This window comes from Anarhichas minor, unplaced genomic scaffold (assembly GCF_050575085.1).
Source record: "Anarhichas minor isolate MPS153535 unplaced genomic scaffold, ASM5057508v1 ptg000024l, whole genome shotgun sequence".
Classification (NCBI taxonomy): domain Eukaryota; kingdom Metazoa; phylum Chordata; class Actinopteri; order Perciformes; family Anarhichadidae; genus Anarhichas; species Anarhichas minor.
The window spans coordinates 16143441-16213564 of NW_027466470.1; the positions used below are offsets into that span (position 1 = coordinate 16143441).

General features: G+C 42.3%; 6 protein-coding genes and 4 non-coding genes across 19 annotated transcripts; 6 read left to right on the forward strand and 4 right to left on the reverse strand.

Annotated features, from left to right (window-relative positions):
• Positions 1-1304: 1304 nt before the first annotated feature.
• Positions 1305-5990, forward strand: itm2cb (integral membrane protein 2Cb). The gene is made up of 6 exons (XM_076098413.1): positions 1305-1542; positions 3316-3453; positions 3601-3792; positions 3897-4007; positions 4152-4302; positions 4807-5990. Exons 1-6 carry the CDS (start codon positions 1456-1458, stop codon positions 4896-4898), a joined length of 771 nt encoding a protein of 256 aa, XP_075954528.1. The 5' UTR covers positions 1305-1455; the 3' UTR covers positions 4899-5990.
• A 590-nt stretch (positions 5991-6580) lies between these two features.
• Positions 6581-10652, reverse strand: LOC142956524 (G-protein coupled receptor 55). Its single transcript, XM_076098157.1, has 3 exons — positions 10597-10652; positions 9017-9767; positions 6581-8170 (listed from the first exon to the last, which is right to left on the reverse strand). Exons 1-3 carry the CDS (start codon positions 10599-10601, stop codon positions 7964-7966), a joined length of 963 nt encoding a protein of 320 aa, XP_075954272.1. The 5' UTR covers positions 10602-10652; the 3' UTR covers positions 6581-7963.
• A 2534-nt stretch (positions 10653-13186) lies between these two features.
• snorc (secondary ossification center associated regulator of chondrocyte maturation) lies at positions 13187-19498 on the reverse strand. The gene is made up of 3 exons (XM_076097526.1): positions 18001-19498; positions 14213-14374; positions 13187-14107 (listed from the first exon to the last, which is right to left on the reverse strand). The coding sequence occupies exons 1-3, from the start codon at positions 18074-18076 to the stop codon at positions 13998-14000; spliced, it is 348 nt and encodes a 115-aa protein (XP_075953641.1). The 5' UTR covers positions 18077-19498; the 3' UTR covers positions 13187-13997.
• Positions 19499-19728: 230 nt separating this feature from the next.
• Positions 19729-34269, reverse strand: gigyf2 (GRB10 interacting GYF protein 2). Of its 9 annotated transcripts, none has more exons than XM_076097522.1 (29): positions 34163-34269; positions 32158-32209; positions 31791-31971; positions 31522-31617; positions 31190-31298; positions 29758-29863; positions 29550-29590; positions 29433-29465; positions 29161-29253; positions 28512-28705; positions 27861-28008; positions 26658-26846; positions 26380-26549; positions 25894-26050; positions 25623-25789; positions 25293-25390; positions 24590-24718; positions 24352-24482; positions 24130-24230; positions 23758-23898; positions 23500-23658; positions 23172-23411; positions 22966-23088; positions 22472-22834; positions 22003-22208; positions 21718-21869; positions 21409-21611; positions 21023-21176; positions 19729-20918 (listed from the first exon to the last, which is right to left on the reverse strand). In XM_076097522.1, exons 2-29 carry the CDS (start codon positions 32193-32195, stop codon positions 20854-20856), a joined length of 3987 nt encoding a protein of 1328 aa, XP_075953637.1. In that variant the 5' UTR covers positions 32196-32209; positions 34163-34269; the 3' UTR covers positions 19729-20853. The 9 variants fall into 9 exon arrangements, with proteins under 9 accessions (XP_075953637.1, XP_075953636.1, XP_075953640.1 ...); XM_076097521.1 differs by having other exon boundaries at positions 28512-28708; XM_076097525.1 differs by having other exon boundaries at positions 25293-25387; positions 28512-28723.
• Positions 34270-35107: 838 nt separating this feature from the next.
• On the forward strand, positions 35108-44658 carry kncn (kinocilin). Of its 2 annotated transcripts, XM_076098071.1 has the most exons (7): positions 35108-35198; positions 35281-35370; positions 39121-39291; positions 41083-41151; positions 41235-41306; positions 42745-42838; positions 44399-44658. In XM_076098071.1, the coding sequence occupies exons 3-7, from the start codon at positions 39144-39146 to the stop codon at positions 44472-44474; spliced, it is 459 nt and encodes a 152-aa protein (XP_075954186.1). In that variant the 5' UTR covers positions 35108-35198; positions 35281-35370; positions 39121-39143; the 3' UTR covers positions 44475-44658. The 2 variants fall into 2 exon arrangements, with proteins under 2 accessions (XP_075954186.1, XP_075954185.1); XM_076098070.1 differs by lacking the exons at positions 35108-35198; positions 35281-35370 and having other exon boundaries at positions 37347-39291.
• On the forward strand, positions 35769-35840 carry trnap-agg (transfer RNA proline (anticodon AGG)). Its single transcript has one exon. It is a non-coding gene; the product is annotated as a tRNA-Pro (tRNA).
• Positions 36299-36370, reverse strand: trnaw-cca (transfer RNA tryptophan (anticodon CCA)). The gene has a single exon. It is a non-coding gene; the product is annotated as a tRNA-Trp (tRNA).
• On the forward strand, positions 36792-36865 carry trnai-aau (transfer RNA isoleucine (anticodon AAU)). Its single transcript has one exon. It is a non-coding gene; the product is annotated as a tRNA-Ile (tRNA).
• Positions 37522-37593, forward strand: trnag-ucc (transfer RNA glycine (anticodon UCC)). The gene has a single exon. It is a non-coding gene; the product is annotated as a tRNA-Gly (tRNA).
• Positions 44659-47466: 2808 nt separating the features above from the next.
• On the forward strand, positions 47467-48225 carry tmem275a (transmembrane protein 275a). The gene has a single exon (XM_076097363.1). The coding sequence runs from the start codon at positions 47563-47565 to the stop codon at positions 48223-48225; it is 663 nt and encodes a 220-aa protein (XP_075953478.1). The 5' UTR covers positions 47467-47562.
• Positions 48226-70124: the final 21899 nt, after the last annotated feature.

Sequence of the window (70124 nt, forward strand, 5' to 3'; positions counted from 1 at the left end):
ACAAACACCATTTCACTTCTTAATGTTAATATTCTTAAGCACTCTCTTTTAATGTGTGACACCACTATCTATCTGCTAATTGTCACTTTGCATCATTAGTCAGCTGGATGTCTTGCTTGATTGTGAGCCATCAGTGCACCTATGAGGACTAGTGCTCTGTAGAAATAAATTAAATAATGTGAATTGGACGGGATGAGCCATTTGTGAAGTACACTTAAGAGCCTTTAGCGTCTCAAAATGATTAAGCAGCCTGAAACAGTGCTGTCACAAAAAAGAGATCATCCCTGTATTTGAACGTTTTCATTGTCAGTTCTAGTATAATTATAGTTAGTAATGCTTTTCAACTCAAACACATTATTTAGGTTGTGAATCATATGAACACACTCTCGTGGCTATTCTTAAATGGTGACAATAGCTGTGTGCAGGCCTGCGAATTTGCATGTGTAGATATGCACTATTACATGAAGTTTGGTTTGCGGTTATCCACTGTTACAGATTTATTAATTATTGCTGCAGTACACTGCTGATAGTCTGGCTGCTGGGTGTTAAGATTGTGGCCGCCATACGTTTATATATGCATAGAAAAATAATAATTACATCTGATGATTTGACCATAACATTTTTATTCCTGAAATTCATCTTTAGCTAAGAATTTGTAAAATTTTTATTTTTATTATCTACAACACTAATACATTTTGTAGCCACATGCAGTGCAATGTAAAATGTGCGTTAGGTCCTCTTACAGGTTTATACTATATTAAATGCTCATATTACATTGCATTATATTATACTATAATTTGTAAACTATACATTAAATACTCAAACCTACTGTATACATTGTACTATAGCACACATTGTACTGTATTGTACAACATTGTATGCAGTACATGCCTTGCTAATGCCCATGTGCAAACTGTTATTATTACCATTATTATAATTATCAGTATTAGTTTCATGGAGCTAACTTTATTGCAGTCTGGTAGCTGGCTGAGAGTTTGAAACAACCCTACATTTCCGGATGATAGTGTTGAGAACAAGACATGCAGCTTTAAATAAAATACGGAAAGCACTACCATATCGGGCACTCGCCTTCAGAATAAGGGCACAACGTAGTGCAATACCAACAAACAGGAGATACAAATAGTTTATTTTCATCCAAAACAGCTTCAAACATTAAATTATATTAAGGTGTTTACCAAAGAGCCCACAAACAGCGTATTTCGTGTTAAATGTAATTTTGTAGCCAGATCTGAACTCTTATTTTGACAGCCGCGAGGCGTCTCTTCCTCCAGACCCACACAGTGCTTGTTCGTCAGAGAATACGCTCTTCTGAGGTCACCGATCCCCGGGGGCGAGACTGGTCCACTGCTATATAATCTTCCCGGCTCGGTGGATGAAACCAGCGCACTGAGATCAGCTAACGAGATAAAGCAAACATACACTGACCAAACAAACATGGTGAAGATCACTTTCCAGGCAGTTACGGCGCAGAAGCCTGAAAAAGAGATCGATGAAGACAAGATCATTATACCTCAGGCTCACGTGAGTTTGCACTCTTTTTTTGTTTTTGTGTTGTTGCATTTGTCTTGTGTCTCAGTATAGCATTAGTATACATTTTGCATATGTAATAGCTAAATAGATTAACTAAATTCGTTTAAGCTGTATTGTTTGATTTGCCTGGTCATGCATCGTCATGCCACTCGTTGGGATTTCATTTTGAACTGGTACTTCGTGACCTATTTGATTATGCATTCAAAATGTATTCAAAAGCCAGGATGTCCTTAAAATATTATGTTGCAGTTAGGTTTTTTTAATGCTACTGAATGGTTGAAAATCACTAGTGCAGTTTTTTTACGTTACTTTTTCTGGTGCAGTTACTACTAGGACACTATTCCTGACAAAAAAAGCTTATTGCACTGTAACGTCATAATAACAATGAAAAAGACCCATCATACAAGACCATCCCAGCCAGGAGATGTTGACATTACGTCACCTTGTTTGGCCACCGTAGTAGAATCACTGCACCAGTTAGTGGCGTCACGAGACTATACCACGTGGATCCCGCAGGTAGCGCCTGAGAGACTACGAGCCTGTGATTAAGAGAGGGAATCCAGGATTAATGTGTGTTGTATATCTACAGTGCACGTGATCAGAAGGCGTAGCTTTTTTGTATCAAAATTGGCATTGTGAAAAATCAGGATTAAATATTAGCAAAAAATATGGAAAAATACCAGTTTGTCCAAAGGGATTCCTGTATCCTATGAGTAAGATCCGGATCTCAGTGAATTTGAAGTGGGGTTCAGAGAGGAACTGAAAATCTCATTGTGTTACAATAGCAACTGATTACCTGCAACTTATCTGCAACATGGCATATCCCAAATCCTTGGCTCAACAGGGCTCAACCGGTATTACAACATTTTGAACCAAATGAAACAAACTGCTTTAAAGTAGATAGATAGATAGTACTGAATTAGCCTGATCATGTTATCTCCCAGTTGGCATTAAATGTCTGTGCTTGTCACAATAAGTCCTGTTCTTCTTAGCCTCCTTTCTGGACGACCTCTCAGGAGTTAAACATAATTAGATATCTGGCACACAATGGATGCCTGTCTAAGCCCCCTTATTTTTTCCCATCACACTGTTCACAATGATGACAACTTGATGACGCATCCATCGCTTCTGCACATACAAGTTTTCACCTGTTTGTTACGTCAACAGAAGAATAAGCCATGATCTAACAGGCTGTATGGATTCTGATTGGCTGCGACACTAGGCCAGGCGTCAGAGCCAATGTGTGTAGATCTATTAATGTGTCCGCCTCTGCTGAGGGACTCCTCCACGCAATTCCTCTCGCTTTGACTCCCACTGAGGGCGCGAAGGAACTAACAAATATGGAGCGTGGAAGTAGGCCTCCAAGAATAGACCCAGACGGCCACGTGCCAGCATCTTCGTCAGAGCCTGGCACAATCTGTCCCCCCTGCTTCCGCTCTCCATAGCAACAGTAGTAGTGAGAGGCAGCAGACTGTGGGTGGGCATCTGGTACGTTTCATTCCAGTACGTCCTACGTCTGTCAGATCTCCTCTCCTTACTGACGACTTTGCAACCACCTCCTGTCACAATTAACGACTGTTACGTTTTCGTCATAAAAACAGAAAACCCGACATGTTCTGTTCATCATTTTGCACCTTATGTTGTGAAAGCTTCAGGGTCCTACTAAATACCATGTAATACCATGTCAAAAGATACAGGTTAAGTTTACACATCTCTTGGCAAACTAGCGGACTTTTCTTAACCAAACTGCTCTTCTCTTCACAGGGGCAGCTGGTTCTTCCTGTCAGGCACAAAAAGCCTTTTCCAGCCGGCCTCTGCTGCCTCACCTTTGGCCTGGTGGTCTTCATGTCAGGACTGGTGCTGTCCTCTATCTATGTCTATCGCTACTACTTTATACCTCAGGTCAGTTCATGCTGGATCCCTTCTCTTAGATTGTATCTTGAACCCAGTGGCACAGACTGTTTAATGAACACAAATATAAAAAAAAAAAGATACAACCTAAAGTAAAAAACTGTCACATGCTAATTCAGCTCTATCGCGCCCCATTAGCAGATTCCGGAAGACAGCTTGTTCCACTGCCGGGTTGTCTATGAGGACTCCGTGTACGCTCCTCTGAGGGGCCGACAGGAACTCGAGGAGAATGTTGGCATTTACCTTGACGACAACTACGAGCAGATCAGTGTACCTGTGCCACACTTCGGAGGCAGTGACCCCGCCGATATCATCCACGACTTTCAGAGGGTAGGTCAATGCCTCCGTATGTTGACTGCTTTGCTCTCATTGCATTTTCTTGTCAGTGTTTCATTATAGTTTAGGTTGTAACCTTTTTTTTAAATTGATTTCAGGGCCTCACAGCTTATTACGACATTGCTTTGGACAAATGCTACATCACTGAGCTGAACACAACCTTGGTGATGCCTCCACGGAACCTGTGGGAGCTGCTCGTCAATGTCAAGGTGAGGCACACTTTCCGCTCTCTGCTGATGTGAAAGCATCGTTTGGAGATGAACGACAGCATATTCCCATCTTCCGGTGTGCAGTGTTCTCCCCACAGACCGATCGACTGAGTGATTCATTTGTGTTTGTTTGTGTTGCCACAGAGAGGGACGTACCTTCCTCAGACTTACATCATCCAGGAAGAGATGATGGTGACGGGGAGGGTGAGGAACATGAGGCAGCTGGGCCCGTTCATCCACAGACTTTGCTATGGCAAAGAAACCTACCGCCTCAGACGCCGCAATCAGCACAGACGTGAGTGCTCACATCCACTTCCTTTTTTCAGTCAACTGAATCACGGCAGTACGAGATGCTAAATGACGAGGGATGGGTCACTTCTGCTAATTTATCCCCCTCTTTCACACCAACACTAGTAAGTGTTTAGTAATGTGACCAAGCAGAAAACAACCAAAACCAAATAGAGGCTTCCTAGTGTACATTTCAGAGATTGTATCTCTACCAGCCTGATTATCATGTCAGTGTGCGTATGTGGGTGCAGCCTGGGAACTTCCTGCTAAGTGAGTCACGGGTAGTGCAGCGGACACATCCACACACTGTGGAGGAGGTAGTGATGCGCCTCAGTGATATCTCCGTCGTTGCTTTCTTTCATTGGTGTGAGAGATATGATGCAACAAGCTTCCCCTCAGTACATATAAGGACGTGATTTGTGGAGGACACGCGTAGCACGAGAAATAATATTACGACTGCAAACCTCCACTACTGAGCAGTGATCTAAATGCGTCTTCTTTTCTATTCCAGGTATTGAGAGGCGCGAGACAAAGAGGTGTCACAGCATTCGCCACTTCGAGAACACTTTTGTGGTTGAGACCGTCATATGCGACAGGTTCTAAATCTGAGGAGGAAATAACAGCCATCCAACTCTGAAAGCATACCTCTTGAATTCTTTAGGCTTTTAACTGCACTTTAAGAGCAACCGTCTGTCCAACAGTTTTACTTTTTGTTTCTAGTCTCAAGTTGGAAATGCTCTTGTTTTTGTTCATGTACGATGTTAATGTCTTTTTTTATTCACAGTCTGATGTTATAAATGTGTTTGGATATATCTGTAGCTTGTCAAGCACTGCATAAGATGTTAATGTGTGTCAGTTTGTTTCATTTACATCAGATTAAGACTTGATTTAGATTTATTTTAGAAATGTCCTTGTTGTTATTTAGTAACCCAGTGCACTGTGGGTGATGGTTTGGGTATTTTTGAAGCTGCTTGCATGGTGCACTCATCTGTTTCTTGGTTGTTTTTTAAAATTTAGTTTTGAATGTCACGAAATAGCGAAACATACCTCATGTACTTTAGACGTTTCTTTGTTGGTTTGTATCATTAATGAAGGGTGTACATAACTTTGAATGTTCCTAAGCAATATATACTGTAAATTGATTTTCTTCTGGATCTCATATTGCTACATACTGCATACATTTTTATCTGAAATCGACTTGTTTTGTCTCTTTATTTCCTTTGGCATCACACTTTCCTACTCCTTGGATATAAAGGCTTTGGACTGTAATTAGTAGCAGTGCTTTAGAGGGACAGAAGGAACCAAAGTCTGCTGTCAGAGATGCTACGCTTCGTGTTAAGGATATATGAAATATTTAGAAAGAGTGCTTTTTCGTTTCGATCACTTACTGTAGATGATATCAAAGGCTAACACTTTGTCCTGCTCTTCCTCCTCTTCACTTGGATTCTGCCTGTTGTCTTTAGCTCTCGCCAGTTCCCAATCTGTCCTATTCTGGCATTATAATCTACAATGTTAATTTGTCCAAATTTAGAAAACATTGGGGTGTCTTTCTCATGTAAAACTTGGAGCAAATAAGTCTCTGTTGAGAGACATGTGACATGTGCTCATATGTCATTGTCCTGGATACTTTATTTCATTGTACAGTCGATTCTTCTTGTAATATCTTGCTGCTTTAAGAATAAATGATCAAACTTTTGTGTGTATTGGATGTTGGATGTTAATCAACAGTGTCAGTAAATCATACACATCATGAATATGAAAATGATAGGGTAGAGTAGTTGATTGTGTGATTATTTCAACGTGTGCAGCTTCTAATAAGGCATCTAGTCTTTATAAAGTATACTAATATAAAATATCACAACTGCAGACACAATGTAACAAACTCAAAGCCCCGATCAGTTCAGTTCCTGTAATAATGTAAAGTGAGCTTTACGTTTTAGAGCAGACATCGGCCATAGAGCTAAGTGCATGTGGTATAAAATACTAACACATGTTGTTAAATCTACATAATCCACCTCCTATGGACTTTGCTCTGATAAATATCCATGTCTTTATGTTCTTGTCTGGGCTTACTTTATTTTTCAGACCACTTGCACTGAAGAACAGAAAAAGAGCAGATCAAGAATCTCCATGGCTTCATAAAAACAAATTACACTTTGAGAAAAGCAACAGAAACAGAAATTAAAACGGAAACAAAACTGAATTGAGCACAAACAGAGAAAGTCAACAAAGAGGAGGCTTGTGCAAAAGTATCGAGACACAAGTGATGCAAGTAAACCAAAACATGACGGTATCATAAAATAAAGTTTTATACTTTCATTAATACACATTAAAATCCCCTAATCGAGACTTATGAAAAACCTTCCACTGTTGCCACAACTCTGTTCAACGTGAGCAAAATAAAACAGAGAGCGGCTTAATGTACTGCGAGTGCATCTTCCTGTTTGGGTTTGGCTCTGACATTCACATCAATCAAACGTCCTCGTAAACATACTAATATCACAACAGTACACAGGTGAGGCTATTAATATCTGGCTTTAAACAATTTTAATAATATTATTGCACGTCTGAAGTTGCATTGTAAAAAATGTAATTAAAAAACTAATAAAAAGTGCATATTTATATTCATACATATTCACATATGTCATCATGACGAATAGCATGTCCTTTAATGTGTATATCGTATATTTATATTATATTATATTTATATATATAGTTGATACGGTCGAGATCAATTTAAAATCTATACAAGCAGAACATGTTTGTCACTCAGCCTCAGGCTTTATTTACATAAGAAATGTACAAGATTAACACACAAACGTCACCAAACACAAAACAAATAAAAACATCAGAATTCCCAGAATGCATGGGTTGAATACACTTTTCAAGCTATGTTCCCAGTTTTCTTAGTAATCACTGATAGATGAAGTTACTTGTCAGTAATATTTCATAATGTGCTGAACAACCAACCTAACACAATGTCAACAATTGCCATATTAATACAATGTTTTAAGTATCGGTTTGAGTTGATAACAAATCTGTTGTCAATAAGCTATTATTTATAACTAATTATCAATTAATAATAACCATATATTCATGTTTTCAGATCTCAACTGGTTGGTGTCTTGATATTAGGTAAGTCAATACTTGAATTAATATTTGAATGAATTATGTAAGTTACATTAATTTACTTACTACTTGCTTCAGTTTTGATAATTGACTTGTTCAAGTTGTCTTTTTATTTAAATCTGCATTTTATATACGAGATGCTATTGAACCACATTGGTCCAAAGTTTATTGGCGCCTTTGACTACAAAGCTCTGCAATGACTTCACTGCTTTGAAGTGAATCGTACCCCGCATCAGTTAATCGGTGTGCAGGAATGGACGACATGAAGCCATCTCACAATCTCACAATCTCCTACATTTTGGGTGTCAGGGCTCTCTGAGGTTACAGAGGCATCAATGCGGGCTTCCTGTCGCTGGACGTTAAATGAGATCACACTCAGACCCGTTACTCTTAGCGCATGCCACGCTTCACCCATCAGCTACTGGAAACAATACCGTCTCTTTTTCAGTTTCAATGCCCTGCTAAAATACATGAAGCCAGACCTCCAGCCATCCTCTGAGTACAAATATCATGTTTTACTTTAATAGTCAAGTGTGCGTTCAGACCTCTGAAGTGCTGTAGGTGGCTCTTCTTTGGCCGATCGTTGATACCCTGAAGGTATGTCTGGGGCTCCCCACCTCATGAGCGATGAAGTAGTAGCACAGAGCGTCCAGACAGCAGGTGATGTTGGACAGGCACAACGCCGTCTGTAGGAACAGGCTGATCCTCGTCTTGTTGCCGCAGTCTTGAATCACTCCTTGATGTACCTGGAACCATGTGATAGAGGACAGAGAAGCATTAGTCGGCCATTCTGCCTAATCTTACAATAACACTAGAGGCTACCCAGCAGTGTGAACTCTGTTGTGGTTGTGCAGGTTCTTATCAGGCCTTTTGAAGATGCTCTCTTTGTGCCAGGTCAACGTCAGTGATGAGCTTGAATATTTTTTTATTCATCTATTTATGTCTTGGCTCCAGGATCTTTTTTAAATGATATACAGCCTTATATATTTTGAAATATAATGGTCAAAGATGACATGTTTAATACTGAAATTAAAGGAACAGTGCATTATATGCTTCACCACTTGCTAAATTGCTGCTTTCTTTGCTTCCATGCACATATCTTTGTAACATTTAAATTGAATAAATTAAGATAAGGTGTCTGTATCTGTCTTATAGAATAGTATAACCGTAAGCGTATGGGTTTGTCATCTCTCTAACCAAACCTGGCAAAAAAATAACAACACCAACAAAAAGTCCTGATTGCATCAGTCACATTAAGCTCAGTATAAAACCAAAGGAGGAAGCACAACTTCTAACTCCAATGTAACAGCTTTTATACATTGCCGGGGCGGCATGCTCTTTATTGCATGTTCATGCATGCGAGTGTGCCCCACTGGCTAACCCATGGACAAGAAGTTGTTAAAAAATAAATATCAATGTCTACATTGTAACTGTTCTAAACCCCATTATGTGATGAAAATCTCCAGAACAGCTTCTAAAATGGACCTTAAGGTGAGCCTGTCTTCTCATTTATCTGTTACCTACTTTAACCTTCTTCATCATTTTCACTTTAGAGCTCAGTTTGCTTAAAATGAACTCGCAGTCTCTCTCACCAGGAACTGCAGGAGGATGCCCAGGTGGCTGGGGCTGAAAGGAAGCAGGAAGGCACTCAGGCTGCTGTAGATGATCTTCACACAGGCGCGGCTCTGGGCGCTGTGCTGGCCAGACCGCTGAAGCGCCCAGATGGTCTGGACCGAACAGTAAACCACCACCAACGCAGGCACCAGGAAGCCAAACACCAGCACGCAGATGATGAGCGGAGGACTCCAGCCTTTCTCTGAAAACTCGTGGAAGCAGTGCAAGTTCGTCTGCTGGGCCTCCCTGAAGCGATAGGTGGCCGAAGAGACCGCTGCCAGCACCAGCACCCAGACCCCGATGCAGGTCCCCAGGGCCAGTTTGGGTGAACGCAGTTGCTTGGCTTTGAACGGGTGGCAGATGGCCACCCATCGGTCCACAGCTATGCACATGATGGTGTAGATGCTGCCATACGTCCCACCAAAATACAGGCTTTCCAACACCGAACAGAGAGGTTGGAGGTAGGCAGGCCAGAGGTGATGGGTGGCGTTCATTTTGAAGGGAAGAGGAAAGAGGAGGAGCAGGTCCATCAGAGCCAAGCTGGTCATGTAGATAGTGGACTCCGTCCATTTACGCAGAAAGACACAGAACACCAAGAGCGCTACAACATTGAGGATGGAACCAAAGAGGAAGATGGGGATGTAGATGGACAGCTCCAAATATCTCATCAGGTGGTCCACCACTTCAAGCGAACAGTTGCTTGTCATGGTGTCGTTGCTGCTGCTGCTGCTGCAAGGGGAATAGTTTGATTTGATTTCAACAAGCTCTGTGGGGATTTCAAAATGAATCTGTCCTTCCTGTCATTACTCTTTGTTCCCACACAGAACAATATATACACCACTCTACCAAGCCATGAGAAACCTCCCCGTTGTGTGGGTTCAGAAGCTGTCGACTTGTTTCTGTATCTGCTTTCAGATGTAAACGACAAAGTCACCAAGAAAAACGTTTATCATATTAGTTTCACTCACATGCTCTGAACAGTATTTTCAATGTAAGTTTAGATTAGAAGTAATAAGTCAAGTATTGTTTGAAATACATTGGTGAATTATTTACATATTGATATTTATTGAATCAAACACAAATAAAGAGTACCATAAGGATCTGAGGCTTTAGTGATTTCAACACAATTTAATACAAAGTCTTTGGTCTCTGCAGCTGTCGCTGCAGGAAATGTGATCTTGTGAAAACCCCAAAGCTCCCTCAGTGGCAGTGTGTATAGAAGAAGTAAAATCATCCACTATCAACCATATCTTACTCACATAGATAGCGTTGGCAGACGTAGGCAGTACGTCGTTGGCCCATTCAAGTGATCCAGATCAAGGTCTTTGCTAATTAGATCAATGTCGTTCCAACTAATATCAAGTCTAAAATATTTTGCAATTCCTTTATACGTATTCCTTACATATATCGTCTAAATTTATAATATTAACAATGAAAGTCTGGCTTGTAATTAAAATAATTAAAGAAAGCGCTGTTGTGCTAACATTTAAATGCAACACTAACTCATGTACACTTTCTCATGTACATTGTGCAGTGGAAAATCTTGTTGCTCTCTTACCTCATGGATGCCAGTCTTTCAGTGGAACGTTCAGAGTGTCTGACTGTCTGCGTAGTGCCAGACACACTTCTGCTTTCTCTCACTTTGTTGTTTCATCACCACTTCCTGAGTCATGCCAAACATCATGCTTTTGTCTTTAGATGTGTATTATAGCCATTTCAAATCAGGGCAGAGGGCAGCCTGTCCAGCTACCTTTCTATGCTTTTTAAAGAGATGTGCACACACGATCACTGCAAATTACTAGAAGAGAAGATTACATTTGTAGTCGCAGCACTTCTCAGCTGGTTTCAACAGACGACATCACATCACTCCGATCCTGGCCTCTCTCCATTGGCTCCCCTGTTCGTTTAAGAATTTATTTTGAGATTTTACTGATCGTTTTCAAAGCACGTCTGGGTCTGGCCCCAAGCTACATAGAAGTATAGAAGAAATGTGACCCCGTATGAGTCAAACCGCATCGTCAGATCACCAGGTGACTGTTCCAAAGTCGGGGTTCTAACTGAAGGTGACTGTGCTTTTGCCCTCAGGGCCCCTCGTCTTTTGAACGACCTGCCTGAGAAAATCTTTTTTAAACGACGTCTTAAAACTCATCTTTACAGACTGGCTTTCATGTGAGGATTTTCATGTTATCTTTTTACTCCTTTTATTCGATTTTATTTCTACTCATGTTTATTGATTTTGTTGCATTTTCTTTTGATTTGTATTTATTGCATTGATTTGATTTGCACAGTTTAGTTTTAGTTGTATCTTGTCTATAAAGTTATTATAAGAAAATACAATAACTAGAGCTGAAACGATGAATTGTTGCCTTTTCTCTGTTTTCAGTGTAAACTGAGTATCATTTTGTTTTAACTGCTTTTTACAAAGAAAGATTTATTATTTGATTACTCAAAAAATAAGCCTCAACGCGGTAATTGAAATAATCATTAGTTGCAGCCCAAATAATAATATAAGAACAAATGATAAAAACACTTACAACATTCATACAGTCAACAAGAATAATTGGAGAAACAAGAATAAAGAGACGTAAGCTGCTCTGGGAGATGGTGCCTAGCCACAGCGGTGGTTTCTAGTCTAAATGCCAACATCAGCATGCTAACATGCTCACAATGACAGTGCTAACATGCTGATGTCATCAGGTACAATGTTTACCGTGTTGACCATTGTTGTTGACTTGAAGCTGAGACATAGAAGACACGGTGACTTAGTTTCCATCTCTTCATCATAAATAAATGTAGCAGTGATCATCTTCATAACACATGATGACTCCAGTACTGGGATTTCTATACTAGTACTGTCAATAGTGCAGGTATTGGTATGAGTGGGTCTGTAGAAATCAGTCTTCCTGTGTAAAAGTGAGACCGAAAGACGAAGCAGTCAAAGTGTTTGTTCTTTCATGTCGGTGAGAAGCTGCAAAGGCAGATTTATAGACATTGATTGGTTTGAGGGTTTCCTGGTTTCAGGTGCTGAGATGACTTCGACATATTTAAAGTTTGAGAAGATTGTTTTTCCCCCTTTTGTTCACATGTGAAATGCAAAACAGTTTAAACTTGAATCCTCGTCAGTTAGCAGATTTGTATATTTATGTGGAGTAAATTAGAAAGGTTTAGGGTAATTAGTGTGAGATAGCCTTTATTTTCCTGGAAGTGCAAATGAAGCTGGCAGCCACATTGCCACTCACTGCTGTGACTGAGGTGAGGCCAGTGGCCTCTGTTAGAGAAACGCAAATCTCTTCTAACTTTTATATATATATTCAGCGCATTAATATAGCAGCGAACAACTATTATCTATGTAAAGATGTAGTGGAGTATTGTCTACCTGAGCAGAGAATGAAGTCACTCTCCCTCCGTGTGTGTGTTGTAATCTGAGATTCTCTGTGCTTTGTTGACATAGCCGGGCTGGCTGCGCATGCCTTTTAGCACCGTTAGCTTCTAGCCGCCGGCTCAGCCATGTTGAGAGCCATGTGGAGGCAATAGATATGCTCTGAATTACGTATAGAGAACCTTTATTTGGGGTCGCCACATGCATTTGAAGAATTTCCTCCAATTAAACATGTATATCTGCAGTACACCTTTGAGCCACGCGAATGAGCTTGTACTTATAACATGGAATCTAAAATGAGAGGCTCGTGTACGTTCTGCTTGTTTAACTGATGAGAGGACATGTTAACTCTGCCTACATACATTTATTTGGTCTCATTTCTAAAGTATAAAGTAGCAATTGCAGTAGAATGGTCAGGAACATTCATTTATACACAAATTCTCTGTTATCGTGATCAATAAGACCTGTTGTGAAAGAGGTCGTGATGGTTTGTCGTTTTAAAAAAGTGGGTCCTCAGAAAAATAGTGTGGGAAACACTGCATTAAATGACATGGCTGCTTATTTTATCACTGGACTGGCGCTAAAGACTGTGTTTCATATACCTAAATGCTATCTGACAAACAAAGAAAATAAATGGTTATAACATTTAATAAATAAAAAGAATCATCTATAAATATAATTTTGTTCACTGTGTTGACTCACTGGTCGTGTGTTACACACACACACACACACACACACACACACACACACGAGTCAGACATTTGGCATCGTAATTATTGGATTTATTTATTCAACCTAATTCTCACAAAAATAATCAGGCAGTGACATTACCATGGTATGCTGAGGACTCTGAGGCGCTTAGAAAAAGATACAGTAACGTTACTAAAACAATTAAGAATCCCCTGCGAATAAAACAACAACAACAAACTACTCACTCGATTGCTAAACAAATTCATCCAGGCTCTAACTCTTTTTGCTCTACAAGTAGGAACAAACAACTTAATTACCCTGTTCACGTACAATGAGGAAGCCTTTCTAAAGTGTTTTCTTCTCATTCTGACTCTATGTTTGTAAATGGCAGAATACAAACTTGGACAACAAGGAAATATTTTAGACATGATTTGGGCTCAAGTTAAAAATCATTTGTGAAAGACTAATAAAAACCTCATTTGTATCTTGACACAGACTGACAAATAAAAGCCAACATGTGCAGAATGCTCCACATCAGAAAAGACAAACAGCCCACAAACATTAAAAACCTATTGGGCAAGACCAAGAGAAATACAAAGTGAACGACACAGACATGCTAAGATTTCCACTGGAAGAGCCAGCCAGTTTCTAACATCAAGCCTTCAGTAGCAAGTGGACATGTTTAGCAACAATTACGAGTGTCGACAGGAGGAAATCTGTAAAACGTCAGTCAAGGGACCTGCCACAATTTTCAGCATCTACAGCGAAGCGAAAGACACGACTCAGATTAAAAGAAAGAGCTGAGAGATTGAGACGAGAGGCAAAAGAGAAACATAGACATCCAAACACACACACACACACACATGCATACTAGGTGGGATGTATTGACTCTAGGAGGCGGTGAATTTCCTGAGCGTGATGACGATGAGGGCGAGAAAGACAGACGCTCCCAGGAAGACCGCTATAACAATGGCTGTGATGGCTCCTGGCCCCAGGACCCCTGCACACACACACACACACACACACACACACACACAGACACAATATTAATCATTTGAACACACACGATTGACACAGATTTGTTGCATGAAGTGTCGGGTTTTACCCTTCTCCTTGTCCAGGTCCTGAGAGTGTGTGGTGTCCTCGTAGTCGAAGGTGAAGGACTGCTCCGTCATGTCCTGGAAAGGGTCTTTGGTGGTAACGTCACTGGGTGGTTCTCCAGACATGGTGTCCTGGTTGTCTCTGGCTGTTGAGTCTGCGACTGTCTCTGCAGACCGAGAGAAAACCCCAAAAAACATGTACTACTTGTGCTTCTTTTTTAACATGGCTGATCATCTCGATGCAGTCACTTAATTCCTGCGCCGTATTGACTTTCTGCATGTTTTCTTTTGGTGTTCACTTCACTGACGACGCTCACAGCTTTGCTAATGGCTGTGTTTGACTTTTTCTTCTGGACGCGGAGGCCTCGGGGAGGCAGAGCTGCACACATGGCCCCGTCTGTAATGACCCCAACAGCCTCTCTCTGTCTCGCTGGGTTAACGGCTCGGGCCTGGGCATAAGGACGTCTTTGTAGAGGATGGACGTTTGGCCCGTTTGAGCTACAGGTAGCCTCTTGCCGTGTTTCAAGGGTCCAATCAAAGCTAGTCTATAATTGTCTAAAAAAAACCTCCTTTAACCAAGGTTCGGTTCATTATTTCAGTGGAGTAGTAGGTCTTTTTTTTTGCTTTAGCACAAACTTGCTTGAGGGAGAGGCAGTGATTTGCTGACTGTGCATGAAGCTCAGGTTGTGTACAACTGTCTCTGCCAATCAATAGTCTGTCTTCCTTCCACCCCAGATTGCCCTCTGCCATTAATCCCATCTGAGCATGAAGTTACCCTGAGACTGTTCCCTCCTCTCCAGTAGCCTGAGAAACCACCAAAATGATCATTATTGACATCTTTATAATAACTCAACAGCTGCACATCTTTCTTTTGAAATTCAGAGGAACATTTGATTTTCATGTTGTCCCCCTCCCAAAAAAAAACAACTCTTCACACACAAGCCCACCCACTCACTGATTCACATATCCCATCCTCAACTCTTCGCATACCAACATATCCAAACATATTTGCACTCAAGTTTATTTAACGCTACATATTTACTTTGTAGCCTCAGTAAACTCCTTCACCCTCACTGTCAAATAAGCTTCTTATTATCTCTCTCCGCGATCACTAAGGAACTACTGCATATGGTATAATGATGTATTATAAAGTGTTTAACGTCAGCATGTTAGCTCTGGTGTCTTCTGATATGCCCTTCTGATGCGAGTATTTTGATGCTGCCGTGTTGACTCTTGAGTCGTGTGCAGCTTCCTGTCCCGTAGCTGGCTGGAGGTTTTGGAGGCCCGGGCCTCCGGCCAGCCCAGTCATCAATGAGGCCTTCAGCCGAGCGCACAAAAGGCGGCTTGTGCGGTCACGGAGGGCGTCGGGCTGCAACCAGTAACAACCGGCCAGGCCCAAACCAGGCACCGGCTGGGCAACTGGATGTCAAACAAACTTGTTTATTAAATAGTCCCTGTGTGTAGAAGGCCGGGCCTTCTGGACAGCTTGATTTAATAAGAAGGCGAAAAATAATAACACGATGTTTCCATCGGTGTTTGTTTCCATGAGGAAGAGTTCACTCCAGCTCAATGGAATTAACATCACTGACGCCTCAAGAAAGACAAAAACATAATTCTTCTCACCTGACAGCTAGCCAGTCGGTCAGTGGCTACTTTTGTTGTCTGATGTACCGCACGGTCATATCAGATGAGCTGAAGCACACCTTCATCAACACCATCCGTCACGCTGGGTGTCCCCCTCACCTGTCTACCAATCACTTCTCTCAGTTTTCACTAATTGTTCATTACCTTTAGCTAACTAGCTGTTACAACTGTGCTTCCATTACTTTTAGATAACTTTTTCAACTCCTCTCAACTGCAACACACGATGTCAACGTGGCTCAATGAACGGCAGTTCAGTTATTGTAAATTTACTAAAGACTGGTATCACACCAAATTTGCAATCCTATTTGGCTGTTTAATTGCCTCTTCAACACATGTACGTGGGTGAATCCCAATATTACCGTTGCAAGTTTATAAGTACCCTTTGGGGTAGAAGTACCCTTTGGTTGGGAATCACTGCACTATAAGTCACACTTTTTAAAGACATGACTCCTTGTGTCAATCAAAAGCCCTCCTTCCATATACACAAGTCCAGACTCATAAAAGCCTGGCAGACTGTCGGGAAGACAGATTTCAGACTCTAAGAACACAGAAGGCCATTTGTTTGGTACCTCAAGCTTCTTCGGTCAGGATTTCACACCAGCCAGAGAGATGACAAGACGCACAAGACGGGTGTGTGAAAAGCAACCTGCCCGAGCATCGAAAACCAAACATAGCATTGTTGCTGTCGTGTGTCCTTGTTTCACCCTCCTGAAATAGGTGGCGGACGCATTTTATATTGGAAAATATTTGACATTTGACCAGCGTGTTTTTAATTTTATTCTGAAATGAGGGAAGTAGGAATGGGGTTTCAAAACTAGTGATGAACCCCTTCTCTGTATTGTAGTACAAGCCTCTGTCACTTTACCAGATGTCACGCTGGTTCAGTCACTGGGTTGGTTGGTTTCCTGTACAAACCAACCACGGATAAAATAAGAGATGGCTGCAGAGTGGACACTCAGTGTGAATTAGAACATTTCTCCTGCCTGTATTTACTGAGTCTAGTGAGGCATTGCAAATATGTTTCCACCTTACAATTGGGAAGAAAGCTGCAGGATATTATTAGAATTAGGTGTAGGCAGGTCATGGCACCTCAGTGTTAGAAACCTTGACATAGTGTTTCTTTCACAGTAGGCTTTGTAAAAGGTGACAGCCATGTTTTTTTTTTTTTCTCCACAGGACAGGGAGGACATTGTCGACCTGCTACATCCCCGTCGTCCCGCTGCCCTCTTGACCTGTGCTGTGGCCTCTGGACCCGAGCGCTGCTCTGCTGTGCCCTAAGCTTTTTTTCCAAGTTGATTTGAGAGATGTCGCAAAGAGGAGCAGAAAAAATACAGTAAGTGAAAGAACAGTGAGTGTGCTTATCTGTCAAGATAAAGCACGCATGCTGAGAACCAGGTGATGTTGGGCGTAAACACTTAAAAAAAAATGTTCACAGCTGCAGACATTAAATCTGTGCCTGCCTCTTACTACCACCACTTAAATCTCTCCACCGACATGAAATAAATTGCACACTTGTGGATGTTTCACTACCTCAAACCGATGCTACACAGAATCACTTCAACTTCACAGCGGAAGTCACAGAGGACGGCAGCTATTCACTTTCATATGAACATCAGGCACCGGGAAAGCAACTAAATCATCACGTCTGTCAAAGAGAAGCTTTCACAGCTCTCAGTCTCAACAACTGCATCATTTACACCGGGCTACAGTATCACATCACAGGCCTGTGAGAGTGTGTGTGTGTGTGTGTGTGTGTGTGTAAAAGAGGGCGAAAATGACACGTATACTCACGTCTTTGATTTGATGCCTACAGATGTCCAAACATCAGCAGATACGCAAACAACTAGAAGCTCTTTGAACATAAAACCTTAAACCTATCTGTTCTGCAATGTTCCACAGGACGAAGCATTGGGGTGCAAAAAATGATCAGCATTGATTTTAAATGACCCAATTCTTCTATAACAAGAGGCTAATGACTTCACTCAGAATTTCTTGATATAATTAGTTTTCGCCTTATTTGTTAAAGAACGATTTTCCTCACATTGCACCTTTCGTTTCAAAGGTGACATTCTTTTTCATAAATCAGACTTATCGCGTAACCACAGAAATGAAATAAAGCACATCAATCACACTCAAAAGTAGGGTTTACCTGTGTGTACAAAGGCTACCAAGAGGCTTAGGAGCACCAGGAGGAGGAATCTACAGATGCTGCTGCTGTGAACCATGGTGGCTGTGAGGGACGAGCGAAAAGACGTTCCCAAAACTCCTTGGAACTTCAAACGAGTGGCTGACCATGGAAGAGGAGCAGGAGAAGAGTCCCGGGGAGCGCAGGAGGGGGAGAGGTAGGCAGCCGAGGGGTGAGAGGAGGGGTGGGACTAGGTGTGCACAGGACTGTCTGGACAGTGTGGACTTTGTGAGCACATCATCGAAGGGCCCACCCACTCCAAACTCCTCCGGCCACATAGTTGGGTGTGAGGGGTAAACATTCGGTAGCCGCTGACCTTGGCCTGGTCACATCACGAAGGTCTCCTGCTGGACGTTTTAAGGCTTTAGTTCATCTTAAAAATTAAAAAGATGGCCGTGGTGGAGGAAGTATTGCGATCTAAAATCATCTCCCATCATGCAACTCATTAACACATGTCACTAAAGCTGTCAAATACAAGTGGTGTGTATATATTTAGAGAGATAGAGAGAGACAGCCAAAGTGTACATAAGTACAGTACTTAGAGTACTTACTTTTACTTATTTTGATGATCTGAGTGTCAATAGTGTGGTCTCAGCTAAAGAGCAGTTAGCCTGAGAAAGTAAGGGGTTGGAGTATTGCTGAGGTTTGTTTTGAGACCATCTTGAGCCACCTCATCAAAATCAGGCAAAAGGGCGCAAAGTCGGGGTGCCTTTTCCTCACCCCCCCCCCCGGCACACACCAGTCTTTATACTCAACCTTCACTTTGATCACAACTACACGTGTTAAGTTTCTTGACTAGACAGACAGGCCGTCACAGACAGAACAGCCTCTGTGGTACTTCCTGCTACAGTAGGCGTCTCCAAGACCACATTATTGCCACGATGTCTTGCACACAGACTCACAAAGTGAAAATACCAGCGTGGCTTTGACAGTGAAGGCTTTTAAATAAACGTTTCAGCTTCAGTATCGTGACCAAGTGTGTGCGCATTTAGAAATATGTTGCTTCTCATTCGAAGGGATCAGTGGGTTTCAGTTCCTCTTTATAGATTTAAAAACGTGACAAATTTAAAGTCAAATATGCACGACGACTCAAAGAGGTTGCACTTTTACTTCCTGAAAAGTTGTCAGTGTCATATTGGAGCATCTGAGCTACTGTGGGGAAAATGCATCGCATCTGCTTGACATAATGCATCTGAAAAATAGGCTTAGAGGAATTCAAAATGTTTTTCATTCATTAACATTGTGAATGCTGGTAGCTGGCTTCACTCATGCATCGATTCATTTAATTTAGACATTTCCGTCTCTTAACACTGACAACTTTTCAGGAAGTAAAAGTGCAACCTCTGAGTCGTAGTGCATATTTGACATTAAATTAGTCGCGTTTTTAAATTTAGTGCATATTTGACATTAAATTTAGTGCATATTTGACATTAAATTTAGTGCATATTTGACATTAAATTAGTCACGTTTTTAAATCTACTAAGAGGAAATGAAACCCACTGATTTATTGTAGCGTGACTACTCGTGTGGGTGAATGCTTGTGAATCAAATGACGTTTGCATATTTGTAGTTTTTTTGAATAGTTCAGACACAGGTGTGCACAGCCCAAACAGACTGTTTTATTTCATACCGTCAATAAAAAAAAAAAAGTATGACTCCAGCAGATCATTTTCATATATTATAATACAGATGCAGAATTGAAAGTTTATTCTTTAAACAGCCTAGTATTTTACAAGAAATAGATAACTACTTGGAACTTTTGATATGTCCTTAAAACAGGACATAAGTGGCCACGAATCCTTGGGCTCTACTTTGCCGTCATTATCCATGAACACCCAGCAGAAGAACGGAAGAGGAACGGGGGGGGGGGGATTCAACTGTAACGCTGCATTCACACTACGAGCAACGCAGCAACATTCTACAAGTCATTTTCAATGGAAGCCGGTGACATGAAGCTACAAACCGACACTTGCTGCTGCGTGACGCACTGCTTATCAAGGTGGAGCTGCTTTCAACATTTTTTAGCGCTCCGGTGACGCGATTAAGCGTCAACCGATCATGTGGTTTATTTTCACCCTGTTCTGTTCCAACTACAAAAAAAAAAGAAATGCCGTTAGCAAGTTCCGTTTCAGGACATAACAACGTCAACGAGCACCTGAGCAACACTTAGCAGTGTTGCTAAGTGTTGTGTTGCTACCACAAGGTAGCAGTTTTTTGTTGCTCGTAGTGTGAACATGGCATGGGGGGGGGGGGGGGGAACTTTCAATAAATAAAAAAAGAAAAAAAAAAAGAAAAGGATATAATCTCTCTAACCTTTTTCCCATAATACCCAAACCACCCTACCCATATATCCACACTTTAAAAAATCCCATACAACAGAGGCCAAATTTTAAATGATTTGCTGTCACTGAATTTCAGGACACGAGTCGGGTCCAAGCAGCTGATGCTCTGCCGACACAGACACCGCCGCAGACCTCTCCAGAAACTTGAGTTCATTTGGTGACGGCTCTCTCTCTTGGCTGGTCGGATGTTTCACTGGCCAGTTTGCTCCGGTCCATTTCTCCCGAGGGTCGTTATCAGAGTATAGGTCCGTACGCAATAGGAAAACACACCCTGCCTCAGAGATCACCGTTTGTTCGCAATTTGGAATTGATGAGGGATTACCAGAGTATGTCTGATAAATGTGAAACTTGTGGAAGCTGTTGGGGGTGGGGGGTGGGGGGGGGGGGGTGGGGGGGCATAGCAGGGGGTTCGGGTAAAACAGCTGCTGTTCATATCGGATACAGTCAGTTGGAGTTGCTTGGCCACAGTCCCTAATCAGTCCTCCAAAGTCTCAATCTCTCCCATATTCAATCTCTCAGATGCCGCATTCACAGAGAAACCTGAAACAAACACAAACAAAGATCCAATTAGCAGGCAAGATATAAATAGCGGTGACACGTCGTTACAGGTTTTTTGGATTTAGCAGCTGGGTGCTCGCTCTCACCTAGAAGGCTGGGGTCCGCACGGACCATCTTCTGCTTCTTTTTCTTCTTCCCAGAGGTGACCGTCTCAAAGCGCTGCTGCTGCTGCTGCTGCTGGCCGCTCGTGTGGTTGGACTGATGGAGTGACGAGGATCCTGTTCCACCCCATACAGAATCCTGTGCAGAACGCCAGCAACGTCAGAACGTTACTACTCGACTGGATGTGGTCCCAGTAAATTATGATTTCATTACCAATTAAAATGTGGAAAAGAGGGAACCCAAAACCACTAATGTTTGACGGTTGGTTTGGCTTTTTCCTAATCACATTACAAGATGAAAAATGGGACCAAAACATCTGGCACCTCCTGCTGAGCCTTTAACTCACTGGTACCACTTCAGTCTCGCTCACCTGCTGCTGCTGCTGCTGCTGCTGCTTGAAGGTTTGCTGTTGGCTCTGCGGTGCCGGTTGGTTAGCGTTCTGTTTGGCACGACGTTCCAGGAACTGCTTGGCAAAGTCCTTGGCCTCGGGAGTGTCCCCCAGATAGGCCCTGACATAGTCGTGCACCTCGTACGGAGAGTCCACTTCTTTCAGGAAGGATGCAAACGTTGGAACTGGCAGGGAGACGGATGGAGAACATTTGGGAGTTTGGCTTACAGAGATGTTGATCAATAGCTGTGGGTGGACTGCTTGTGCAAAGCATATTTTTAAAAGTCTCACCATCCAGATTGTTGGCCGTGTTGAGGGTGTGCAGAGTTTGCTCACACCACAGCATGAAGGTGTCCTGCGGGTTCTTATTGACCCCTTGAAACAACTTTACCAGCTTTTCCTCCTCTTCTGCTTTCTTATTGACCCGCCCACTCACAGAGTTACTTCACAATACAGGAAGAAGGCAAAACAAAGTCATTAAGATCTGTGTATTACTCATATCCTTCATATGGTAAGTCATGCTTCACCAGGAGGTTGTGACTAAGACATTTCTATTTTGGCATTATTAACAAATACCTGAGGTTGGTGTTGCCTTTGTTGTTCTTCTGCGCGCTGCTTTTCTTTGTTGGAGGAGGTTGCTGAACAGCTTCTTTCACCGCCTCATCCCAGAAGCCCATGTTAGCGTTGTGGGTGTCCCCCCAGATACTGCTGGAGTCTGAGCCCCAATTAGTGCAGATGCTGGTGTTCACGGATCCCCACACCGAGCTGCTCAGAGACGACGTCTGTGGCGAGAGTGAGACACCGTTACTGACATAACACTGGTTTCTAGGGTTGCAAGCCACACTACGTTTCAGTATCGTTTAATCTGCCCATTACTTTCTTACATATTCAAATGAAATGAAAGCGACATTGAGTAATATTTTGGACATTCAATTTGAATTTCTTAATGTCAAAATGTTGCTGAATCCAATAGAAATCCCTGCAGCGCTACATAGCTTTCATCTTCTTCCAGCCAATAAGACAGAGTATCATGTAGGTCACGTACAGTTCTGTTTTGAGTGCGGATCTGTTGGGTGACAATGGAGTGTGGTTGTTGTTGCTGCTGCTGCTGTGGTGGCTGCTGCGGCGGCTGTTGCTGCTGCTGCTGCTGCTGTTGCTGCTGCTGTTGTTGCTGCTGTTGTTGCTGCTGCTGCTGCTGCTGCTGCTGTTGCTGTTGCTGTTGCTGTTGCTGCTCCTTCCGTTGTTTCATCTGCTGGGTTTCTTCCCTTTGAATCTCCAGCAAAGATTTGGTAGCCACTGGCTGTTTGGCCACACTTCCCCAACCAGACAGCTTGGTCTGGGGCTGCTGAGCCAGTTGTAAGGCCTGCTGCTGCTGTAGTTTCAGGAGCTCCTGTTGCTGACGTCGCTGCTGCGGGGTTGAGAAGGAAAAAGGAGGACATGAATAAATAACGAAAATGACGATATATTCAAAAAGCATTACTTTTAACTCATAGAGGCACTAAAACAGCCAAACAAAACCCGGCTGCTCGCTGCCTTTACCTCCTCCCGCGTCTGTCGTTCTCCCTCCTCTTCCAGTTTCTGGATCTCAGCCAGTGACTGGGCGCTCGGAGTCTGGTTTATAGGGTTGGCCGACTGCTGGCCCCACTTTGAAGAGGATGGCAGCTGCAGAGCAGGACAGGTGTTTTATAAACTTTAACCGCATTTTGTACCGTCTATTTCTGCTGGCTTATCGTCTGTGCGCTTACCTTCATTTGTGCAAGCTGTTGCTGCTGCTGAAGTCTCCTGAGGGCCTCTTGTTGCTGCTGCCTCTGTCTCTGCAGCTCCTGCTGTCTTTGGACCTCCTGCTCTCTCCTCTTCTGCTCCTCCAGTTGTTGTTGGGCCAGAGCAGCCGCCGCCGCAGCAACTGCCGCCTCTTCCTCCGCTCGCTTTTCCTCCTCGCGCCTCCTCAATGCCTCAAGTTCCTCTTGCTTCCTGCGCTCCTCTTCCTGGAGAGGTAGACAACATGGCACTCTAGAGAGACATTTCACAAATCCAGAAAGGAGGTAGGAAGTGCGTGACATTTCATTCGCTCACCTGTTTGCGGAGGAACTCTTCCCGTTTATTTCTCTCCTCCTCTTCCCTCCGCCTCTCCTCTAATCGACGGAGAGCTTCCTCTTGTGCCATTCTCTCCTCTTCCTCTTTCTGTCTGCGCTGTGCCTCTTCTTGCTCTTGCTGCTGTCTTAATGCTTCCTCCTAGCAATGTACAAAACGGGGTCAGTTCTCAGCGCCATCAGTGAAACAGTAGCTCAAGGGCTTTGTGTGCTTCAGATCAATATTGTTTGAATGCTCAACCTGTTTTTGCCGGGCCAGCTCCTCTTCTTGCAGGCGTTTCCGTTCCTCCTCCTGTCGAGCCCTCAGGGCCTCCTCCAGGCGTTTCCTCTCCTCTTCCTTCCTTTTGGCTCTCATTTCTGCCTCACGCCTCTCCAACTCCAACTGTCGGATGAGAAAATAAAAAACACCCCCCCCATGATATTATCTGCAGAGATGCGACGTCCTACATCTTAAAATCATAGATTCATCCGCCTAATAACTATTGTAATGCAATCTTATTTCATCTTTCAAATCAAGAAACATTTTCTTCTTTAAAAAACACTCATTGGATGCTGCGGTACCCAAGACTATTACAGGTTTAAAAAGAGAAAAGTGAGCAGAAACACTGTTTACCTTTGCAGACTTTGACTTCTCTAACTGTTGCATCTGCTCGATGGTTGGAGCCTGTGCCATGGAGTCTATAGGTAAATCCCACACGCTGCTGCCGTCCCACGCTGTGGAGAGTGATACAACACGATGCATTAGACCTGCCATAACACCACATAGACCTTCTCTGTCCCCCTCATGTGACTCAAGAAGAACCAAACACTGCAGAACATTTAAGGTAGACCTCACTGTTTGGAGCAGCTTGCTGTACGTTTGGTGTGCAGGAAGCCTGAGAGGACGGGTTCTGCATTTCCCACACAGAACCAGAGTCTGGTACAGACAGGGGCCGGGTAACGGGAGGTAGGAGGCTCTCAGATGCTCTGCAAAAACACAAGAAGATACACGTATTAATATACATGCAATACTCTTTACGTCTTTCTCAACACTGAAGCACGGGTACAGACGTATTCAGAGGTAGCATGTCAACCTCAGCTTGAGAGCCTGGTATTGCTGTAGAAGCAAGTTGATCTGCTGTTGGTGTTGCTGCTGCTGTTGAAGAGGAGCTGAGCTAAGAGCTGCAGCTTTCTGCTGAGCCAGGGCCTGAGCATACTGCTGCCTGAACACAGAAATGACAGACAAACAGGAGTTAGCATTCGAAAGAATAGCAGAGAGAGAGTGTGTGTGTGTGTGTGTCATCATGGCAAAATGTGGTCCTGGAGACACCTACTATAGCTGGTACTACCACTAAAGTGGTTTTGAGTATTGAGGTATTTTATATGTCTGTCTTTGAACAGGTTTCGTCACCGCGATCGCGACACAACCGAGCAAGACGCAGTCATGAAGCGTTACAGGTGTGTAGCTGGCCTCAGAAGATGGATGTGGTTCAAGCAAAAGTGTTGGAAGTAAGGGTGTAAGGAAGCCCCTGGACCAATTTGCCGTTGCGACTGGTGTGATGCCAATGCAAGATGCTTTCTAGATTGCGATCTGCAATTAAAATGTTCGGTGTTTTACAAATCCATTTGGGTCATTTTCATGTGTGAGCCGTACTTGAACTCTTTAACCTATTTCTGTATTAAGTCCAGGAAGTGAGGCAGTTTGTAAATTAGTATATTTGGACATTTGTCATTATGACACAAACAATCATGCTGCAACTGCAAACAAAAAAAGTGTCAGATGTGAGCCTGCTGTACCTGAGGAGGTATTGATACTGGAGCTGCTGTAACTGGTAAAGATTGAGAGCAGTGAGCTCTTGCTGCCTCTTCAACCTCTCTTTATCACCATCCCCCTGCAGTACATAGGAAGACAATCGGAATAAATCACAGCATTCAAACAAGCAAAAAAAAAAAGGTAGCTACAAACAAACAAACAAACAAACAACAAACTATTTTAAATCATGTGTAGAAATATATTATGAGTAGAAAGAGTGGAATACCACACCACCTGCAGGTCATGGCTAGTAATGGCAACTAGTATTAGACTTTGGACATGAGGAATGAAACAGTCATTTAGCAAACGCATACCTGTAGAGGTGGTGGTGCAGGGCCGGGGTTGAACGGTACTCTCCCCCAAATCTTAATGATCTCTCCAAGCGCCTGAAATACTTCGTCACATCCTCTTTTGACTAAGAGAGACATTGTGAAGTAACCAGCCTGGAACCACTCGGCCATCTCCTGGTTACTGAATGGACCTGAGGGAGCACAACAAGGGAGCAGAGTCAGGGGAAAAGTGTGGAAAATAAATGCGCAGCATTCACGTCACATTTTGAGCACACAGAACCTCTTCCCGTCTCACCCTGGATCTCCCCTTGGGGGTCTTTGTAGAACCACTTGAGAGCAGCCTCATGGGTGAGCGGCAGGCCTGCAGGTTTGGGCTTCTTTGAAGTCTTCGCTCTGAGTCTGTTGTTGTCCACCACACTATCCTGTAGGTATGCTACCATCTTTTCTGCCTCCTGGGGAAAAGATGGAGCGAAGACACAGCGAGAGAATTTTAGAAAAGATATTGCATTCTACAGCTTCCTGCTTCCTCTTAGCCGACTAACTGGTTGCTGGGGTTAGAGTGGACAGAAATTGTATGAATTTTTTTATGGTCTCTTAAAGTAAATGTACGGGTAGTTACATCTCTGTTATAATATTCACAAAATAAGCTTTCCTTTTTGACGAGTGCAAGATTTTAAGAGGTCCTTGAAATCAGCCAAAGATCATTTATGACCGTTTGTGGAATAGAGGATAGCCTTCCTATCTTACGACAGATTTTCATGTACAAATTCTACTAACTTACCTGCTCAAAGTGTTTCAGTCTTTCATCTTCATCAGTGTCGTGTCGCACAGCAGTGGGCCTTCCAATAGGCGCCATTAAACTTGAAGGGAAGGGCAACGGATTGTTCATTGCCACAGGAACCTCCAGAGGCTTCTGCGGTAGCTGGACGCTGGGCGATGGAGCAGACACTTCTGTACAGAACAGCATGAGGAGAAGGCAGAAATTAGGTTTGCCTCTAAAACCAACTGGGAGAAAAAAATAATTAATATTTACAGTGAAATTGAAGACTCAAATCCCACCTTGGGCAAGGGTTGTAATGTGGTTCATGGGTAGGGACTCGAGCATGCTGTTAGACATGGGGACGTGCAGGGGGGCTTTGCAGGGCTCTGGTGGGAGCTCCAGGGGTGGCTGCCGTTCAGCGGGCCTCTCAGCCTCTTCCGTTCTGTTGGGCTGGATCAGGGCCAGAGACTGGGCAGGAACCTGGGGCTCTGAGACAGGGGGGGGGGGGGGGGGGGACATAATAATAGCAGACATAAGATGGTACCATAACTAATAGAGCTGTGACCCTCAACTTAATAAAAAAAAAAAAAAAAAAAAAAAAGGAACAGTTTTCATTGTGGTTGATGTTGACGTAATTCACAATGAGCATGAGAACCTCTTCCACATCGGCCATTTTCCTTTTCTTTGTTCATGCTCGCAGGCTTTGATTGCTTTGAAATTGCTGACGGTAAATTGTTATTTCATCACGGCGGTTGGTGGACAAAGCAGCCGAGCAATCCATTGTGTCTTTTTGTGTCCAAAACAACAAACACTGGCTTGTGAATCTTATGTCAGTAATAACTGCGATGTTACAGTTACTGTACTGTTTCAAGAAGATCATTTGGGCCACATTCTGGTGTCAAGGGAACAAATTGGCATCGACCACAAACAGAATACCGTCTACTAGCTGTAGACAGAGGGCCGAGTAATGCTTACATGAGATTAGTATTGATTTTCTCATACATAGATACTGAATATTTGAAACCGTTTCGAGAAGCATTCTCTGCAGTCGTAGAAAAGTCATATTGTCATGTTATAGCCTTGTTATATTTATCTTTTAATGAATACAAAAATGGTATGCCTTCAGTGTTGTGTAAACTTTTTCCTGTGGTATTGAAAATGGTATAAAAACATAAAGTCCTCCTGCATGCTCATGCATGTGTCGCAAGTATGCATTTTCTTTTGATCAGTTAAACGTGTCAAAAGTAAAGCGACAGAAAATGTTCTCATGTTGTGAATTTGGTCAAAAGGGCCCCACGTTAAAAAAAAAAAACAGCGTCTGTGATGCTTTTTTGTAGCTGAACTAAACTTCTCACCACAATGTAGAAAGAGGCTGAGGAAGAATTTAAGACAAAGTCTTATGAAAGTAGAATTCAGATTCTTGCACTACGTTCATTTGACTTCTTATCTCTGCTTGTCCTACAACATAGAAAATAACGCAAAAAGCACTCAAACTATCTGACCTTTTCGTTCGGCCTCTCTCTTGGCCTCTGCTACCCTCTCTTTGGTCTCCCTGGGCTGACCGTCGTCCTCCTCCAGGCCCTCTTCACACTCTTCCAAGGGTTTGAAGTCCAGCTCTCCCTCCTCCAGGATTGGCTCCTTGGAGGCTTTCTGAATACACAAGAAAAAAAAAAAAAAAACACAATACCGGTCACTAAGCCACCAGAGACTGAAAGATTTATGGAATGCTAATAGTGTCTCATATTGTAGCTCGCAGATTTCTTGAGAACCGCTCAGCCGAACAACTTCACAATCGACACTGCGCTTCCTTGGATCCTGATTAATACACCTGCCATAGTATAGTTTCCTCCCCCAGCAATGCTAGAGTATAAATGTGGGTGCAAAACCTCACACCAACATCGACAGAGAGCGAGCTGTACCCAGCATGCCTGGACCAGTTAATAGGGCCCCCTCTCAATACACAACCCAGTGTGTATTGAGAGGGCACTACTAATAAATATGTCCCCTAGATCTTAAGCGTTTGCACTGGACACTGCACTCCCTCAGCAAGTAAGTCCAAGCACAGACAGCACAGTTCAACAAATGGCGCATCGACGCCTACTTTCAAAGTCTTTGTCATTCATTGATTGATTTAACCAAAACTCTTCTCTGACCTTGAGTGAGAGAAAGGCCCCCGATGAGTCGAAGGTGCCCGCCTCCTCGTCCGCGTCCTCCAGACACCACTCCGGCAGGCTGTCCCTCTCGTCCTCAAAGCTGCCGCTGCCCGACCGCGGCCTCCTGTAGCCGCGCTCGTCTTCTCTTGCATCGAATGGGAAGCGACGTCGCTGGTCCGGGTGTTCCCGCCACCCTGCTGACCGAGGCCCATCTGATTAAAATATTTCATATCGACATCTTGAATCGCATGATCTACCTTAGCGTCATCAAGATGGGAGTAAATGTTTGGCCACCAGTACTGCATCCACATACAATCACACATGGTAACAGTATGATTTTGAGCATGTGCATTAAGAGGGACCGGTTCACCATTGAATCGTCTCTCTTTCACAAAACTTGAGGCCTTAATTGGTACCGGTTATGTGTCATATCATGCTGAAAGCAAAGCTGACAAACCCGTCACTAAACCGAAAGAAAAAGTGGAGCTGAACCCATACGACAAACACAGCAGGACACCACAAATACATGTATCAAAGATAGACGTATTGGTAATATGGTCGGTGCTGTGCCCACCTGGGCTCAGGGGGCACCACCGTTCACTGTCCCGCCGAGACCCTGCCAGGCACCAGCCCCCCTCATCATCCTCACCATTCTGAGCAGAGCGCCAGTTCTCGCTCTCTGAGCGCGTGAAATCGATCTTCCTCGGTAGGCCCGTCACACCATCCTCATAGTTGCCACGGACTGCAAAGAGTAGCGGGATGGTTAAAGGTGACGCCATCATTAATACAATGATTATCAAACTCACTTTACCTAATCTATCAGTTAAAAAAGAAATTAACTGTAATCAAAGGTGTCACTAAGACCAACTGAAATAAATCTGAACTCAGTGGTCAATTATTAAACTACGAAGGTACACTTACTGTGATTCATCGGAAAATGTCCCGGGGCAACCTCTGCTAGGGTGACAACACAACAAGTAAATAAACCAGTTCATTTGACATGTATTGATTATTTGAGCTACAAAATGTAACACCAACCTGGGTCTTTTCGACCTGGCTTTTCAAACCTTCTCTCCCCCCTGGTGAGAAAAAAATAAAATAAAACACACTACAATATGTAAAGTTATTACAAAAATGTGTTTCATTTCTGTCTAGAAAAAAAAAAACGCTCATATTGAACATCTATACATGGTCCAAACAAGGGCAGACTTTTACAACAAAACTCCACAATTGTGCATTTCAATACCTTTCTTCCCAGCTTTGGGAACGATGCATCTCCCTCGCTCCACGACCAAAACCTTCCACATCATCAAAACTTCTTTGGTAAAAACCTCCATCTCCTCTTCCCCGGCCTGAAAACAATCGCAAGTTGACGTGACTTAGTATGACCTGAAGGGGTCACGTTGCCATTGACTGTGTGCTGCTGCTGAGCACGAACCAGCCTTTAGGTAGGATAGTTAAAGTTGCACTCAAAGATCAAACGGCAGCAGAATGTTTTCCACAAAAGACGATCAGAAAGTCTGAACCCACCCTCTACAGCCATTAGTCACTGGTGAATACGCACAGATATCCGATGATGTACCATAAACCCACTCGTGGTTTTTAATTAATTTATCCGCTCAATTATTCATAGACAATACCCTCGAACAGTGACATAGCAGTGAGGCTGTGGTATTCTCACAGCGTGTATCAGATGACAAACAACAATATTGTGCACTACTGTTAACATCTGATCTTTTTCCCTACGTACCGTTTATAATAAAACCCTCTATATGACGTGGCTTTTTGACCAACCTTCAATTTAGGCGGTTCAGAAAAGGTTCTAGAAATGGATAACTAAGTTCAGTTGAAGTACATAAAAGCCTACATAGAGATGTTAAGAGCTGCTGCTACTGATTGAACTCTACCCATTTCTGGACCTAAAGCTGGGAATGTGACCTGTGAATTGTACTCACAAACACATTGGTTGTATAGATATGAATAGATATGAATGGTGATGACGCAGCAAAAAATAAAAGTCACACCGACACACACGAAGCACAGTTAACGAGGGGATCCTCCCACATCAAGTGACTATCCCTAACCTACCAAGCAGACTGAGAAAAAAACCACCCGTCGAGAAGGGTAAAACTATTTTTGGCTAATCGTGAAAACTCGGCACATTTGACTATGTAAATGTGGTCGAAATCATCACTGGAACTAATGCAAATGGGCTTTCGGATTGACAGAAATCTTAAAAAACAAGAAGGAATGAACAGTCAAATACGACATGTATGAACATGCAAATCCGACTAGAAAAAAAATAAATTCAAACGGATACAGCCCTAGTAAATGCCAATGACTTTGCAGCATCATGATTCAGCTCTTGAGAGTTGGTCAGTAAGTTATAGCCTAAATGTTTTAGTTGCTGTAACATACAGCACTGTAACCCACAGCGTGCTACTAGCAGTTCTTTTTCAATGTTTGAGACGCATCAATAGTTCAAGCAGCTGCGGAAGAGTATGCAGAGTAAGCAAAACACCTTCAGAGTGCTAATATAACATTCCTTGTCTCAGTTGGGGGGATTCTTCAAAAGGCATCTCAACTATCTGCAGTTGTTGTGACTTCTGAAACTGCATAGACAGAAGAGCTATGAAAAAAAAAAAAAAAAAAAAAAGGAAACATGACGAAATTCTCACCTCTACCCCTTGAGGTACTTCGGCCTCTTGGTGCCCCTACTATGGGACCGCCTCCTCGTCCGGTCAGCCGAAGTACAGCTGCACTGTTTACAGACATGGAAAAATTTCTCTGCAAACACAAACGGGGGAGGGGAGCGAGGGGGACAAAACGTAAGCTCTTAGCTCTCCTCTTTGCACCGGAACTGTATTTTGGTACCTTTATTGCCAAAAGTACTTTATAATCCAATAAACTACATTATATATATATATATATATATATTAGCTTGGGCGAGAAGTCAGAAGGAAGTGTTTCTGATTTCACCAAGACAGAGACCCGATAGAAGCACTCCTACCTGTTCCTCCTCTGTAAAAGACACGAGAGCCAGAGGCGGCAAGGGCTCCTCTTGCAATATGGGCAGGAACTCCTTATCGTGTAGGTCTATAGGGATCTAAACAATCACAGGTTTCACTGTTAAGATGCATGAACGTTTGAAAGAATATGTTATAACACACCAAAATAAGATGTCAATTGAATCTGGGCAGGAACACAATTTGTATGCAAATCATGTTGACTTCAAGCCCGCATCGACAGCTAAGCTGCGGACATCATGGGCCTACCAACCTTGTTATCCTTTACATAAAGTGCTAGCATTTCTTCTCTCCCGTAGCGATAGTCTGCAAGTTTATACTTTGGCAATACAGGTGAGAGGGGTGGAGAGGCGACCCCGCAGCCACCTCCGACACCACCGCCACCGACACCACCGCCGCCGCTGCCACTACCACCTCCAGACAAGGCACGGAGCCTGTAGAGAGAGAGAAGGCATAGTCAAAGCAGAAGGGACAGACAAAGGGGCAACAACAGATAAGCTGAACTTGACATGTCTGAACATGTCTAGAAAAGCTGCACTGGGCCCCGACAGAAAAACAGTTTCACAACCTACAAATCAGTTCTCGCAGAATAATTATGAAATTCATGCTAGTTTACTTACCATTCTGGTCCAAAGTTAAGTGTCTGGGTTTCGGCCATTCTTCCTTGAAGTTCTACAAATATGAAAAGGGAGAAAAAGGATTAGTACCACTCAGTATATAACTGTTACAGCACATTCTACTGTTGAAAAAACAAGTTCAAGACAATAAATGTACATTAAGTCCCCGCAGTGCTGTCTTGCATCAGGGGGTTGAGCACTTTGAAAATCAATTACTATATCTTAACATCTGGATAACTAAACTTCAATCCTGTTTCCATCCCAAATACATTTGCAATCAATCTATATCTACAGAAGAGGAATAACTAAACCTATGATGTTTTACCATATTAGTTTAAGTAAATGTTTGTATTTAACAATGTATTCATCACAGCATAAATCTGACCAACAGAATCTGGAGAAATACTTGAGGTTTTATCACCCGCTTTAATGTGTTACAACAGCCCATCACACTAGCACACAAGCAGTGTTCAATTTCAGTATGCTAAAGCTATTTTAGGAAGTCTCCCAGTCTGCAAAGAGGGTTCTCCAGACACCTGTAATTGTCAACGGGGGTTGCCTTTTACTTCAGCATACAACCAGAAAAGAATGATCACGTTTTGCCAACAAGATTAGCTGTTTGTTTACTTGTGTGTCGTTTTCCACTGCTAAGACTTTCCCTTTCACTTAGGTTTCAAAGCAAGGACTTATTCCATCGCGAGGCTTGCTCAGACATCAGGCACACATGGTGACAGTAGACAGACAGTACCGCTGACCATATGGAAGCCAGGATAAGCCACGTGTAAGTTAGAGTTCTTAAAGCAATAAATTAATGCCTTAAGTTAACAGCATTTGTGCCGATTCTCCAGCACACTTCGCACATTTGCCAGTGTGAACATAAAGTTAGAAGACGACATAATGTTACGACTTGTTTGAAATTATTTAAGAGCCAAAGCTCGCCAACTGCCCAATGTCCAATAAAAACTCTTATTTGTACGGTTCTGTGGGACTTCCATTGTTAATAAGGGGGAACTGCTTCGGTCAGCTGAAAAAAAATGAATGATCACTATGTTCTTGCATAGTTGTCAGGATTGTTGACTCCACCGTGTAACATTAACGCTAAACAAATAGCTAAGCTATTTCAGCAGATATCCACTCTGATGTTGTAAATTGTAACCTTACTGAAGCTTTTGTTATATTACTATTATTTACGTGACTGATTAATGTTAACGTCACACGCTGGCTAGAGCAGTGGTGATCATTTGGAAAGGTTTAGTGGAAATCATCCTTAACGTTACCAACATGACGTTAGCTAACGTATCAAGCTAACCAGTCAAATGAGTAGCTAACATGGATAATTGAGCTAACGTTGAAACTCATGACACTAGTAACTAACATTAGCCCACACATCTCCCAACGGTTAAACGTTGACAATAGAGTAGCGGTAAGGTGGAATCAGAGTTGTAGTTTAACTACCACTTGCTACATGCTGCTGCCACACCAGTGTATATTTCATAGCCAGCGGTGGTCATGCTAGCGCGTTAGCTATCAGCAGTTGGCCAACTAACGTTAGCTAGCTAGCTAGCAGTGTTATAACCCATCGTAGCTAATGTGTGCATGTCATACGTGAAGATCGACATGTGTTGCCGCTAAATTCGGTTATTACAGGAGAGAACGTATTGTTCTATATTCTACCGTTGTATACCACACGTAACACCGCTCTGACACATGAGTTAATCCCTATGATCAACACTTGTAGCTAGCATGCTAACAGGTTGGCTAACTAGCTACACGCGGCCTTCGAACAGACCGGATCCACAACAACATTTCCTTGACAAAACGTCCCGCACTAGCGGCCCGGACCAGCACACCGAGTCACTGGAGCCCGCTGCTGCAAGGCCAAGTAAACATGGTTGTTTAAGAACAGTCCCCAAGCACCCCAGCTCATCAGAACATGACTCTCTGACATGGCACTGTACTTAAATGTACGAATTTTCTTTGCTAGTGTATTAAACTTTGGCTGTCTTACCTCGGCTTGTTCTGACAGCACAAGGTTTGTATGCGAGTTGTGTGGCTCTCTCTCTCTCTCTTCGTTTTCCACAAGATGGCTGAGTGTGGGTCACATGACGACAGATTAAAAACCCGTATGCCGTGGACAGCTTTGCTGACGGCTGCGTATTCTCAGACAGTGGAGTGAATATTACTACTGTATTTATCACTGTTATTTGCGCCGAAATGGAGGACAAAAGGTGTTTAAGAAGCATTAAATGCAGAAATAAATAAATAAATAAAAGTTGATAATGAAACAGGGAATAGATCAACGAATATCTTTTTTATTCATTTATTTTATTTAAAAGGGACCATGTACAGTTTAAAACATAAATGTCACCATTTGATGCACCGTGCCAGATTATAGTTTTAAGGTAATTTGCATCTGTAGTCCCTTGGCAGGTCAAAACAAGGAAAGCACAATAACAAACAGTACAAGGTAAAGACATAATACAAAGATATACAAAAAATAACACACAAGACACACAATACAAAGCTACACACGATAGCACTTGAATTCATTTCTACATTTTTATTCATCTACATTTATTTATTTCTGTATTTCTGTGTCTGTATGTTAATAAGGTAGAAGGGCCTCAGTCTGAAGCAGGGTTGATTTCACTAGTGTATTGATTCGGGTAAACTTGGGCCTTGCTAGGCTTGCTGGCACAGCACAGTTTGTTGCCTCATTGACCTTCACCCTCCATACCTTGTGTGTATGGACCAAAGTAATTAAGATAAACAAATATCTGCAGATGGAAACAGAATCTATGGGCAACGAGATATCGGAAGGGATCTGGTTTCCGTTTTTTGTTCGTATTTGTCTGAGTTAAAAGGTAAACGAAGCTGCATTTGTATCTCAAAATCTTGTGAAGAGTGCTGTTTTCCGCCCCCCCTAGTTGCGCGCGCGTCTTTGTTATGATGTTGCACAGAAACCCGTCTATGGTCAAGCTCATCCTAAAGTTAGTGGCTAGCCATCTATTAGAACTAATTCTACCACAGTGCTATCTAGTTACGTGAGTATCAACACATTTACCTTTAAGCTGACATGACTCCTGAACTACTGTTGCTAAACTCTCCATTTACCTGCTTTAACAGTAGGGGTGCCAACACACAGCCAGATGCAAGCTAGCGTGCATTTCTCTCTACAGCAAGTGGTAAACAAATTCATGTTATGGAGTCATTCAGGTAAGTTATGACATTTTGCAAATAGCTACAACCGTTTTACAAACATTTTGCTAACAACAACGAAACACCCATTCTGTATAAACTCGAGCTGCTGTTGTTGCAATGAAACTAACTCAGGTTACATATTGTTTAACTGTAGTGAGATCCAATCCAGCTCGATGCAATCATCAAAAAATATATTTTCTTTAATAAATTATTTCGCCGCACTCTTGCAAAAAATATATTTTCTGAAATTAAAACAGGTGGCTTTGATGTAGTGCTAAAGTGTCGTGGCCGATGTTAGGTGATCAGAAAGGTAAGGAAACTATTATTGAAAACCTGCCAACAGAACACCATCAGTTTTGCTTGAATTTGATCAGATCCTTGTCTAACAACTCATCGCACTGTGTGCGTTTCACGGCTCGTTGGTCTAGGGGTATGATTCTCGCTTAGGGTGCGAGAGGTCCCGGGTTCAAATCCCGGACGAGCCCAGTTTTTGGTTTGGATAATACTTTCTTGCTGTCAGTATGTCGCCTTCTCATTTTTTATCTAATTCTATTCTGCAGTCTTTAGCGTGACACTGTCAGTGTCCTACTATCCCTTCAGGTATACATGTATACAGCTCATAAATATCAAGTGAGTTCTTTCAGTTCAGTAGTTCAGTTTTAAAATGAAATGAAGTGAATTAAAAAAAGTATTAATTGAATTCAATAAAATCACTGGAAAATGTTTAGATATTACCAGAGAACATGCATTAAAGAACCTCGAGGGAATGCGTATTTCTTTATCTATGCATTGGTTTCTTCAATTCCATATCTATTTCAGCATTTATTCCTTAATATGATCTCTTATTTTTATTTATTACAGCATTGATTTATTTATGTATCTACTTCAGCATTTATTTATTATGAAAAGATGTTTCTTAAATGAGTGACGGAAATATAAGAATTGACCCCGACGTGATTTGAACACGCAACCTTCTGATCTGGAGTCAGACGCGCTACCGTTGCGCCACGAAGTCTAGTCATTTACTTGGTCACACATAATGAGTATTAGTAGGCATTCGTAGTTTTAAGGTATGGAGGACAGAATATGAGTAATGTATAAATAAATAAATGCATTAATAAATGTATGAATAAATACAGAAATAAATAAATGCTTAAATAAATGTTTGAATACAGAAATAAATAAATAAAATAATAAATAAAAGCTGAAATAAATAAATGCTGAAATAAATGAATAAATAACTGCTGAAATAAATATGGAAATAAATAAATGAATGTATAGATAAATAAATAAAAGTTGATAATGAAACAGGACATAAAGAAATACATGTCATATATTTATTTCTACATTTCTGTATGCTAATGAGGTAAGCATATATGGATAAATGCCTTAATTGTGATATGAGGAAGTGTTGTTCGGTTGTGATTTGATTAGTTGGCCGGTTAGCTCAGTTGGTTAGAGCGTGGTGCTAATAACGCCAAGGTCGCGGGTTCGATACCCGTACTGGCCAAGTATTTTGTGCTTCCTTGATGACATCAGTAATCCTAAATTAATGAACCACATAAATGTATGCATTGTACAATACAGTCTGACCCCAGTCTATGTATGGAATTAGCCTTAAGTATCAAAAAAAATATATGAAACTATGGAGGACAGAATATGATTTAAGAATAAATGTTTAAATAAATACAGAAATAAATAAATAAAATAATAATTAAATGCTGAAATAAATAAATATTATTTTATTTATTAATTTCAGCATTTATTTATTTCAGTATTTATTTCAGCATTTAATTATTATTTTATTTATTTCTGTATTCAAACATTTATTTAAACATGTATTTATTTATACATTTATTAATGCATTTATTTATTTATTTATAGTAAATTCATATTTTGTCCTCCATAGTAATGTTGCTAGTTTGCTCTGGTAGCAGCAATTTATTTATACATTTTCTGTCCTCCATAGAGAAGCAGGTCGTCTCTCTCTCTCTCTCTCTCTCTCTCTCTCTCTCTCTCTCTCTCTCTCTCTCTCTCTCTCTCTCTCTCTCTCTCTCTCTCTCTCTCTCTCTCGCTAGAAACTGACAAAAGCATACAATCTAGTCGCGATAAAGACCCATTCGCTGAGATTTTTTGAATGGTTATGACTCTCTCAGCTAATGTGTAGCGTTGGTGGTATAGTGGTTAGCATAGCTGCCTTCCAAGCAGTTGACCCGGGTTCGATTCCCGGCCAACGCATCCTTTTTTGATCGTGCCACTACATCGCTCTGGCTTCATTTATTCATTTAATGAATGATGTAAATGAACTTTACTGTATGTTCAGAATTGCAGCTTCCGAGATTATCTTGTAAAACTACATGTACAGAGCTGTAAATGCTCAAATGACTGTCCATTAATGTATTGAAGTTGATTATTATTATTGTAATTTTTTGCCATAGACCTTTAGATAGCACAGTGCCGTTAACCTCAGAGACGTAAGAGAGATGAGATACATTTGTGTCGTTACCTAACATTTGTGGTTATTGCCTCACATGTAATGAGTGTGCTCAACCCGGACTGAGCTCAAGCTGTGGTGATTTAGTGTGTTCATTATGTGAACACTAGAGATGGTGTGCCACTTTAGTACAGGACGGCAAGGTCTGCCATCCTTCAATGCTCATCTCATATCATTGTGTACAACACCACTGATTTCTTTTTCTTTTCCCAGAAATTCCCTTAACTCCAATTTTGCTTCAAGATGATAACATTTCCCTTCTTATGCACTCACACCTTGAGGGAGCTTGACTTTCTGGTAGACGTTAGAGAACATAGCAAACACTCTTCTTATTATTTTCTTCAAGTGTTGACACACGAAGATATAACCTTTGACAATGGGTCGCTTAAAGGGTCACAAAGTTATAGGCGGCCTATGTCACGCACACACACACACACACACACACACACACAAACACCATATAACCAGCATTGATTGATAATAGATGTAGACATATACAGACTTGACATAGACTTGCCCAACAGGAAACGTGTTTTTCTTTCTCCCCACTAAGTTCATTTGTTATCCTATTCGCCTGTGTTAATCTTGCTTACCCTCCTTTTCCCTCTGTTGCCATGGATATGCTATTCCTATGGCAACGGCAGGCCTTTGTGGATGGCCTCGGGCCCCCACTGTAGAGGACTCTCTGAACCTTTCATTACACATTCCCTTCAAGCTCACAGACAAATCACACAAGTAGCACATACTCTAACTCCGTCTCTCTAACTGTCACCCGTTTTCTCTCTCTCTCCATCTCCCCTTCTCTCTCTGTACCTCTGTGCTGCTCTGGCCTTGTACTTCTAAGTGCGTGACGCTCTGCACATGCTAAAGACAGCCTCACAGCTGTTTGTCATTTTGGTGTTCATATTCACTAAAATGACACTCGAGCTATTCATTGCGTATGTGATGCTATAGATGCCAGTGCTGGTTGGAAGAGGGCTGTGATCAGATTTGCGGCACACGTATCAAGCTTTAATATTCGGTGGCAACGGAAACCAGAGCTCAGTCTTTAAAGATGCATGAGACGTCTTGAGCTTTGGAGAACGGAGATGGAGGCTTCGCCAGAGAAGTGTGTCAGAGAGAGTGAAAGCATGGGAGGCTGGTGCAGATGTCAGTGAAGTTGCAACTGGCAGTGAGGGCCTGAAGCAGAGTGTAGTATCAAGACTGTTCACTGTCTGTGTGTCTGCGTCTGTGTGTGTGTGCGTGTGTGTGTATGTGTGTCTGAGGAGCAGGTGGGAGGGCCTCCACCTGCTGAATGAACCCCGTCAGCGTTGGGGAGTACCATGGGCTACGGGTGGGATCAGCCTTGCTCAGCATTGTGGCGGGCTGCATCATCATCGGGATATCCAGGCAGTGTGACGCCGATGCTGTAGGAGGGATCTTCCTGGGAGCGGGAGGCCTCGGTGAGTGTGTGTGGAAGTTTTTAGGAACTACTGACCCAGTTGTGGGAACGGTATTTCGTCATAATGCTTTGAGCTTCTCCCTTCCATGAATCTTTTTCTGTCGTGTCACCATATATTGATGAAGAGTTGTTAGTGTAAACTGCTTAAAAAACATAGCATTCAAAACATTATTTTATCACCTTGGTACTTCACGATTTTTCTTAATTTTTAAGAGAATAGCTTTAACGTTTACATCATTTCTACCTTTTGGAGGCCTCTATGGAAACTATGGACACTTCTGTTTTTAGTCTGTGACACCTGCTTAAACACGATGGGTAATCACATAATAATCCTAACCCTGATACCATCATTCAAAACCAACCATTCACCCCTAACCCACCAGCGGGCAGGTGGATTTTAACAGGTTAAGTTTCCTCACTATGGAGGAAAACCTACTCTACATTTTTTTATGAATGATTTATTGAAAAACAAAAGAAATACATAATTTTCCATCCATACCCCAGAAAGAAATATTTCCTTACTTGATGTAATAATGTTTTGTCACCTTCATTGAATATGCAAGTTTAGGTTGTGTCAAAAAGAAAGTACCACGTGGGAACTTTTCCAGATATTATGTTTTAATAAGGTCGGAGGGGAAAACATGTTACATAGCAATGATTGCTATCTCTACATATACAACAGTGGGATCTGTGACACCCCAAACAATGAGGAAGTAAAACGTATGTTCTCCTCAGAAAATCTCCTCGGAGTATTGTCTGCTTTGAGGAGGACACATTCATATCCAACGGGCAAACTGAGGAATGTTTTTTTTTTTTTTATTTAAATCCCAAATTAGTGAAAGTTCTTTGGCCTGTGACATTTCCCCTCTACCGCTCTTGAAAAAGACACCATGTGCTCACTTGATACAACGGTGTAACTGGAACCAACTGAAAGCCGGAGGAGCTTCACTGCAGATAAAGGAGTGAGAGAAAGGGAAAGAGCGAAGGGCAGGGCTTTCGATGCGACGACGACAACATCAGCATGCATAGTTAATGGTAAATGGATTCTCACCGTTGATCTGATCAGCTTTCAATAATTCATTTGTGTTTTTAATGTGCACAAGAGTTTGGCAAATCAAAAAGTGAGAGCGCAGCAGCTTGACGGAGTCGTTCACTCTGTGCAGCACTTGTGCAGCAAAGTAGCATCTAATTATGTGTTTTGGGGCTGATGCGCCTTGATGCCTCCTCCGACACATAGGCTGACTAATGAGTGTGAACAGAGTGTCCTCGACAGATTCCTTTCACTCCTTCTGCAGTTTCATGACATTTTGAGCACACGCAGGCTCGTCACAGCCACCCTCCGGACCTGCCGGGGTTTAATGTCGACTCTTGTGGCTTATAAGGGAAATTAATAACTGTTGAATTGGAGCGGAGTGCCACTGAGAGGCACGCGAGCCCTGCGGTTCAGATATTAATTTATACTTGGAGCTGAGCAGGAAGTAACATCACACTCTGTATGTAAAAATATCTGAAGGCTATTTCATCGAAGGCTGTCATTGATGTGATGTCTAAACGTATATGAAGAGCTGCTCTACCCTCTGGTGTGCCCACTTTAGAGCAAATACCGGTCAGAAAATAAACATGATTGATTATCATTTCTTTTGAGTACAAGATTGTGACAAATCAGTCGCACTAACATTGCAGTTAATCTGTTCTTACTTGTTATTTATCCTACCAATAGTGGTTAGGCCACTATAATAAAAGCAGTGTTTATATGTAATTCATCAATTTAGTTATGCTGTCTGCTTTCCAGGCCTGCTCATATCGATCTACCCCTTCATAAGAGCCTGGCTGAACATCAACCATATTCTTCCATCCTTCGGTACGTTGTTTGATTTGAACAATCAATTGAAACACTTTTAAAGATATTTAAACATTACTTTGTCTCTTGTCTTAACAACCCAGGGAACTTCAGAGTGCACCCCACACCTGCCAATCCTGCTCCTATTCAACCTGTAGAGACACTAAGAAGAGAAGGTGAGTGAGTGTGGAGCCATGTTTCAACAGAAAAGTCAGTCACATGTAGCTTTCAACGATATGTTGTTCAGTCTGCTACTTGTTAGTGAGCTGTCAAGTTTGTGTCCAGTATATATTGACACCGGTCTGCACACTGTGGAGCTGATAGTTAACACCAGTGAGAAAGGTGTTGGGTCTATGTGGTTATTGCAGAGCATCAGTCATCTTACTGATATCGCACGGGGTGCAGTTGAAAAGTAAAAAACCAAAAGAAAGCGAGAGAGGGAGAGAGAGGGAGAGAGAGAGAGAGAGTCCTTCTTTCATAACCACTTTTTATTGACCTAGATGGAAAACATTATGAGATCGAGGAAAGATGTGAGAGAAAAGATTCACAGTGCTGAGAGAATCTGACTGGAAATGCATTCATGTAAATATGTCCACATGAATGTTAGTTCATCAGAAACTCCAGGACAAGATATATAATACAGTAACGTACTGTGATTACAAATCACAAGACACAAGAACAAAACACAAGAAGACCTACGTGTTTGTGCTCCAGTGAAAATAACTAGAATGAAAATACTAAATAGTTTGTATATTCAAAGCAAACACTGGAAGTCAGTGATATTTAATCTTTTCATGTGTTATAGAGGTCGTTTGTTTGTGTAAGTCTGGTTTGAATTCATTTCAGAGATTCTAGAGGTTTAAGAAACATGTGGAGTATCTCTCCATGATCATTTCTAACAGAGATTTCTTCTTTCAGCACACCGGCTTTGTGTATGAAAAAATAAATATTTCTTAATATGTTTTCATTTTATTATTTGGGCATAATCTATCACATACAATCCAGCATTAACTCTTGAATTAATTTCCTGAATATCGTTGTAGAACATGTAATAAACAGATTTACTGTTGTTTGTACAGAAAACACACGTATTATTATTTTCAAACCCAAATGTTTCTGATGAAATAGAAAAACGTTGGTCAGGAGTTATTAGCAATTAGCAGTGAGATGGCAATTTCTCCTCATGGCATCAATCTCTCTGTTTATGGCTGTTTAACTGCACCCACACAGTCCTAGGAGATCTAGAAGCTGCAGTTGCTTATGCATGCTCGTAACTGCTGTTTGTTTGATCTGGTTTTATGTGGCGAAGACATATAGATAGGTGAGTGCATGTGACCACATAATAGACAATCCGTGTGTGTGTGTGTGTGTGTGTTTTCCCCTGAGACTGTTTTCTCTCACCTGCCAGCCATCATAACATGATTCAGCTCTCAGACATCCACAGACTGAAACATGAAAATGTTACATTGAATGTTGCAGCGTGTTGATCTGCTCTCCTGGAGAGACCTCCTGGGGGGTCTCTGTAAATTAAAGAGTACGGTCTCGACATGCTCTACATGGAAAGTGTCACGTATAAATAAAATGGACTTGAATTGACTCCCGTGCTCTCGACAGGGACTCAGAGTCAGCTAAATCTGGAGCGTTCTAAGAGTCGAATGGGAACCTTTGTGGAGTGCGGACCGATGGCTGAGACCAACCCAGATGAGGGGTACGTGGACGATATTATATATGCGGGGAATTTTTTTCCATATGCGATTAATGTGGATTAGAGCAAGAAGCGGGTTGACATTCATAAAGTGCAAGAAAGGTAACGTCCCATTTAAAGTCTCCTCTGCTGTCATCTTCTAACACTAAAGAACATGTCACCTTAACTTTTCCTCTCCCTCCATTCATCCTCCTCCAGCAGGACAGGTTGGCAGTTATAAATGTCAGGAAGATAAAATGGGCAAGTGTTGCCTTATAGGCCAACAAATTCAGTAAGTTAAATAAATCAGTAATAACGAGTTCAGAAGTTCAGAGGTCGAACTGTCTTTGCAATGATTTAAAGAGCTCACAGTGTGTCAGTGCTGTTGACCTAATACTGCGAGATTGTTTTGGATGCATCACAAATCCACATGTAAATGCCCCAAAATCAATTAACTGAAACTTTAAAGACTTTTAATGACATGAAGCTGAGTGTTAAACATGAGTGTTAACGCTGAACTGCCCTTATGAAGTGGAACAAGCGCTTCTAGGATAATGTTCAGGAGTCATGCTTTTATTTCACTGTAATGAGATCATGACGCCCTGCCAGACGGAGACTTCAGAGCAGTGCAGTGATTTGACCTGCACTGTTTAGATGTGTGTGTCGGCAGTCTCTCTCAGAGTCAATTTTGGGTTTAAGGCGGTCACTGCAAGGCATGAGATTGATCTCCGCGATTTGATGGCTTATTAATTGTATTCGATGTTGCTCTTTTTTGTGATGTGTCCAGTAACCTTTTCTTTATGCCGTAGTTTAAAAGAGAAGGTGTTGAGGTGCCAAAAAACGTAGTTTATCTTGACAAGATGAAGCTGTTGCACTAATTCATGGACAAAATGATGAATCGCTAAATATAAAGGGCGTGGTGGTGATTAAGCCATGCTACATGAGGGACTATGTTTCTGTATTCTCTGCACTCATATATTATTTCTATCACAGAGCTAAATTGTCGGTAGATCAGCAAACGAAACACCTCACATAAGAACATGTGCTTTTGTGTTGCCTGTACAAGGGAACATTACAAAGTATCACCTCCTTTCACAGTCACTTTGGACATTTGGATATCCATATAACAAGCATTTTTACAAACCTGTGACTGACATATATGAAAATTAAAAATAATCATTTGTCAAAGCTTGTTATTGTTAAATTGAGACTATTAAGGTCACGTTTTTCTTGCAATGCCAATGCTAGTTTTCTTACTTCAGCTTCATATGATCCACAAATTGTGTGGGACAATCATGTAAAATGTATGTTGTGTTCATTTCATTGCATTAGTCACATACCAACACACGAATTATGCAGAGCAGTCTTTTCAAAACTATAGGATACATTTTTAGATGACTTCGGGGAAGAACGTAAGACGGGTTGTCCCAAATTGAGGGAAGACGTAACACAACAGATAAAGACAGACAAATACTTTTCTAATTTCTAATCTTCTAATTTTGCCTCGAGATGTTTTAGTTCAGCTTCATCAGACACAATACATCATCCCTTTGCTTACGTGAGTCCTGCTCTGGTGTGTTGCAGGACATCTTCAGACATGCCAGACATCTTATCGAGACGGAAACTTAAGCAGCCGCCTTCTGATCAAGACCTGCCATGATGTCATCACATGACCTGACGGACCAATTTTATTCAACTTCCCCGCTAAATCTTCGCCATTAAGTGGCTTTCAAAGGTGGGGCAAAAGATAATGGTCTTCTGTAGAATTGTGGCTCAACTTGCGGAACGTTTGTTGAGATAACCTCATGACATTGTACTTGTGTGGCCTAATAAACAACTCCAAAGATTAACTCGTGAGTGCTTGAGAAGTATTTCCAAACTTCCTGCTAATGAGTGAATACAAAGTAAGCCAAGTAGTCCCACTTGTGTGCAGCTCATCTCACCGCCTCACAATGTCTTCAGCCGCCAATTAAGAAATGGTAACGGTCGTTATGTGACGATGGGACTCGTACAAGATTCGGCTCAAGTTCCCCTGCTCGTATTTGCCGTGAGCAAAACAAATTGGAATACATGTGCGCAGACAGACCGACACACAAACAGCTACATCCTGTTGCACGCGCACACTGACCTGCACCCCCGCAGTGAAACGTAATACATTGATATTCAGGATGACACAGGCAGAATGACTGCTGCATGAGGAAGAATGCTGCGCTCTGACAAAAACGGTGGCGTGCTGCGAGCATGAATTGTGTCAGCAACGGTAGCCAGAGGGGTCTGCAGGAGTCTTTTAAAGAGATTTTCGAGGTATCAATCTAGAATTGCCCAATGCAATAACTGTGAATTGAATTTCAATGGTCGGGTTGCAAACCAAAGGCTGCATAAATGGTCTCAGCAAACAAACTGAAGAGTTAAGAGGTCATGCTTTATTCATAACAACAGATTCCGGGTTGCCAGGTGGTGTTTATCCTCCTCCAGCACGACATTTGCTATGTCAGTTTGAGCTCTTTAAATCATTACAAAGACAGTTCGACCTCTGAACTTCTGAACGCTTTATTAATGATTTATTTACATACAACTTACTCAATTTGTTGGCCTATTAGGCAACACTTGCCCATTTTATCTTACTGACATTCATAACTGCCAACCTGGTGGCCTATTTATTTATTAATGGCGTATTAATGACTTATTTGACTTAACAGTGGTGACATTTTTCACCGCTTGGCAACCCTAAATTAGTTCTAATTAATTACTTTATTTTTACATTTAATTGATTTATTAACCTTTAATTAAGCCATTAATTCCAATTTATGACTCCTCTATAGAAAAGTGGCATCATATTATTTAATGGTATGACTGAAAACACCTTAACAAAGAAACCGACTGTAAATTAGACGAAAGAAAAAATAATTTGAGGCTTTAATTTTAAAATGTAATTTAAAGAAAAATCAGCAACAAGTAAAGGGGAGCTAGTGAGCTACAGGCACGGTGCAACAGCCTTCACCTTCATCATCTCCTCCACACACACACACACACACACACACACACACACACACACACACACACACACAAGGATGGCTGAGGAGGAGAAAGGGGAGTCGCATCCAGAGGTTCACAGAGGAGAGAAGATGCTCTGCGCGGCGGATCAAAAATGTATGCAATAATGATCTGACGACATCACACCCACCACCGGAGAGACACCTCGCCTGTATTAGCGGTTCCCCGGTCCCCGGTCACCCCCACCCTTCGTTTCCGTCGCAGGAATGACCTCGCCGGTGCTGCTGCGTGCGTCTCGGTCCACATCGGGAGCAGCGCGCGGTGTTGCGTCTGTGTGCCAACTCAGAAGAGATGCCATCTCAGTCACCTAAGAGATCTGTCCCCTCGTCTCCTCGTGGTATGTTCCTCAGCAGGTCGGATCGCGTTGCTTTTTGTGTTTCCATGGCCACCGATTGAACGGCTGTCATGACTTGTGCCCTCAGCGCCGCGAAGCCGCGAAGGCAGGATGAAAAACCCTCGTTTGGTGTTTATGCGTCCTTTCAACCTCTCAGCAATTACGCGCGGTAATTAGACATGGCAATCTCGGCGAAAATCTACTGATTGGACAATGGAAAGACCTGCAGTGCATCGACATACAGGGTAAGATGATTTTTTTTTTTACGGGTTAATTACACAGGAATGTAACACATCTGTGCCGTACATTTAAATGTGTTCTAAGCAAAGCCTAGTTCATAATTAAACGTACTGTTTGTATTTGCATGCGTGGTCATAGTTTTACTGATATACACATTTACAAAAAGGATATCCTTTCCCCACACCCCCTTTCTTCGTTTGCACTGTATGCTCCTGAATGGACGCATGCTGGAATGACAGGGCTGATTAGATTGCAACTAAATACTGAAAAGCCATTCACACCGCGGCCTTGCTGCCACGAAATGAAGCAGCTGCAGTGCCATTGCACACATTTTACAGACCTATCGAATGAACAGCAATTATGAACAAACGTGTTTAATTATTAAGCAGTATGACTTTTTTTTCAATATGGTGGTGCAAGAGTCACAGGGTGCATGCATCTCATTAATATTGTAATGCAACAGTGTAGATGGTTAAATTTCCAATTAACGGTCCCACCAATTTATTTCAATGTTTTTTTTTGTTTACCTGAGGTATAATGTGCTCTGTACTTGTCGTGTGTGTTGTTGTACATGGAAATTGAGCAAAACAAGCAAAATCCTATTTAAAACATAGTCCAGTTGATTTAAATGCTCAGTATTTTCAGCAGTCCTTCCCCGTATACGTGTGAGACAGGCTTCTGGTGTCTCTATGATATAAACCACAGCAATACTGAGCCAACCGTAACACTCACCTGCATAGTGGCCAGTGTATTCAGCTTTTAGCTGATCAGATTTTATTCATGACATGTGTAATTTATAGGAGTAGCAGGGCAGAGTGATGCATGTTCAGAGCTCATTACACAAAGTCTCTCAGGGAGTACACAATGATCATTAGATATTTGTTCAGTAACACTGGTGGACCGAACAAGAGCAGGGTTATCAGAGGCAGAGTGTTTCTTTCACTGTGTGTGTGTGTGCATCCAAAAGGATACTCTTACAGCTGTTATGTTTTGTCATTTACAGACAAAGATGTTACCTGGCTGTGAATTTGTTTAAACATTGCCATGGGGAAGAGTCTGGACTGAAACACGGAGAGATTTGATAACACAGTGGAAGAGAGAGAGCTCGAGAGGAGAAGACATGGTCATCACTGATAGAAACACTGGCACCCCTGTACCTAAAAAGGAGCCCCAGAAGAAGACGAGGAGGACGTCTCGCCCTCATGGCCTACCTTCTCCGGCGCTCTGCTGTGCCTGCGGCCTGTGCATCATGCTGGCTGGACTCAACATCACCCTCGTGGGAGCGTTCGCCTTCAGCACGCTGGTGCCTTCTGCCAATCCCCCGATCATCATCGGACCGATCCTTCTGCTGGTGGCCTTCTCCTTTTTCGGGGCCTGTTGCGTGTGCAGCCGCCTCCCCCCTCCCCACAGCTCACGGAGGTCCAAGGTGGGCGGCAGGGGCGCGGGGCTGATGGGACACGGCGGGCTGGCTGGTGGGGCAGCGTTTGAAATAGAGGTCAGCGAGCACACGCTGCAGGATACCACAGCTGTGCAGCTCAGCCCCACGTCATCCCCGGGTTCGTCCCGGGCGTCCAGCCCAGAAAAGGAGGCTCCCGACATGGCCCTACCAGGACCCTGCAAGCTCTTCACCATGGAGACCAATGGCCCCCCTTCTGGTTCCGCCACCGCAGTCTACTCAGCCTCCACGGCAGCAGGAGGGGAGGTGAGGCTCAACCTGCCGCGTGAAGAAGTGGTCGCCTATAGCAGAGCAGAAACTCTTCCAAGGCCGGAGCTGCCAGTGTAAATATCCTTCTGGGCCGAGGGCTTGCTGGATGTGATCGTGTCCTCTAGTTTACGTTGTGCCATATTTCTGGTTGTGTACAGAATGCTTTTGATTTTCTTGCTGTGCAGCGAACTGGTAATTAGCATGCAAAGTTAATGAAACATCCAAGTGTTTATGGATCATAAGATTTTAAGACCGCTCTTGTGCTGTTCGTGTGTTTTCCCCTACATGGTATTTGTTTTTTAACATGGGCCATTATGAACAGTCTATCAACAACTTTTATCTTTCACTGCTACGCACCCATCAGCAGTGATTTCAGAGGGCTGGAATGAAAAATATTGATTGTTGATCTGTTCTCAACACGTTGGGATTAGATGTGAAAGGTCAACAGTAAACTGTGCCGGTACGTCTGTTGTGACATTTGACATTTTGTGTGCCATTCTCAGTGCTGAACTTGTTTTGGGGGCATAAGATATTTTAAGTCACAGAAGTCCCAAAGCAATATTCTCTCACCTGAGAATAAATGATCTGCAGTTATAGTTCTTTTCACAAGTAAGAATACACACTTCTTGTCTACAGCCAATACCTTTGTAATGAATAACGGTCCATATTGAACAGCTTGTTACAGTATATTTACATGTAACCGTGTATGATGTCGGATCGTGGAAACATCAACATTTTTGTCATCGCACCAACATCAACACATCACCACTTTCTTTTCTGATTTCACATTCAGTTTTCATTGAAGGTGATCACAACTCACAGTTTTAAGGGCACGTTCATCATGGCATTTACAGTCATTCATAAACGGTGCAATGCAGTTAAGGTCGCGTTCCAAGCGGAGTAGGGCCATACCTCACCGTGAGGCACACCAATGTGTCATAACGACGATTTTGTCATCACGAATTTCAATTCACGGTGGGACTCCACGCAGGAACGGTTTACAAATGTGAACATGTGAATGTCACAGTACTGAATTCTTATTCTTAACGTCTGATGTGACAAACTTAGAACTTAACCGCCACTGAACTTTGTATGCACGACAGAGGCAAGCCAAGAAGTCTGACATAGTTTAGATATTCAGATTGCATAAAAAGAACTAATTCCCCATCACTGTGATGTCTTCTTGTCAGTTAGGAACTCGACTGGTCAAAAGAGACATTCCCTGATTTCCTTTGAAAGGAAAAGTTGCCTTAGACTGAACTATCAGGATCAAACCAATGAGGGCTATAACAAAAGTGCACAATAGCATTTCTCTTCAGAAAGCTCTGGGTTTATATTCCATATTATTAGAAAAGCCTCAACACGTTTTTTTTAGTTTTTTTGTGGGTATTGCAAATGCATGCAAACGGCTTAAATGTTCCATCCCCGCAGGAATGTATGTGGAGCAGCAGAAGAGTGGACACGTGCATACGGACACAGTTCAGTGAACCGAGCATTCCCTTAAACAGCGTGAACCTCCATGCTTTGTGACAGAGAAACCGGTCCTCAAAAGGACCGGTTTCTCTGTCAAAGCCGTCTGACGTGCTGAGCTTACTTTTGCATGTTCGGAGAACTGCCTCATGGAAATGCACAACAACACCCCGTTGTGAACTATCGGTGTTATCTGTGTAATTTGTGTAGCACTTCGACAAAAATCTGGGAAAATGTACGGATAGAATATTTTTGTGAAGATTATAATTTGTTTATTTTCAGAAGTGATGATCCAAATGTGAATCCTTCAAAAGATATAAATAACAAAAAGGCTCTTTTATTAGAACATGAGGTTGCTCATTATGTATGCGTGGCACAACACCGTGTTCCTGCTACACTGCGTTTTGGTGTCATCATGAAGTGAAATGAATAAAAATGTCCAACTGGATTGGTGATATGTTTAAATTTCAAACAAGTTCAGCGTAGTCTTGTAGGATAGCAGCCTTTCCTTTGGGGCGTGATTGTCTTTACAAGCATTATTTATTCCAAGAGGTAATCTGTAAAGATTCTATAACAGCAGTTATGGGAAAAATCAGAAACGATCCCCCAGAAGTGTCAGAAAGAAGGTCCTTCCATGCCAAACCATCCTCTTGTTCACCGGAAACAAGGCTCCTTCCAGTGTCACATCTAGAGATGCAACTAACGATTATCAACTGATCAGCTTGTTGTTTCAGCCCCTGTGGCATCGCCCTCTGCAGTGAAACATCTCAGTCCGGCTCGTTGAAAACTTGTTCTGAAGACGCGAACAGGAAAAGCTCCTCATCCTTTAACACATCACATCAAGATGCCCTTGAGAAACAACTCAATATGAGCTCCATCTGGCTCCTCTACAAGCGTGTAAGTGTGTTTAAAGCTTTTATCACTGGAGGGCGCCAGGGCCACGTCTATGAGTTTCAGCTCAAAGTTACATAAAACGCGGCTGTCGTTTCTTCATCGAGGCAGTAGATGTCAGTAGATGATAACAAACCTCTGTTGGCTGTGTACAGTAGTAGAAGTCAAAGTGAATTTGCAGACATTGTCAACAACATATTGAATATTGGTAGGCACAATCATGGCATGTTGATTGCTGTGTTCGCAAAGCATTGTGTTGAGAAGTTTGCCAAAAGTGTCAGTGGTCTACGTCGTGCTTGGGGAAGATTTCTTCTCGCTGTGTGTGAGTCGGGTGTGATTTGCAATCTCACAGCTGAAAGCACTGATGACACCAATGTACAGATAGTGTGATTTTTAAAAATGCAACGATGCTGATGAAGCTCCCCTTTTTGCTCATGGAGGTGATGACGGCACAGATCTGGCGTGGCCTACTTTCTGCGGCGGCCTAACAGACGACAAAACAGAATCCGGATCTTTTCTTTTGATATCAGAAAAGGCTCCAAAAAAAACTACTGATTTCAATCTCACAGTTGAGTTTGTGATAAAAGTTGAAACAGTGTGAGTAACACGCAGTGTGATTCTTGATTGACAGTAAAGATTAAAGGCTGTAGGGATTTAGACATCTTGATTCATAAGGGGATTTTTTGTCGATATATAAATCCAGTTTACTTTGGTAGACTTATAATAAGTATGAAACCAACAAAGATTGTGTGTGACCCATTTATCAGTTCTGCTCCTATGATAGCAGATGCATCTTAACGTACAGTAACAGAGGGGTAAGAACACTGAGGCTGTCATATCAAGGGGTTTTTTTGTGTTACACATGAAAACTAACTGAAGCGCTGCACCATTCAAACCCCCTGTTTCCTCACCTTTCAACTGCTTCCAGGTTCATGTTGCGTTACAAGCGTGAAACATTGTTCCCTGCCTCTTCTGCCTGTTGGCCTTCACCGACGAGACTCATAAAACATATTTAATGTTTAGTCAGCTGGAGGTTGGACGATTTATTGCCTTCTGGAGGTGCACAGGTTTATAGGGGAGATGCAGCCTGAGGAGGATATTCCCATGTTTATGCTCTTGTAGAGCAAAGGTCAGGGAGACGGGTCATGGTGTACCGTTGCAGTTAAAGCTTACTTGTCACAAAAAAGGGGGATAAATGCAAGTCATCATTTGCCCTTTAAACCCTCCCTTGTGTCTTCAGACTTTTTTTTATAAGCACTTTAATTGAAAAAAGCTTTGATTTCCACAAAAAGTCGGCCCCATGCTCTGTGAAAACTGTGAAAAGACCACTTTCCCTCGGCCTTTCCAACCCTTTTTGTATCGGCCAAATACTGGTTTTACAGTTCCTCAGTAAGACTGCAGACTGCTGCTAAAATGAACTTTGTTTGATAGCTCTCTGTCTTATGCCAAATTACGGGTAATGATAAACTTTCTCAGCAGACACTTGACCTGGATTTCTCTTCTTTTCACAGCAGCTATCAAATGTACCCTGTGACTGGAAAATGTTGGCGCTACAAACAGACCACTGTTTTTTCGATTTCTGTCAGAAAACCAAAGAGAAAAACATTTAAAGGGGCACATGCTGTAGTAAACGTTGACACTACCACTGCACGTTGCATCCATATTGATGAATTGCAGGAACACCTCCAGCATCAGTAGGCTTCTCTCAGCACCACAGTGTTACTAAAACCACTGACAGGCTGCTGGTACGTCAACTATTATCAGAGTACAGTCTTTGCAATGTCCGCCTTGTTCACACAGATATCAAGTCATCAGCAGGTATGACTGACACAGATGTCCGCCATGCTAAGATACGGTGTAAACAACTGGAAAGGTCTGGAGATTGTAGAGGCAAACGTACACGGCCAACCTCAGATGCCTTCATGACGAGATGCTGCACACTGACAAAAAACACTGCTGCAGCCACACACACACACACACACACATACACCTGCAATCACCCCATCCGCTCTGAACCGGAGCGTGGTGGATCTCGACGCACTGTTCATGTGTGGATGTGCAACAATCTCAGTCGAATGAGTCGGCAGAGGAGGGGGATGGAGGGTGTAATCAAGCAGAACAGATTAGGGGAAGATGAGCTGCTGAGGATCTATGGGAGCAGACACTGGTTATGTAACCCTAACCCAGTTCACTCCGCTTCCAAAGGCGGACTGGGAGGGAGGAGATGTGGGGATTTACTGATGGGGTGAATCCTTGTGTTTGAACTGAAATTAATGTGGCCGTCGCTTATCTGCACGCACTGTTGCTTCAAATGACAATCGATATCATATTCTTATATAAACTCAGTTTCACCAGGTCAACAAGGAGGTTACCAATTGTTTTTGTCAGAATAAAAGCATTGACCTTATTTAGTGCAGGAGGAAATGCCAATGATTCTGTTGTTATTGACTCAGTGTCCAGCTTTGGTTATTGCTTAATTTCACTGGTGACTATACAGCAACCTATTTTATGCCCTCCCTGCGACCCTGCAAGTGTTTACTCAAGATTGGTAACAGAGTACCGTTGAACATGTGATTTAATCTGAAAACATATCAGGTAAACTTCATTCGGAGGGGTGTTTTGGTCCTCCTTGTGCCATGCATGGGTGGGCCTCGTGACTGCTGGCTCTCTCTGACTGGGCCAGTTTGAGGGTGACATGGAGAAGAAAGCTCCTCACAGATACAGCAGATTTTGATTGAAGCCAACGAGAGGCCTAATACTAACGCCACGGTGCTCTGCATATCAATGGCCACTGACAATGTGTCCCTCGCCATTCTTAACTCCTCCATTCACCCTCAGTAAATGGCACTTTATTCAAGTGGCCAGGCAGTTGCATAACCTCGCTTTTCACAAATCTATATGTGGGCCCAGGGAGAAGGAAATGTACACAGTAGAGCGCACGGAGAGAGGATTCCAGTGCAGTTCAGAGGAAAATATCAAAGCACAGGAAAACGTTGCATGTAACAGTGTGACCCCAGGACACGGCCTGATGTGCATTAATGCAGGGCCGGTCTAATCAATCACTCTTCCCTATACCCAGCTATTAACAAAGCCAATCAATGTTGTTTTCGGCTGCTTCGGTGACGCTCGGCTACCATGCACACTTGTGTGGAGATTTAACGCAGGTTTCCTGTTACCCAGTCTTTGACCTGTTCTGTGAATATTACCCTTTTGCATGCGGCCCACTGTTTAACCAAGCAAATCGATAGACGGACTGAAAATAGAAAGGCGGTGTGGCAATATTTAAAGGTGACTACTGGATAAATATTCAACTTGTGAGTCCATCAGCAAGCGAGGCCACGTAGTAAACATTACAGAGGGGAGTTGCATATGATTCCCGGGATGTACTATTGTGAATAGTACATCCCTGGTGGGAATCCAGGTCAGACAGCATGTGCAGTACAGTGTTGCAATGGATAATGTTTGATAAGACAAAATTAGTCCACTGAATGCTGGGATATCTTGGGGTACACACATTTTGGTAAACAACATGCTGTACCAGTGGATTCCGGCAGAGGCCCTCATTTTTCAAAGAAATACAGGGGCAATGGATGAACAACACTTCTCTGCAGCAGACTGCTTCAGACCGGTTTGTGTGCTCCACATTAAAGGGAGGTTGTTACACTCGGAAATTAAACATTGGACTCAGCTGTCAGCTGTTTCTTTGCTTTAATGTACCACTATGATGTTAGCAAGTGAAGCACCTCCGATTGTTTTATATGCATTAGAGTTGCATAAAGGGAACTCCCATGATGCAGTAAAGGCAATCTTCTGTCATTAAAGTGCCGTGCAAATAGCTACTCCTTGTGCCTTTGTCCCTGCATGCTGTTACGTCTCCTTTTGTGGTTTCGTAATGCTTTGATAATAGTCATGTCATGTGGGACATCTCACTGGAGAAAGGACGACAGGTAGTTCAGTTCACCACTTAAATATTTATTGCATGGAATAATAATGATGTGATCAGTAAGAGGAGACGGCCGAGGAATGACCCTTGATTCAATGAAAGGCCTCATCTCTGGATGTCTATGAACCACGTGTTGCGTATCGGGTATTCAGTAAGTCGCCTTTAAATAAATTATGACAGGCTGATCTTTGGTGCACATGACAGAACACCCGCCCCCACAACGCACTACCAAAGCACACCAAAGTGACTGAAAGTCTTGGAAGAAAATGTCTGATTAGCTGGTGGACACTGGCCACCTGTGGAAGAGAGGAAGCCCCTTTCTGTTGTGCCGTCCAACAGGCCGGTTTCATTGCAGAGAATCGGTTTGCCATGGCAGCGGCTATCGGCACACACGGCACTGTGGGGGGGGGGGGGGGGGGGGCGGTCTGTGTCAGCACTCATTACCATCCACCGCCTTAGTGGACGTCTCTTCCAGGAGTCCTTTAGAAATAAGTAAAAGAGAGATGCTTTACACTTTAATGACTTTCCCACAGTGGCTCTCCAAAACAACAGCTCCCCTTAAATTGCTTTGCCCTGGCGGAGACTGGAGGAGAGTCCCCACTGCTCAACAGAGGAGAGGAAATACTGAGTCCACTGTCCGTCCACTCGGCAAGGCCAGCCAACAAGGGAAGGGGGGGGGAGGATAATCAGGTCTTTATAGGGCCTACAGGGGACAGCCTTGGTATTGTCCCCACGGCCCCCGTCTCTTATCCCGGTTTGATTGTTCCTCTGAATCCGACACATGGTCACGTTGTAAAACCCCCACAAACCCAAACCAGGGTTTGTGGGCCTACTTTCACCAGCGAACCCTGACCCATCTTCCAGCGGAAGTCCAGCTTAAAGCAAACAGACAGCCTTTTTCCAGGTACTTGTTCTTGTTTGGATCTCCTGTTGGCATGTTTGGAAAAGTAAATATCCAGAGCAGTGATTGGCATTGACCATGGCCACTGTCTCTTTCCAAAAAGACTTTAGTCTGTTTTGCTGGAGTTGCCTGTTGACAGAAGACCGAATGGACGATTACCAAAGTGGATCACTGGACATAGACACATTTCTACTAAATGGAAACAGGAAAGTACTGTCAACAACGGTCGCTCCAAACAAACAATCCACATGTCACACGATGAATGTCGATTTCAAAGCCAGTTATATAACCACTGAGATGTATCATGCAGAGTTGGTTTCCTTCTCCAACTTTAATCACCTAGAACTGTTTATTAAAATAGATCACCGCGTTGCTGCCTAAATAGCTATTTTTAAATCAGTGAACATGTTAAGCCTGTGGACAGTATTTGGTCTTTATAAAAAATGTTCTCTAAATTATCAGGTTATCAGTTAATCATTGTTTGATTTATCAGTGTATTAAAGCTTTTTCTTCATTCTGCAAACAAATCAGATGCAAGCCGGTGGTCAGCAGCAAAGCAGGCAATGCTTTGCTTAACTTATAATATACTCCTTATACTCCTGGTTTGAGACTTGATAGTTCTTCAGCTTGCACAAGTGGTGAGTCAGCATCAAAATCCACATTATTGCCATCGACGTGTGGTCATAACTGACCCAAGGTTCAAGGTTTTACAAGTAAACAACATTAATTTTAGCGGTGACTTTAAGTGAATAATTCTGTCTTTCAGTTTTGACGTGTTCTTTCTGCAAGGTGTCAGCAAACAAGCGCTGTTAAAGTGGATTACAGCCAGCAATGGCATGTGTAATAAAACATAATCCCTGCTGTTACTATAAATCCTCACTGAGCCTGCCGTGTGCGTGCGAGTGTGCATAATAACCAATCATGAGGGTATGCATGTTCAGTACACCCTCTGTCTAACCCTTACTTTACAACACTGGTGTGATGAAATGTGACTGTACAGTAATACTGATAACTTTCATTTCTGCTGCCGCTGCAGTAAGTGGGTCATTCGATCTTGTGATGTTCTTGTGTTATCTAGAAACCATGTGTGATGATATCTGATATCACCCTTTTACCTGCCTAATGCACGCTGAGAAATTCACCAACGCTGCTTTCACCCTGAGGAATAGGACTGAATGTTTGATGAATTAATGAACTATACAAATGTTTTATTTATTATTTATTCAGTTTCAGTTTATTGTATCTATACCGCACCATACAATACGTCACGAAAATATAGATGTGTAGTCCTCAGACCCCTGGCCCGCTTTTGGTGTTGCTGCTGTGAACTCAAAAAAAGATGGTTTCTAGTGTTTTTCCCTTTCTGTCCTTATTAAGCTTGGGAAACAATTTAAAAAAACAGTCTACATATTCAACTAAACCATGAAATGTAAAAGATTCTCTGCCAATGCATGCCAATGTATGTATCCGAAATTTTACGCACACTGGCGGCATGGCTGGAGCCATGAAATGTCATGCTCCCCAAAGAATGAGGACCACTGACTTTCGTGATTTCCTTGCCTTTCCTGTAGAGCGGCCACGATGTTGATATTTGTGGTTTTTAAGTGAAATGTCTCAAATAACTAATGGATGGATTACCATGAAATTTGGCACAGCCCCTCATGTCCCCATCTTAAAGCCCCGCGGTGGCTAAGTATAACCTCACCGAGCTGCTGGCATGATATTAACCTCTTGTTATCACATTGTCTGACCTTGAGAGACTTGATAAGTTCATCTCCGAACACCAGGCTGTGAAATCAAGGCCCTGCCCCGACCAGTTATTGTGCTGTTCAAGTTCAAATTCGTTTTGAGTAGGAGTTTCCCACCTGGTCGTGAATAAAGCTCAACTCCTCCTCTCTTCCGGATCTGATTACATTTATTCACCCGTTTTTGTCTTAGGTTGAAGACAGACTGAGAGAAAGAAAGAAAGGAAGAATTGCATGAAACTGGAAACCAGAGATTAAGACGTGTAACATGAGACGGTAAAAGAAAATATGTCAAAGTCCACACAGACAACTTAAATAGACTATTGTTGTAACACCTGGTCATTCAGAGGTCAAACCACAGATTGTTTTTCTATTTTAGAGATTTGATCACTGCTAAATCAGACACAGCATGATATGATCTGAGTCCATGACCATGTCCTGTATGTTGTATATTAAGTATATAAAGTATATTGACCATATACAAATATAGCTTTACAACTGCTCTAAAAGGCTGCCATGGTTAATGGTTCACAGTGGAAATAGTAAAAAGTCAGCTGGCACAAGGATGCAGCTGTTTCCTCGACTCTCCCTGACTCTTGGCTTTGACAAAGCTGACTCATGAAGAACAAAGTCAACTCCCTTACACACACACTACCTACTTAGAAGTGTGTCACTGTGGAGACACTGTGGTTTTTTGGTTTACATGTTTGTAGAAGTCATTACAGCACAACCTCAGACTTAAAAAGGGGGAAGCAACTTTGAGTTTGCACAGCAATTCAAATTTGGAAAAAAAGAGATCTTGTGGTCCAGACTAGTGAAGGTGATATGAGATAAAAATAGGGAGAGGGGAAAAAAAGATATAGACGTTTAACGTGGTTACATACAGTAAAATGACTGTGTTGTGAAGTATTTCAAATCATACCATTTGAAATGGTCAATCGAAATTGTCAATAACTGTGCTAGTAATTCTATGTCACCACTGTGGGTTTAAATTAGCATCAACACTAAAGATTTCTCTCGTTCATTCTATAGTAGAAGTGCAATGAGGTCGACAGAACTGTAACAAACGCTCCTATTAAACAGCTACTGATTTCAGTGGTGTGAGTTTAGGAAAGAATGTGTTTAAATGAAAAAGTGTGTCTTTCATGCAGCATTAATTAATTTCTTCGCCATTAGAGGGCATACAAAGTCCATAACAAGCAGACAGACATCGGCCTTTTAAAGATGTTATTGACGATGTTAGCTAGCTCGTTAGCACATAGCTGCCTACATACCAGCAGACACAGCAACATTATCATTCACTTGGAGTCTTGTTTCTGGGCCCCTGACAATGTAATTCCAATATTTAGCTCATTTTGTTGTTCTCCACCAACTGTTAGCAACAATAGCTGCTGTGTTTGGAGGGGGGGCTTTAACATTAGCCGCTAACTTTGTCTGTCTACCGTTTAAAAACGTTAGTTACAGCAGAGTTGAGCAGTAACTGTGACTTCTAATGTTTCATACACAGCGTTGACAAGTTCAGCTAGCACAGGGGCTAAGCTAACGTTAGCTGTTTCTGGTCTGTTAGTAAAAACCTCCAAACTGTAGGCTTGCTTGATGAACTGCACGGAAAATACTGAAAAGGCAGCTTTTAAGGGAGCTTAGCTGAGTAATGAATGAGCAATGTTAGAGTGTGACACGAGTCACTTGTAACTGATTACATTTTAATTGTAAATTTCCAGTGAGCACCAACTGGTATTTAAACGTCGAGCTAAAATACGGCATGTCCCAAATCACATTTGCTCAATAATTTTGATAATTTGTTCAGCTGTAGGTTGAAAGAGAGAGAGAGAGATGATATGGATTAGTGTGAAGGTATTTCTCCAACGTCATATTGCATTAAACAAAAAGACGTCATGTCAACGCATTTAATGTTTCATATAAAATGTCATAATATATGTAACTATGAAGACTGTGTTGCCAACAAGAAGCCTCCATAAAATTACTTGTATTTATGCTACTCACGATGCGGGCTACGCTGCTAGCTTGTAGCGTTAGCATGTTCGCTTGTAGCATAGTGCAGCGTGGACCAACAGTGAACATAAACATGCTGTCAGACAGTTTTACAAACAATGTCATGCAGACAACACTTTCCACATGATGAAACGGTTGACACCGCAGCAAGCCGTAGTCTAGTTTCTATCCAAATCTAGTGCACATTTTGACTAAATTATGTGAATATTAGAAGTTGATCATATTGCAATAAACAGCTGGTGGAGCTAAAACCAGTGTTGGCTGCCAGTAAACCATTGCAGACAAAGAGGCTGCAACAAGATGACGTTATCCCGTCTGATGTGTAAATCCGATTATTCTTATCAGATGTTTTTGGCATTAAGCAAATGTTTAGCTCTCCAGTAAAGCTGAAGCTTGAGTGACGTTTAAGTCACATGCTTCACACACATCATGATTATAAATCTCTTTCCGTTACAGTTTGTTACATTTTGTTTGTATTGATACACTTCAGGCAAGCATACAACTTGTTTGCAAGATGTCAACTTTGTTTTCAAGTTTGAGGTGTTTTTTTTATGTGCAAATTGAAAATACACATAAAAAGAGGTGGATTGAAACACTGTTACTGAGAATATTTAGCTCCTTTTTTTGCACATAGAGAACACTTCAGCTGGCAGGTGACATCTCTCCTCGAGTGTTCTTTGCAGTTTTGCATAATGTTGTCATTTAGTTCAGAGGACTTCCCCTCTCAGCTGAGCTCAAAGGCTTTGTGAGATGCCAGGATAGCTGTGCCCGGTGTCAGTGTCCCTGTGATTGTCATAAGGCACGCCATGTGACACGGCCAGCATGATGGTGAGATCAGCATAATCAAGAGTTCCATAAAGAGACTGGCTTCACACAACCAGGCGATGACTGACTCCTGTCATTTCATCTTCAGATTTGTGGCTCCTCTGGAAACTGATACAACATCAGAGGGAAAACAGCTGGACAACATAAAAACATTTGATTTCATATAATGCACCAGTAATGTCAATGAAGACGTCTCTAATACCAGAGCTGTATCCTTGTTTTCTGTGCAAAGGATCAGTGTAAGTCCTATTTTAAGTGTCCTCTGTGCACAGAAAGTAGGATGAAAGTAAGAGGGGAGGTGTGTGCGCAATGTAGAAGAAGAATACTTGTTGCTCGGTGCGCTAACCCTCCACCAGCTTTCCCTACAGTGAATGGGTTACAGGTACTGACTTGTTCATACACAGCCCAACAATAAAGCTAAATATTAAACTGGCTTTGGAATGTTTAAGATTTGGTTTCATATCCGTGCAGAACTGTTTCTTTCCCTAAACCAGGATTTGAACACGCAATTGTCTGGTTTTACCCGTGCAGCCTCCGCTCCACCTGGTTCAGTGTCTGCCGGTGCAGAGAGTACAGTCAAAGAGGCTTATAGCCGTCCGCTCCTAATGAGGCTTTGCACGCTCGGGCCCCCCCCCCCCCCCTTGTCAAGAACAATGACCCAGCTGTGTGTGGCCCTTGTCTCTCTGGTGTGGTGGAACATATGGGAAGCTCTGTTAGCAGGTCAGTGGAAATGTAATGCGTCCTCAGCCGGTTTGTCTGTACATTTCAGTGTGGTGACATTTATTGCATAAGGAACACGGCATGCTCAGGTGTTTCCTAGCACGGCTCTTCAAAGGTGAAGAGCTTGGATAACATTTCGGGACATAATGAAGTCGAACAGGCCTCAGATTTTCTCTATTCTGCTGCGTATGCAGAGCGATTACGTTTCAGTTTTTTTGCAGATCACCAGGTCAGTTTTGCATGAGTGGGCGGCCTCTAATGTTTGAAGTTTGAAAGAGGCTTTAACCACTCGCCTAATAATGGAGCCATTGAGATCCGATGGGGCTGAACTCACTATGAATAAACAAGCCCCGCTTACATAAACAGCGAGCAAGGCCAACTCTAATTATCATATGGCCACAAACAATGGGCTTCCGAGTTGAACTTCATGGTGTCAGAATTGGTTTGGACTTTGTTTTATGATGGGTTTGGACATTTTGTGACCTTTTTAAAAAGCTGCAAATGATTTTCTCTCATGCATGGAAGCATGCAAGCATTTCATCTTGTGTTGAAACACAATAATAGGATTTAAAAGTATTGATCTGGTTTCAAAGCATTTCAAGGGATTTTATGCAGACATGTACCTCTCTGTGCTGTTGTAATGTACAACGACCCGTAGGTCGATATTCACCCCAACTCCCGGTGCAGGTCATATGTGGTCATTCCTCCTGCAGGTAGTAATGCTCAGTTCAAAAGGTCAAGAGCAAAGTCATTCTTTAGGTTTACAGCTCTCGCCACTTTCTCATTACGTTAACTCAGACCTGTCCCTGACCACGTGACTAGTCACCCAAGGTCCACGCAGTCAGCTCAGAACAAAGGTAGCTCTGAAAGCAATAATTTACTATATGATTTATGTACCAATTGTCAAATGATTAGTAACTTCTAAGTGGGGCTGCAACTAGTAATTATTTATTGTTGATCATTGTTGATTTCTTTCATTCATTGTTTGTCATATGTCAAACAAACTGTGAAAAATGGCAATCACAGGTTGTAGGAATTCATGGTGAAGTCTTAAGTCTCGTTTCGTCCAAACAACACTCCTTAACACAAACATAGAAAGCCATCAAACCCATTTGAGCACCATAAACCAGAGAATGTTTGTCATGTTTGCTTGTTACAATAAAAAGTAAAATAAAAACAAGGCTGGTTACACACATAAATAAAACCTTGTCCCATAATAATACTCGTTATTCTGTGAAAACCTTCAAGATATTGAATCTACATTTGTGAGAATGTTGTCAAACTGCTGCCCCAGAACACGAGGTGTCAGAGAGTCACTGTAAACTTGAACCCGGTCGTGGCTCCTGTTCAAGAGATTTTCTCTCACCGCTCTGGAAACATAAAGAGCCCATTTGTTGTCTTTGTGTTGGAGTTTTAATTAAGATGGCTCAGCTAAATGTCTCTGTCAGCGTGTGCATGCACTGCACTGTATCATGGACGGTGGAATAATAGTTCCTTCAGTCTGCACTCAGTGTTGCACCCCAGAGAGGAATAATCAGATGCCTCTAGCCTGACTTGGTTCGGGTCGAGTCAGCTGATGTTACACGAACAGGCTGCTGTGTGCCAGCTAAATGAATTGGGTCCATGCTGAAGGACAATTCCTGTTTTATCCTCGCTGTCCCTCTTGACAGCTCCGGTGCCACAATGCACTGCTCTCCGTGGATACGGTTCCCACGGTACGGTGGGCAACCTGGGAGCACTGTGTGTGTGGTGGAAGCTGTAAGAGAGCACCAGGGCGTGCTTACCTGAGTGTCCGTTTGGCAGCCAAGGGAACTGACTAAATGACGCCCAGAGAACAGGGGATGAGGAAACTTTGAGATACAAAGAAAAAACAAACAATAACACCTTTTTTAAAATGCCACTGTGAGAGTTCAAAGGACTGGGGAAGCTTTTATGGATAGAAATGACTCTTCTGCAGGGCTATTGTGTCTTTGGGAACCCAAAATGACAAAGAAGATGTGAAAATGCTGCAGAGGAAGTTGACCCAGACATGCAAAAAGAGAGGAAAAAGTGCATCTGGGTCACTGTGTTTGAGTTTTTCACATGCTTCCAAACTTTCGTGGTTTTGAACATCAAGAATTTCCCTTTAGGCGACTTTATTTTGGGAGGATTTGTAAACCCTGTCGGGCTGACTCAAAAACAAATCTCTCAAATTGCTTCAGATCAAACACGAGCAGATTTAAATTTGAAACCTTTGCGTGACATTCGATTAAATGTTCGGTTCCCATCGCAGTTACATCAAAGTTCAAAGGGCATTTTGTTTCATATGTACCAGAGAAAAGATCCAGATGTATACAGCAAGTTGTCCCTCAGTGCTGATGTTTTCAATTACAACAGTCAAAGGCTCAGACGTTTGCTGCCGGGTTTTCTAATTTTATCTTTTTTAAGTGTCTTTCTGCAAGCCACTACGCATTTCTGGTGTCTTAATGACAATGCTAAACATCCCTGATATTTAATAAAGGCTAAATATATCTTTATGATATGAATTAACAATGATATCCCCATATTATGATTGTGATTTGCTTTGTTTATTGCTAAACGCTGTGCTCTTATATTGCATGAGATATCGATGGGTAGCTACATTATGTTGTTAGTATCAACAATCATGAGCAATGCTGCCTTGAGGTTGTGTACCCCCCTCCCCCCCTTTCTGCTAAATCCCCGCTCCTCTGGCCACTGGAGGGCAATCCCTAGCTTCAGAGTCCACAGTGGTTTCACTGGTTTTGAGTCTGAAGATTTCAAATGGTGCACCTCAGAGGATAAAGTTGAGCAGGAAGATTAGTTTAACTGACGCTTTGACACTTTAATTTCTGTTATAGTTACATTAATATTTTAACAAATTTCTCCCTGGGGATGAATAAAGTATATATCTATCTATCTATCATCTAAAATGCTGTTGGTCCATCACAGTAAACCACAGGCTCGTGACCTCCACTGGTACCTCTAAAAAAAGAGATAGGAATGGATAGTAATACACGTTGTAGTGAGTTTGTTTGTCTCTTTCTTACTTTGATATAAACTCGACAACATCCTTTATTAACCGTGTGTTTTTCGGCTATATTGCCTTTACTGGAGTTTGTTCATCTCACCAACTGGCCAAATAAAGGTGAGGCGTACTCATGTCAATATTTGAGTATTAGCAGATGGAAGAGGCAAACCCTCTGTTGTGGGCACAATCAAACTCCACGGAGGTGAGTTCCTCTCCACTTCAGACTCAACAACCCGGCCAATTCCTCCAGAGCTTTGTAGAGCGGTAGAGGAGCGCAGCACTCATGGCTCCTGAACAAATACTCTGCTGTCTGGCTGCATGTTGTAAATACTTCTTAAGTTGTCTTGATCCATTTTAGGCTCAGGCGTGATAATGTGCTCATTTGCACGACAAGAAATAAGTTAGTGGGACAGGGAATAAACTTGAACTGAATTTAACCGCTTTCACTCTACTAAGTGTGATGCTGTTTACTGAGAAGAGCCGTTTGTCTAAATATACAAATCATACCTGGCATGGTGTTCTAATCAAACTAGCAGATGATGCTTAGAAAATATTAATCAAATGTAGTTTGAATAACACCTCTTCCAGTACTTTAAAGGATTGTAGTTTTCTAAGTACTTTTCTGAGTCCATTCGTATGCTCAGGAGCATACACCGAGCAGCACATTATGGCTGAATACACTTCTGTTTACGTCCTCATGTGCAACCACATTTAACTTGTGAGTGAACGAGGGCATCCGACGTTTGATTGAGAAAATTTCTGTCACTGACACAGTCTCCTAATCATCTGTTACGGTGTTTGTTTCCATTGTCATTCTCATCTTATATGAATACTTGTCCATTCATGTCCCCTCGGTTTATTTCACGGCAGTGTCTGAAAATAGAAATTGAAAAAAATTAATGCAAATCAGTTTCCGAAATATGAGTCTTTTGTTTCTCAGTACAAGAGGTGTCGGTTCAGCTAATGTGATGGAAAGTTTTTGAGACGCCCTGGTGTCAGAGCAACACAATAACAGGTGCAACAACACAACGGCCTCTGGGGGCTGAAATAAAAGATTCAACAAGCCCTCGCTCCTCCCTTTTAGCAGTCGCGAGCCTGTGAACAGTTCTCAAACTGAATAAAGTTCTAGCGAGAAATAACTACAAATGCTATCAGACATGAAAACATACTACTGGTTGCATAGTAACACAGATGTATATGATGTCATTATCTAAAGGGTGGCGGTTCATGTCCCCGTCTCCTTGTCTGAGCTGGTAAAAGGCTGTAAGAAAGATTATGATCCGTCTATCCAGCCTGTAATCTCAGTTATTTCACCTTGCTGCTGACGCAGGTTGTCTTGCAGGGGACAGCTGCTCCACTGGTTTTTCTCACGAGAAGGATTGTCACGGTGTTCTGTGCTTTATTGACTTTGTAAAGTCTAACCCTGAGTCTGTAAAGCACATTCAGAGGAGCCTTCAAGGTTAGTGCTAAACTCAGAGGCACAGTGAGTGGTGTGAGGACGGGCCCTTTCTTTTGATGCTTGTAGCCTGCCTCCCATGTGATGATGATGATGATGATGATGAGGAGGAGGAGCAGGAGGATTATGGCACTAATCTTTACCAGCCCAAATAGTTCTCACCTTGTGGGTCTGTGTGTGTGTGTGTCTGTGGACAGATTCTTGGTACCGCGGTAGAGTCAGTGCCAGGTGCAGTCACAGAAATTTACAGGTGTGTAGTGGAGATCTGAATGAAGGTTGAGTTTGAAGATGGGTGAGGTCTGAGGGTACAGGAAGTAGGGGGTAGGAAGTGGGGAAGGGCTCCCCTCTCATTTTACACACCTGGCCCCAGTTGGCGTCGTGGCTGCGTGATCCCATCGCAAGACGGTCTCCAGTTATTTTAGTTTATTCAACAATACAGCCACAAAAATACTACAGTTATGAACAAAATATGAATCTTCCAGATAAAAACTTGTACCAAATAGTTTAATAGAACAACACGCTGCAACTTAAACTAAGTGTAAACAACGAGTCGTGCTCAACAGGATGAAAAGCTTCAACACTCAATTGCCGTGGAAATATGTCATTTACTTTACTTTTAAACATTTTGATCATGTGATTCCAGTATTATGATAAATATTTGTTATAATCTTACCTTAGCCTTTTGCTAGAGTCAGAAAGCTTTCAACAAAGTGCTTGACGGTTAGTTGAACAAGCATCTGGAAAGCCCACCCACTTCATGTAGCAATCAGCCAGGTGTGCAGAGGTGAGAGAGTCTGCAGGGTTTGGACTTCATGTCATTCTTCTTCTGTGTACAACTTAGAGGAAAAACCATGATGCTCTAGAGGAGCGTCTGAAAGTTTGCACCATCATCCAAATTTGTACGATCATCACATCTCTGCGTGTTTGTGCGTGTGTACACCTACAAACACTTTTGCCTTCAGACGTGGTCGCACTCAATTTATGACATCTAAACAGTTCTGATAATGTTGACGTCTACCATTATTGTAACTCACATTGTCAAAATGTGGCTTCAGAGCATCTTTTCCACGCCGAGCTCTCGTTCTGTCCACACATGCCTTAACACGTGTTATTCGGCTTCAAAGAGGACCAGACGTGCGTCTGTCTGTCCAGGAGCTGAGCTGGTCTGCTGCTTCATGACTGCACTGAAACCTCTGCCCTCCACTGGGCCGATCCTATTACTCTGAACAGGTCGCAGACGGACACCAAGAACACAGCCTTATGGTAAATTGCGTCATTCCAGTCTGTGTGCATCCTTCGGTCTTGATTACTGTCCGTGGATTAGGAGAAAATTGATTCACCATGACGACAATCCTTTGAGTAACGCCACAACAGTTTGTAGTATTCACTCCTCCTTCGCTCATTTACCCTAGTTGTTGTTGTTGTCAACAGTTAAGTCTGGCAGTAGTGTGTGTGTGTGTGTGTGTGGGGGGGGGGTACTGTGGAAAATAAAGGATTTGCCGGGATTAGGACCTTGCAACAGACTGATGGCGGTAGCAAACTTGCTGTGGCACCATCAGATACATGATCAGTCCTTAATCTTACACGAGCTCAAGGGGGGGTTGGAAAGGGCACTGCTTTCGTGTAATCATTTTTAGATCTCGGGTTAGAGGGACTCCTTGAGTGTTCAGCGAGCGGTTTATACGCCGTTGCAAGCAGATTCCAAGAATCTGACAAAAGATGTGTGTGTGTGTGTGGACTCATCTTTTGTCTGTCTAACCCGGCAACGTACCCGCATTTTGTGTGATATCTCACAAGTAATTTCTCATTTTTCGTGCGATCTCGTATGAACTGCCTTTTTGTTTAGTCAACAAAACGACTTGGTTAGGTTCAGGAAAAGATCGTGGTTTGAGTTAAAAAGGTAACAAAAGAAAGGTAAAAAAAGTCTTTTGGTTTCACACATCCAGGGGTCTCCTGGGTGAAAGTCTTGTGAGTCTTGTTTCACCTAACCACTCCAACCTCCTACTGACATGGCTCTTCATACTCTGGCTCATGATTCCCTGTGTTATTCAAATAAACAACATTTGTTGGAATTGTAGGTATTTGTTGGAATAACGAATGAGAACAGCCTGAACCCTGACACACAGTTGGCAATTATGCAGCAACAGATCCAGTCCATGTCTGTGATTTGAATCAACACTAAATGGGAACAAAGATTAGAGTCCGAGGTTGGTTTATGTTCACAACAACGCAGACTAGGCTGTTGCTGCTGCTTAAAAGTTTGGGGTGACCTGTTTTTCTTCTTTTCTTCAATAATGAACATTTTAACAGAGACAAAAAGAGTATAATTCAGACACCAAATTAAATTTTTTTTTTTTTGAATTGAGATAGTTTCGGGCCAAAAGAAGAAGAATAAAAGGATTAAAACTTATTTAGTCGATGTCTCTACAGTGATGCATGTCAGGGGAGAATGCTGTTTTAACCATTTGGACTTTCTACAACCTAAAAGCATGAAAGACATTTCAAACGTAAAGAGTAGTCCTCTCAGCCATCTCACAGTAACAAATCAAGCTTTTGTGGCAGCTAACCACAAACCTTTGAGTGGTAAAATACGAATGAAAATACAAACATGGAAGAAAAATACATTTTTTTTCATATTTTGTTCAGTAAAAGCTAAATGCTAATATCAGTAATGCTAATGTTTATCAGGTATATTAAGCTTCATATGGTGTTACCATGCTAACATTTGTTAATAAGCATGAACTATGCTGAAGGGAAGGACATTAGTTTACAAATATGTCTGCAAAATGTCTTGACAATCCAGTAGCTGAGACATTTCAGTCTGGACCAACGTGGGGGACCGACAGAACGACTTACTGACTCTAAACCTAAACTGAGATTATTTTTTCAGACTCAAAGGACCAGTGTGTACGATTTAAGGGATCTATTGGCAGAAATTACATATTTTATTAGTGTATAATCACCTGAAACTAAGAATAGTTGTGTTTTTGTTTGCTTAGAATGAGCCCTTTATATCTACATTCTCATGAAATCCCTCCACCGCCATGTTTCTACAGTAGCCCACAACGGACAAACCAAACCACTGGCTCTTGAGAGAGCCTTTCACGTTTTTGCGTTGAAGTGGCAGCAGCTTTAATTTACACACTTGGATTCAGTTGTTTGCAATCTGCAACCTCATCGCTAGATGCCACTAAATCCTACACGCTGGTCCTTTAACAAACCTCGGCCAGAGCCACAGAGGACATTACACAACTGTTTTCACAGGCTGAGTCATGCTCTCTATGACTGGTAAACCGACCTTGTATGTGTAAAATTGGTGTAGTGCTCCTTTAACTTGAACATGGAAACTGGAAACTTGTAGACAAAAGCCGAAGCGCAGTGGAAATGAACACTGACTGACTGAGAAACGAATTGAATGTGCTGCTCTCACAATGTAATCATTATGTAATCATCAAATTACAACCATCATGTGAGCTTTGTCTTTTTACATCGTCTGGCACACGAGTAATTACTGAACGGTTTTTGCATTCTGTAAACGCAAATGGCAGAGGACATAAGAATTATGTGAATGGGAACACAATCCGGTGGCTTTACACAGAGGGTCAGTGTGTTTTTCATGCCTAATCACGCGTGTAAAACCTGCTTGTGTGTTGAAGCACATAGAGGCCATACATCCAGGACATTACATAATCTCACAGTAGCTCAGCATCACTTTTGGAAGCCAAGAAGTAAACGCAGGTGCAGAGTCGAAATATCTCGTTATCTGAGGTTTGAGACCCTCAGCTGTTCACACTGAGCGCTGTGCTTAAGTCACCTGTGTGTGTGTGTGTGTCTGCCTGGTTGAGCTGAATGACATGACTGACCGGACCGGTGTCTTTTGGGGAACGGTTCGTCCCAGCATGACTCACTGTAGTCCTCCGTCGTAGCTCTCAAGAAAGAGAAGAATGGCAGAGTGAAAAAGCAGTTTGTCTACGTATTAGAAGTTATCTTACATAGAAAGAGGCTTCCTTATTCCAAAACAGGGTTGTGTCTCTAAAAATAATCCCTCAAGTGCTGTACTTAAGTCCAATTTTGCGGATGTAAAGCAGATACTAATGTTTGCCGTGTCAGCATGTTAACCTCTACACACACAAAAACACTGATGGGGCTGGTGGAAATGTTATTAAAGTCTTGGTGGATTTCCATTAAATTTAGTTCAATTATCCATATTCAGAAATTATAAATTATATTTCACTTGATTATTAAAACCATGACCCATTTGTTTGTATTCGTCTGAGGGTTTGTCGCTGATCCCGGCCAACATTACTGTCTTTAAGTGACTGTAGCGGGCTCGGTTTTAAAGCTAGAGTGAAGATATTGGTATTATATGAAACTAAGCGACCTAAGGATCTAAATAACGCTCCACAGTTTGGCTACATTTTGGCAAGAGAAAAACTAGCATGGCCATCTCAAAGGGGTCCCTTGACCTTTTACATTTGTGAATGAAAATGGGTTCCATGGGTACCCAAGAGTCTCCCATTTACACACATGCTCACTGTTTGCTAATCTCATGCAGGTTTGAGGAAAAACCAAGCAGTTTTTTGCATACATGTTATTTTTGCCTGTTCTAAAAATGGTGTATTTGAATATTTCTGCATTCTGACATAATTGAGCATGGGAAACATATATACCATCATATACTTTCATCATAATGCTCTCAGCTCTTTTACACTCTAAACTTTGACCTTTTAAATAGGCGCCTAACAGAACACAATATTTATTACAGAACATCTTGACACACACTGCTGCACTGCACCTTTAAGAAGATGTAAACCACTTCTATGTGATGTATACTGTTGACCTGATATCTCCCACTAGAGATCCCCCCCCTAAAAATGACAAAAGAATGTTGTATATGGGATCAGCTACACGATTAAAGGTTCTCTAAACAAGATTGTATTTGCTGTTTAAAGATATAGTGGAGTAAAGTCTACCTGAGTAGAGAA

Bases quoted from the DNA above. Each gene is read 5' to 3' on its own strand.
- itm2cb (XM_076098413.1), top strand. From the start codon at position 1,456: ATGGTGAAGATCACTTTCCAGGCAGTTACGGCGCAGAAGCCTGAAAAA. The intron at 3,793-3,896 runs GTAGGTCAATGC...AATTGATTTCAG, and splicing joins TCATCCACGACTTTCAGAGG to GGCCTCACAGCTTATTACGA. The intron at 4,303-4,806 runs GTGAGTGCTCAC...TTTCTATTCCAG, and splicing joins ACGCCGCAATCAGCACAGAC to GTATTGAGAGGCGCGAGACA.
- LOC142956524 (XM_076098157.1), bottom strand. The intron at 8,171-9,016 runs GTGAGAGAGACT...ACATGGTTCCAG, and splicing joins GCATCCTCCTGCAGTTCCTG to GTACATCAAGGAGTGATTCA.
- snorc (XM_076097526.1), bottom strand. From the start codon at position 18,076: ATGGTTCACAGCAGCAGCATCTGTAGATTCCTCCTCCTGGTGCTCCTA. The intron at 14,375-18,000 runs GTAAACCCTACT...CTCGGTCTGCAG, and splicing joins GGTAGCCTTTGTACACACAG to AGACAGTCGCAGACTCAACA. The intron at 14,108-14,212 runs GTAAAACCCGAC...GTGTGTGTGCAG, and splicing joins GGACCTGGACAAGGAGAAGG to GGGTCCTGGGGCCAGGAGCC.
- gigyf2 (XM_076097516.1), bottom strand. From the start codon at position 32,195: ATGGCCGAAACCCAGACACTTAACTTTGGACCAGAATG. The intron at 31,972-32,157 runs GTAAGTAAACTA...CTCTCTCTACAG, and splicing joins CTTAACTTTGGACCAGAATG to GCTCCGTGCCTTGTCTGGAG. The intron at 25,391-25,622 runs GTATGCGTTTGC...TCCTATGTACTG, and splicing joins CTGCACCACCACCTCTACAG to CAGGGGGATGGTGATAAAGA.
- kncn (XM_076098071.1), top strand. From the start codon at position 39,144: ATGAACCCCGTCAGCGTTGGGGAGTACCATGGGCTACGGGTGGGATCA. The intron at 39,292-41,082 runs GTGAGTGTGTGT...TCTGCTTTCCAG, and splicing joins CCTGGGAGCGGGAGGCCTCG to GCCTGCTCATATCGATCTAC. The intron at 41,307-42,744 runs GTGAGTGAGTGT...TGCTCTCGACAG, and splicing joins AGAGACACTAAGAAGAGAAG to GGACTCAGAGTCAGCTAAAT.
- tmem275a (XM_076097363.1), top strand. From the start codon at position 47,563: ATGGTCATCACTGATAGAAACACTGGCACCCCTGTACCTAAAAAGGAG.